Source organism: Tachypleus tridentatus, chromosome 8, assembly GCF_004210375.1.
Source record: "Tachypleus tridentatus isolate NWPU-2018 chromosome 8, ASM421037v1, whole genome shotgun sequence".
Taxonomy (NCBI): Eukaryota; Metazoa; Arthropoda; class Merostomata; order Xiphosura; family Limulidae; genus Tachypleus; species Tachypleus tridentatus.
In genome coordinates, this window is record NC_134832.1 from 26,819,063 (window position 1) to 26,891,151 (window position 72,089).

General features: G+C 35.0%; 3 protein-coding genes across 4 annotated transcripts; 1 reads left to right on the forward strand and 2 right to left on the reverse strand.

The window, feature by feature from the left end:
• Positions 1-5,062: 5,062 nt before the first annotated feature.
• On the reverse strand, positions 5,063-15,511 carry LOC143222023 (frizzled-2-like). Its single transcript, XM_076447835.1, has one exon. The coding sequence runs from the start codon at positions 15,228-15,230 to the stop codon at positions 13,518-13,520; it is 1,713 nt and encodes a 570-aa protein (XP_076303950.1). The 5' UTR covers positions 15,231-15,511; the 3' UTR covers positions 5,063-13,517.
• Positions 15,512-18,137: 2,626 nt separating this feature from the next.
• On the forward strand, positions 18,138-59,804 carry CSN8 (COP9 signalosome subunit 8). 2 transcript variants are annotated; one of them, XM_076447836.1, is made up of 7 exons: positions 18,145-18,311; positions 19,566-19,636; positions 26,907-26,955; positions 32,437-32,566; positions 38,827-38,934; positions 47,775-47,837; positions 56,184-59,804. In XM_076447836.1, the coding sequence occupies exons 1-7, from the start codon at positions 18,228-18,230 to the stop codon at positions 56,261-56,263; spliced, it is 585 nt and encodes a 194-aa protein (XP_076303951.1). In that variant the 5' UTR covers positions 18,145-18,227; the 3' UTR covers positions 56,264-59,804. The 2 variants fall into 2 exon arrangements, with proteins under 2 accessions (XP_076303952.1, XP_076303951.1); XM_076447837.1 differs by lacking the exon at positions 38,827-38,934 and having other exon boundaries at positions 18,138-18,311.
• Positions 59,805-66,335: 6,531 nt separating this feature from the next.
• Positions 66,336-67,097, reverse strand: LOC143224115 (uncharacterized). Its single transcript, XM_076452571.1, has one exon. It carries the CDS (start codon positions 66,993-66,995, stop codon positions 66,390-66,392), a length of 606 nt encoding a protein of 201 aa, XP_076308686.1. The 5' UTR covers positions 66,996-67,097; the 3' UTR covers positions 66,336-66,389.
• Positions 67,098-72,089: the final 4,992 nt, after the last annotated feature.

The following is a 72,089-nucleotide window of genomic DNA, read 5'->3' on the forward strand; positions in this document are numbered from 1 at the left end:
GTTTGTTGTTTTAATTTCGCGCAAAGCTACACGAAGGCCTAGCAATGTAAGACTAGAGAGAAGGCAACTAGTCATCATCACCCACCGCCAACTCTTGGGCTACTCTTTTACCAACGAATAGTGAGATTGATCGTCACATTATAACGCCCCCACGGCTGAAAGGGCGTGTTATGTGTGACGGGGATTCGAACCTGCAACCCTCGGATTATGAGTCGATTGCCTTAACCACCTGGCCATGTCAGACCACATCTACTAATACTTAGTCAAGTTAAAACGTTATCCCGATATTATTGATGACGAAAAACCCACTTGAAATAAAAATGTATCTCCTGAAGATGACCTAGGAAGGTCGAAATGTTGTTCTCTGCTTATCAATAAAAGTGTTAATACCCACACCAGCCGTTCTGAGACACATTACTCCGATATATTTACTTCAATATTAGATAAGTCTATAAGTTACATTCACTGCATTTTCTAAAATTTAACAATAATAGAAATAGTTTGAAAAAAATTGCAGATACAACTTTTTTCCTACACGTTTTTACAATAATAAAAACATTACAATTAATACTAAAATAAAGATGGAGTAAAAACATCTGGCATAATTACATTCTCTATCCTTTTTTCAAAGTATTCAATCACTAGTATTATTTGTATATTTTATAAAATATACTGGATTCTATTCATCAGCCTCTTTTTATCTTTTATATTGTTGTTATTTTTAATACCATGAAGATATTTCCACACTAGAAACATCAGAGTTTCCAACACACCGATTGAACGTGAGACTCACGAATCTGGGCCTAATCTCACGCTCTCACATATTAATAAAAATCTCACGTTTTAAGCAAATTAGTAGCTTTCTATAACGCATTATGGTTGGTTGACTAGTTAGATACAGGTCAAATTCAGCATCACATTGATCAAAGAAATACACCACTTTACTTCTTTGAAAAAACAACGATAGATATCTGTGGAAGTATGCACCAAGACCTCCTCCCCTTCGGCACTTCCAGCACTTTACTGCACGTTTAAATTTACTTTTAAAAAGTCTCACTCAAACAAATTCCTGAACATTGCCAATCCTGGAACGAGGACTTAAGTCAGGTAAAAAGAATTTTCTTCGATATTTGAACCTAATACATCTCCAGAAAATATCGCTTAATGTTTTGTCCTATTCTTTGAAAAATTTTGTAAAATGTATATACTGACTTATATTTCAAAAAATTGCAAACTCTTATAATGAAATTTGTATATTGCTAACTGTAAAATTTCACTATAGGCTATCAATGCTAAACCCACCACGAATATCGAAGCCAGGTGTTTAGTGTTATAAGTTTCAGACTTATTGCTGAACTGCTAGAGGCCTTTTAATGAAAAATAAGTTTCAAAAATCCCATACTTTAATGTATGCACTGCTGGCCAAAATATTAAGGCCAATGAACATAAAGAAAAAATATGCATTTTGCGTTTTAAACTCAACCACTTATTTGAGTAGAGCTTCGAAAGACGACATTAAGAAAAGGGAAAATAAAAAAAAAACTTTTTTAGCATTTAATAAGGAAAATGTGAACAATATGAAATTAGCCTAAATACTAGCTGATCAAAAGTTTAAGACCGCACTGAAACGAAGCGTTAATCGGTAAACACGTAACGAAGTTTAGTCATTTGTGTTCAAGAATTAGTGTTGTCAACATCTCCCACTGACAGCTCCTGTGTTACATTGGGTAAAAACATGGCAAAGGCTAAAAAGTTGACAGAGTTTGAACGTGGCAGAATTATCGAGCTGCAAAAGCAAGGTCTCTCTCAACGTGTCATTGCTGGTGGGATTGGGCGTAGTAAAACTGCTGTTGCAATTTCTCAAAAGACCCTAAGGGATACGGAACGAGAATTTCAAGTGGGCGGCCCAAGAAAATTTCGCCGGCGTTGAGCAGGAGGATTCGACGGGTTGCCCCGCAAGACACCAGTCTATCATCGAATTAGATTATGGCCCTTAAGGATGTAGAATGCAGCTCAAGAACAATAAGACGGCATCTACGAAAGAAAGGTTTTAAAATCCGTAAACGTCTTTAAAGACCATGCCTCCTTCCACACCACGAAACAGCTCGGTTAAACTTTGCTGAGAAGCACCAAACATGGGACGTAGAAAAGTGGAAGAAGGTTTTGTTCTCTTATGAGAAAAAATTTAACCTGGATAGTCCAGATGGCTTCCAACGTTGCTGGCACGATAAGGATATCCCACCGGAGACATTTTCTACACGATACAGTAGAGCCTCCATCATAACCTGGGGTGCTTTCTCCTTGCATGAAACAATGGAGCTTCAGGTTATATAGGTGCGTCAAACAGCAGCTGGCTACATTGGCATGTTGGAGAGAGCATCCTTACTGACTGAAGGCACTTGCTTGTGTGGAAATTACTGGATCTTTCAGCAGGACAACGCTGCAATCCACAATGCCCACAGGACAAAGAACTTTTTCATGGCGAATAACGTTATTCTTTTGAACCATCTAACGTGTTTGCTCGAACTGAACCCCACTGAAAATGTTTTCGGGGTGGATAGCAAGGGAAGTCTATAGAAATGTACGTCAATTCCAAACAGTGCATGATCTTCGTGAAGTCGTCTTCACCACTTGGAGTAACATTCCAGCCAGCCTTCTGCAAACACTTATATTGACCATGCCAAAACGAATGTTTGAAGTTATTCGCAATGACGGCCGTGCAACTCACTACTGAGATCCTTTGTTGGGCATTTCCTACCCTGTTTAGAATTTCTTTTTGGTATGATCTTAAACTTTTGACCAGCTAGTATTTAAGCTAATTTCATAATGTTCACATTTTCCCTATTCAAATGCTAAAAAGATTTTTATTTTCCCTTTTCATCTTTCGAAGCTCTACTAAAATGAGCGGTTGAGTCTAACAACGCAAAATACATATTTTTCCTTTATGTTCATTGGCCTTAAGATTTTGGCCAGCAGTGTATATATTAATGAAACCCAAAAAAAGCAAAACAAGTATAACAGCTTTAATATTATATAACTATTTTAATATCTATATTTGTTTCAGTTTAATATATATTTAGAAATGCATGTAACTTATATTTTAAATGTGTATTGCAAAAGTCCCAACTGTTCTCTAAATTTGAAGAAGATTCTCGAACGTACTCGAAGGAATCAACAATGTACGATGTGTGTATGTATGTAAAATAGCACTGACTGCCACTGTTATTTTAGGGAGAAACACGCGATGAGACGATTTAAAATTGTTGGTCTGCTACAGTCACTACACTATAAACCTCGGAAGATATAATTGTAATAAACGCTTATTAATCAGAAAAATAAAGATATTTTACCAGGAACGTTTGTAGACTTCGAACATTATAAATCTTCAACTTCAGAGAATTAACTTTTGGCGTTAGTATTTCTACGAGGACATTAGATATCTTCCTCGGTGAAAAGTGTGCTCATGAACCGCGTAAGTCCAGCTGAGAATAAAGCTAGCTAGGTTTTCCGTCAAAATGTACCTGTGTATCAACATAGAATTAAATCGCTCTCTTTGTCCCGCCCCCAAAAGATTCAGTTCCAGACTCAGTATTGTTAGTAAATTTGTAAATCTTGTATATTGTTTTTTAATTTCGCGCAAAGCTACTCGAGGACTATTTGTGCTAGCCGTCCATAATTTAGCAGTGTAAGACTAGAGGGAAGGCAGCTAGTGATTACCACCTACCGCCAACTCTTGGGCTACCCTTTTACCAAAAAATAGTGTGATTGACCGTACATTATAACGCCCCCACGGCTGAAAATGCGAGCATGTTTGGTTCGACAGGGATGCGAACCTCAGATTACGAGTCGCACGCCTTATCTCACTTGGCCATGTCGGGCCTTGTATATAAAATATTATTTGCAATAACTGTTATTTAATTGTACTGTATTGTTTTTTGTACATTGAAATATATGTGTTTTAAGAAAGAAAACTGTGTATCAGTCTTGTTGGTAATTATAATAAATATGATACATATCGACATTCAAGTAACTTCTAAAATCTAAATCAAAATTAAAATTTCCTGCTATTTGAAATCGTCATACTTAACGCACATAAGATAATAAATCGGAGACTCGTCCGAGATAAATTGTAATACGTAACACAAGTTAGCCAATAAAGTAAAATACATATTTTTACGATTCGGAAAAAGTTAATAAGCTTCTCTCGAATAGTATTCAATTTATTGTTATAATTTATATGTATAAAACTGTAAATTAGGTGTTAGCTAGAATACCCAGAACATTACGAAAAAACAAACCCGAGACTACCTATAATATTCGGGAATGTAACTGACCGAGACAGATAACGGCGTGTCAAGAAACTCGGCTACAACAATAAATACAAGTGAACAATTAGTTAAGAAGCAGTGAATAGAAAACTTGTAGTGAATCAGTCGGTGAAGTATTTGGATCAGTGCTAGTGATGGATTAGCCGCGAAATTAAACTTATTTGTACATTTAGGCCAACATGTTACAACAAGTGTGCATTTGTTTGTTTGTTTTGGAATTTCGCACAAAGCTACTCGAGGGCTATCTGTGCTAGCCGTCCCTAATTTAGCAGTGTAAGACTAGAGGGAAGGCAGCTAGTCATCACCACCCACCGCCAACTCTTGGGCTACTCTTTTACCAACGAATAGTGGGATTGACCGTCACATTATACGCCCCCACGGCTGGGAGGGCGAGCATGTTTAGCGCGACGCGGGCGCGAACCCGCGACCCTCGGATTACGAGTCGCACGCCTAAAGCGCTTGGCCATGCCGGGCCGACAAGTGTGCAAGCATGTAGAATTGAATCTATTGTATTCACCAAATACTTTAATAAAAGAATCCACCCAACAAGAGAGCAGTGTTACAACAATATGTAACCTGCAGACCTCTCAAATTACAGGTATCTTGTGCGGTGTATGTAAACTACTGCCAGATTTAACATAATGTAATTAAGTCCAAACTTGTATGAAAGAATATATATCAATGACAAAGCATTAGAAATGAATAACTGCAAAAGTAAAACACACACTTACGCTGTAGGTGTATACGAGGTTTTATTCCTAACCATATACTTCATATGTACATAAGTTTATCTGCAGGATACATTTCTGTGACCACAATGGATAATATTAATTTAGTACAAATTATAAATACCAGGAATTAGTCTATCTTACTGATTCATAACTTTCTAAATTAACAGATATTTGAAATGCACACATATTAAAGTAAAAAATATTCACTACAAACTTGTTTATTGTACAATTTACCTGTAAAGCAAATATATCCAGACATCATTAAAACCTGGTTTTAAACAGTTCAAAGTAAACCTTCAAAACAATGTATTTGATCATTTTAAAACAATTATAATCATCAAAATGTTACAGAATTTTTTTACAAATTATTATGCATACAACTGAAATTGTTACTTCCTCATTCAGAGCACCTATCTTTAATTCATTCATTTTCTGTAAACAACAGCTGCATCTACAAAAGCTAATACAGACAAAACTATGAAAAGATACAAAAGTCAGAATGGCAAAAACTAGGAAAAGATACAAAAGATAGTATTGGCAAAACTAAGAAAATAAACATGTATGTAAAACAATGCAAATATGTATTCTTTAAAAATGGGGAAAATTTAAGTAAATAAATGTCCTATGTAGTTAGGACTAGAAAATTAATATCAACATAAATATGTGAGGTCAGTAATTTTATAATGATTGACAAAATGATTTTAACTGAACTTGCAGACAAGAAGAAAAAATGTATGTGGCTAAGTAGCACTTATGATATGTTTACAAAAGTATCTATTAGTACAGCTAATATAAAGTATCTATTAGTACAGCTAATATAAAGTCAAATGTAAAACATTATGTGGTAAAACTGCAAAAAAGTCATGTAGTTATAATCTTTATAGCAAAGTTAATTTATAAACAACTCAAAAGTACGCACACGTAATCAATAACAACTAAAATGCATATTAACAAGGTCTTTTTTACACACATGGATTATATTACTGTAAAAATTTTAAATATTTTATCAAATTAGCAGTAAAGTAATAAATGGAGTGTTTTCCTACAAAAAACAAATTTTTAGAAATGTGAAATTAATAAGAGAAAACTTTCAAGCTGTTATAATAAATAACAAGAACAGTTATACACTTAAATGTTTGTGACAAACATATGAACATTTAGGTTAACATACAGATCAATATGAATTTCCTTTAAGTGGGAATCATAAACAAAATACTGTCTAAAAATTAAACAACTTTGTAAAAGATTTAACACATAAAAATGTGAAAACTGAAGAAACTGAGAACCTGTAGATTAATAACTATAAGTATAGAAAACACTAAGTTACAACTGGAATTTTTAATAACCTTATGATGTCCAAATAAAATTCTGTATTTCATGTATTAACTTCTATATCATACTTGAAAAATATCCTAATACTAGAATACATCTTGTATAAGTAAAACTGCAACATACATCTAGTATTTAATAGTACTTACAAAAAGAAATGGGTTGGAATAATGAATTAATTCTCTTAATGTTCACTAGTATAAACTTTAAGCAGTAATACTCAGAACTGTACAAATATTCAGAGTTTGGCTGGATTTCCATAAAATCATAAATAACTATTATAATTGTGGTTAAAACACCATTTAAACAATTCTCAGTAGCAGTAATTACTAAAACACATTCAATGTTATCCAAAAAACTGTGTTAATAGTGCTTCAATACTTTTGCACCAGAAAATGAAAGAAACATGTAGTTATTTTGCAATACACAATTAACATTTTGTATCCACATCAAATACTGTTCTGGGTTTTGACAAATTAAAACATTTGATGAATATTCTCATGAAAAGAAAGGAAAATATTCTTAAATTATGTTGCTCATTTTAATCTTGATACTGAAATTTATGAACATTCTGTTTATCACTTTAGTCCATGTCACATTACGTGTAGAAAAGTTTCCATTTTTGGAACATAAAACATTCACATTTGTAATTTGTTTTATTCTAGTTTTAAATTTAAACTAAGTATACTTTATATTATGGATATGTGTTAACTAAGTAATTATTTTAATATTTCTAATAATTTGTAATAATAAAAAATAATACATTTAAACCAAAAGAAACTTCCTGAACTTGACTGTTCCTTTTTAAATGTTATATAAAATCAGTGCAAGAAATGTTTGAAACATTTCACTTTATGTAAATAATTATTTGGAAAATGAAAAAGTCCACACACATACATATATATATGTACTATGTTTTAGATTTTAAATATACAAAGTAAAAAGTAAAAATTAGTAAAATTTAAACTTATTTTGAAAAATAATCTGATTATCAGATGCACCAGTTTAATGATACTCTAACTGGAATTAAACAATTAAAATTTATAATACCAACATATACTGTTAACTGGAATATCTTTATTATCCTACAAAAACGACATGTCATAAACAATTAGAACCAAAATGTAACAAATACTGATTAAAAGATAAAAATTGGTCAGAAAAATACACTATTTTGAACATAATTGATTTAAAACTAAAATAAAACACAACTATGATCCTACCTTACTAAAAATGTAATTGATAGCTTTTAATTTAAATTAGGTATATTTTCAATTGCATCATTAATAAGTACCTTTACAATAGAATAATATTCCTAATAGTTAAAACAATAACTTAGATAATAGGATAGCTTACATGCTAAACCTTGTATACATCCTTAAAATATTAATCTCACAAAAAAATTCCAATGGTACTGTCAAGCTAGTATGTTCCTACATATTGGAATATTTATTTATATGCAAATAAACAAATGTTTAAATGATTAACATGATGAATTAACATTAATTATAACCAACTATACTCATTAACATAAGTATTTTTTATTAAGTTATCACTTCCAAATATTTTATAGTTTCAAGTGATAATCATTACAGGTAGAGGAAATATGGTATACCAATTTTGTGCAAATATTAACAAATCATTTTATGCCAGTAATTATTTGGTACACATATATATATATATATATAACTGAAAAGAAAATCCTAGGTAAATTGTATTGTATCTTACAGATTAAAATTTTTAACCTTTCTATTTAAAAAAAACAAAGAATGATCTGAGATTAATCCAATTGCTTTAAATACAATGTAATTTATCCATCTCATAAAAGGTTTAAGTTGTTTTAATAAAAGTGAAACTTTGGTTTGAAAACTTATGACATAAATGTTGACAAGGATACCTACAGATACGTATTTGTTGTAAATTATAAAAACTAAACTATTAAATACGTAAATGCAATTAAATTTCATTTTCCTTCTTACAAACTGCTCTTTAAAATATGTTGTTACATCTTTGGCCAAATAAATTTCAGAATATCATATTTTGATTAATAATTTTACTTATTTGATACTAAACAACTACAGAATAACTTTATCCTTCATACATTTTTTTGTTTTGTTTTTTTTACATCAGAAGCAATGCAAAAATTTTCTTTCCCACCCAAATAGCTTTAACACAACCTTAAGGAACGTAGAGAAAACCTCAGACAAAAGTGCATGGCATTAAAAACTTGAGTGCTCATTAATAGTCACACCATACCCTACTTGAGCATTGAGGACTACACCTTAAGTCAACAATCATTGGTCTATACAAAGCCTCACACAATGAAAGAGCTATATTCTAAACTAGACATAAAGTGATACAAACATTTACTTATGAATGCAGGCAACATATACACCAATGTTTTAAATGTAACTTCCTTTTATATAAATGACATGACACTAAGTAACAGTAAGTCATCAGAAACACCAATTTTCATATCACCACCAATAAGAAAAACATTTTATACAGTAAAGATAACATTTGAAATTATGTTATATATTCATGAAAAACTTATCATCACATGATCAGGCTGATGTGCACTTCATTACATGTTGTAATTTGTTTTTTCTGTGTTTAATTAATTACAACAAGCTGCCTACTACAGTTTCTGTTGCATATCCTGATAGAAATATTTTATGAATAAATTATTACATTTCAAGTTCATTACACTCATGTTTTGCAAATTAGTTCATTATACTAAGCTAAATAAATATCTTTCATAATTTGCTGTCTCTAATGACCTTCTAAAAACTAGCAATGTAAATTAGGATGAAACTTTAGCATTATACAACTAAAATGTATTTATCTATTTATTAAGTTATCAGGACAAATTTACAATTGAATTTATAATGAAAAAAACAACACAGAGTTAATAGTATTAGTTGGCAATAGACACAATACATTTTCCAAAATATGTATTTTTGGAAAAGTACTCCCCAATAAGTTTTTTATTTTCATGAAAAATATAAAAGGTGAATTTAAATTGTTTACTTTTTCTCCAGGATAGGCGTGTGAAGGGGCAATTTTGAAGGACAAAACAGTGTCTTGTCTATAATGTTGTGTGTTGATACTACCTACCAAGTAATAACTAGTATCAAATATTTATCCAACTACAGGAGTTAGTTTTCCAAAATACATGTGCTACATATCAGATATGTAGTAGGTGGGAGAATAATATCATAGTAAGTGACAGTGATAGTACAATCCTAATTCAGAAACTAAAAAGACATAACAAATCCAAATAACATTATTCATAGGGAAATTGATTTGTTGGTTTATTGAGACTCTGAACGTGTTTCAAGGAGACCAGAAATAAGGATAGCACCTGAAGCTGTAATTTAAACAGCCTATAATGTTGCAAACAAGGACAAAAGAATTGACAGTAAGAGAAAATATAACCCACTATTATTAAACTTGTAATACATTTGTCAAAGTCCCAAATTACAGATGTATTATCATAAAAAATAAAAAAAATTGAATAATTTGTGGAAAAAAAATCACTTTAAACTGTATACAAAAAACTGGTTGATAAAGCTGATAATATTCATTGCCTAATTGTATACTTTTCTAAAACTGTTCCTCAATGCTATATACAGCAACTGCAGGTAAACCTAATTATGTTTATGGTAATTGTACACAGCAAACAATATTCACTGGTCCCTGTAGTATCCACAGAGACTACAGTTTTATGAAGCAAACTGTTTCACACTGTGAAGAATAGCTGTGGTTAAACTCTCAAGGGATACTTCAATACTATAGACTAAACTACTATCAAAATCTCATTTTTGGATGTAACAACAAAGAAAATAAATGTACTATCAACCACTGAAGGAAAGGACATTCTTTTGTACTTTTAATGAATTGCATTGTAATACCACAGAAAATAACAGCTGTCAAATACATAGCACAAAAAATATGTAATTTGCTAGAGCAACAACTTGTAAACTTACAAATTAAGTTTGTACAGAATATAGTTTCAGTTCACATAATCTGATGTTACATGCTTAAAACTTGTACGTAATATTATGTAGTAACAAAACAGCTGGTGAGATAACCTCAGAATAAATCACTTTACAAAACTGTGACAGAAGTTTTCTCTCAACTTTAGTTAACAATCAATCAGTCCTTTATATACTAAAGAGGTAAAGTCAAAAGAGACAAATGAGAAGAAACAAACATTAAAAAAAATATGTTTACTAATAACTAGTAAAGGAAAGGAACACTGGCACAAGAAAAGCTGCTAAAAACTGGAAGTTCTTCAGTATGCATTAAGTATTTTTGGAAATACAGACCAATTTCATAAATGAAGTTACAGTAATAGCTTGCAGGTCTTCACACTAAAATTAATCCACTACAGTCCTGGTTTGACCTCTAAAACATTTTAATAAAATGCATATAATCTTATGTGACTATTTAATCTGTTGAATGAACGAGTTATGCAAACCATGTAAAGATGTATCTTGCCGTAAAAGATTAATTCACATGTTAATTAATACAAGCCATATACAGTTAACCAAAAGTAAGTTGACATAAAATAACCAAAATGCCAGTACACAATAAGTTGAACATCCCGTCACATTTTTCAAGAACCTGTGTGTACAGATTTACACAAAATTATAACTAACGTGTTCTTAAGTAAACATACAATGCAAAATGGTTTTGTCATTTATTGGTCTGTTTGACACACAGTAATACACTTTTAACATTTTGGTCATACAGATTAATTAGCTGCTGTATTCTTGTATGCATGTGTTTATTTATATACATATCACACAGAGGCCTGTTTATATGCATCCCAATTTAAGGAATTAACTTTAAAAAATTGCAAGCTTTCTGGTATAACCTCTACTAACAGTGAAATGTATAAAATTAAAATTCATTTAAACAGTACTTCAAAAAACAACACTTCAGGTAACTTAAGGCATAATGACCCACTATGTTCTCCAATTAAGCATAACAAATATTAAAATATTTTAATGTTTTTTTAAGAAAGAAGGCCAAAATTATTACACTTAAACACTATTACGTAAATAAATAGTAAGTCTTGAGAAAAGAATGGGTAAGATTTGATCTTGAAGTTTACAGAGTTATGTAGGATTAACAGGATAAAATATTCTGATTTCTTTGTGCTGGATTTGAAAGAAAGGATGATGAAAAGATATAAATTTGAATTTTGGAAAACAACAGGTTAGGCTGTAGATAAGACAGTTTGAATTTTATAGCAAGATAATTGATTTATAAAATCCTCAGTTGCTTGTCATCAACAATAGCAGAGGCTAGCATTTCATGGGAGTTTAAGAGAAGAATCAACAATTTCTACAAAGTAAAAGATGAATTTAAATGTTTAGTTTTTCCAAAGACTAAGCAAGCCTTATCCATAGGTTATTTTACCTTAATCCTGTCTCAGCACAGTCTTACACATATATTTCTTAAACTTATAATTATTATCCTTCTTTAAACCACTCAGATTCTTACACATAAAACAGACCTCTTGGCTGTAGTTCATCCAATATCTCAGCTGCCTCATAATAAATCTCAAGTATAAATTCATGCCTAATTTTTGTTAACTTCCTAGGTTAATGTTAGCAGATTTTGGAACTGAAAAATTATGGCAATAAATTTAAGGTAACATCCTAATACTTCCTATTTTTCAACAGTAGTGTTAGAGCAACTGACTTGTGTAGAAGGTTCTGACAGCATTCAGCACAATTTGAAACTAGTAATAACAAAAAAATAAAAGAGTATTTCAAACATTTGTAACCTTAACTTTTCTGATAAATAATAAGTTGACAGGAAGCATCTTATAACCACAAAGTAAACCTTCTCTTACAACTCTCATACTTTGATCATAGTTCTACATTGTTTCTAATGTAATTATTTCTGCACAGATAAGATATAAAAACCTTACAAACCTTTAATAAAGTCAGCTCAACACATATTAGATCTAACTTAAATCTACAACTTATTTTTGTCATGACTTTAGAGAGCTTTTACTACTCGTTTTAGATACATATTATTCAGTTTCAAATAACTTGTATTTACTATTTTTTTTAGAAGTGGTACTGTATGTTGCTGTTACAAGAATACTATAAAATATAGCATGAAAATCTTACTATAATTAATGTTTACATTTACCATAAGGCCATTAAAAGTTTCTTACAATGTTTCAAAGCTATGGCATATGTGACAGTATATTCAAATCTTATTAATAAGTAATATTTTAACATTTCTTAAATAATTTTATTTTTTTTTAATAATTAGGAAATTTGAAATCTGTTGTATGATATTCCTACACACTGAGATACTAATTTTATGTATTTCATTTGTAAAATGTAAGTCTTTGAATGCTATCAAGTGTTTTTGTAATTGCAGGTGAATTTTTTCTAACTTTCAAGTTTTCAGAGCTTACTGCTAGAAAGGCTTTGTTGATACTGTCAGGATGTATTAGTGTTCCTTCTCTATAAATACTGTATGTTAATTCCTGACTTTACAAAAGTGAAATAAGTTTTTTCTCTATTAGTAAAAACAATATTAATAGAAAAATCAGTCTTGGCTACCAGGTATTTTTGTGAAGAAAATTACACAAAGTAGGTTATAAGACATTATTCTATATACAATTCTATATAAACACTACTTTTCAAAGTAGAAATTAAATAATAGCCACAAAAATAATTCTATTTATACCCAGCAGAATTTGAAAAAACATTGAACTAAATAATTAATATAAAAGTGGATGCTTTAAAGTATTTACAACTGCACAAAATATGAGAAATAAAATCAGTTTCTAGAATGAGTATGAATCTAAGACAGATCTTATTTTATAACACAAATAGTCTAGATATGTTTTTTACCATGTGTACTAAAATTCACATAATAATTTCTATTAACTCTTTAAAAGAAACACAATACAAGGTGTAATTTACACAATATAAATATTCGGTATTTGAAATTTAATTATAAAACTACAGAAAATAGATGAGGTTATGGCATCACAAAAACTGCAATTAAACTGGCTCAAGCTGGCATTGCTTTGAAAGCAAAGACACGATTACATCTTATATTTGTAAAACAAAGTAATAAATCACACAAATTATACATAAGCTTCAGTGCAGAAAACTTGTTGCTGAATCTTGAAATAAAAATTACGCCACGAGTTGACGGTTTTGCCAGACCATATCCAAAATCCTGAAGTAATGCCAACAACCAATGTCATCAAATACTTGATCATAAAAACTGCAAAATCTGGTTTTGGCCAATACTTCTGGTTAACAGGGCAAGGAATACTATAATTTCGCAGCTTGCACATTTGGTTTTGCCAAGATAACATCCAGGTATCAAAATATGTCTGTTCATAAAAGTAGCAAGCTAACACAATAACAGCTGGAACTGTATAAAGTACGGAGAAGATTCCTATACGTATCATGAGCTTTTCTAATTTGTCTGTTCTGGTACCATCATGTTTCATTACAGTGCGAATGTGACAAAGGGATACAAAGCCTGCTAATAAGAACACAGTTCCAAGAACAAGATACACAAAGAGTGGACCAAGAATAAATCCACGCAGGGCATCGACATTCCAAATCCCAACATAACATACTCCACTCAACACGTCTCCATCTACTTTACCCATAGCGAGAACTGTTATAGTTTTAATGGCAGGAACAGTCCAGGCAGCAACATGAAAATAATGAGAATTTTTTTCAATAGCTTCATGTCCCCACTTTAAACCAGCTGCTAGGAACCATGTTAAGGTTAAAACAACCCACCAAATGGAGCTGGCCATACTAAAAAAATAAAGTAACATGAACAAAATTGTGCAACTTTCCTTTTTACTTCCTTGAGTAATTGTTTGTACCATTTCAACACCAGTTTTACCTCCAGGAGGATCAAAAGGTTCATTACAAGACACCTTATCTCCAAGAAAAAGTCCCACAACATAGGTCAAAGCCACTACAAGATAGCAGGCTGAGAGAAAAATTATAGGTCTTTCAGGATATCGAAACCTTTCTGGATCCACAATAAATGTCAAAACAGTGAATGATGTTGAAATCATACATAATACAGCCCATGTTCCTATCCACACATTAGCAAACTTACGTTCCTCTCTCCTGAAAAACATTCCATGGCATGGAAGCCCACAGTTCTTTTCTGTCTTTTTTCCAATTTTTACAACATAATCCAAACCTTTTGGCACTCTAAAATGAACAGGACAAACAAATCCTATATCTTTCTTAGTTGTATTTGAAGTTACTGGGATGTTCTCTCTATTTGGTGGTGGAGTTCCCACATGGCTCGACTTTCCTGTATTATTTTGTGCAACACAGAGTTTACCTTCATCTACTTCGGGAAACTTGGCACAATCCAAACTTTCTGGCCATTGAAAACCAAATTTGTTCATTAAACCTTCACAGCCATTTTTGGCTGACAGGCACAAAGAACGACATGGAGGTAATGGATAATTTAATATTGTGCAAACTGGCGCATATATTGAACACAGAAAAAACTGGAGAACAGAACTACATTTTACTTTCACTAAAGGAAAGAACTGATGCACTTCTAAACCAGCATCTTCTTGTTTTTGATGATTTAGAAGGTTTGGCATCATTGTCATATTGTACTGGATATCCTTACACAATGGTATCGTAATTGGTTCGCACAAACCATGCTGAGGGATAGGTTGTTCGCTGTGACTGGCTTGGACGAGAGCCGGTAGACCTCCATATTGTAGGCTTACGAGTATGACCACTATGAAAAATGATGAAAGTTGAACGTGCATAAACTCCGGGAGTCGGACTTGAGCCATTGCTTCATTAGGCCTATCTTATCGCGGTAATACTGGATTTACTAACATCAACTTCACTCGTCTAAAATTCACTTTGGTATTACTCTAACGATAGTCATTTCCACAAGGCGGTCAAGTGACAGTTTGAAAACGGTGGAACGTATCAGAAGACGTAACATCTCTACATACTGACATACTCAACAACTTTTAAAAACAAAACTGAACAAACTCATTCACCTCAATTATATACACTACTTGTTTAGGTGACAAAGACAGCGAAACGAAAATATGCCTCTAGAAACAATGTTCAAGCTCATTGGCTAATACTGCACAGTGGGCGTTGAAATCCCCTCCGGTAAGCAGGCTCGGATAAATCCTAAATTTGATTGGTTGAACAACAAAAAAAGTGCTGCTATTAAAGCTAATTAATTTTGGCAGTGTACAGACAGATTTGTGTATCGTAAATACGAGAAAAACAGTCTAACAATGTAGTTATCTAACGGTTTGTTAGATCCTTCTCATTATTAAACAAACATATCAAATTGAAACGTATCCAAGTCACTTCATAACAATTCAACCATTCTGAATTTTGAAAACAAAGTGTAAATACGAAAATTTATTACACATATTTTCTTTTCCATTGGTCAAATTTAAAATTCTCTCAGTAGATGGTGCCACAAAGCGTAGTGGCTTCTGATTGTGGCAAATTACAGTTTCAATTCAGAAATTCATTATTCTAATTTGGTATATTAATTTGACAGTAAATCGTACACATCAATAGAGTAATTATATTGTGCTATACGTTTAATGTGACATTATGTATGGTTATATGAATGGAAGTTGTTGATTTGTTTTTCCTTTTGGCTGTAAAATGTGTATAGTATTTTATTTTTAAATATATGTAAAACGGATTATAGTTATACGCCTAGCAGGTGTATAAAAAGAGTTCCAATGAGGACCTTGTAGCATGTTTCCTAAAACTCTCAACTGGACAGGATGAATGATTCTCTCGAAACGTTGGATGACATTTTATCTTGTTAAATTATTTGATAAGAATGGTCACAAAACCCTTTCAGCTTGATTTTAGAATTAGCTACGATTCAGTTATGTAAACTTTCTAAGTACTACAATTACTATCACCAGCAATCTTACCTGTGTTTTAATCGAGCAGATTATCCAATATCCTATTCATATCTCCATTGTGAAACTCTGTTTGATAACTTGGTAATTAAGGCTCGCAAAGCCCTTTTCGTCCTGTTAGTCAAGCAATTAACAAACTATGGATCTTCAGATAACTGAATGGCAAAAACACTATATAATATATATACTTCACCTTACAGTGTGTCTTTTGTTTGTTTGTTTGTTTGTTTGGAAATTTCGCACAAAGCTACTCGAGGGCTATCTGTGCTAGCCGTCCCTAATTTAGCAGTGTAAGACCAGAGGGAAGGCAGCTAGTCATCACCACCCACCGCCAACTCTTGAGCTACTCTTTACCAACGAATAGTGGGATTGACCGTCACATTATACACCCCCACGGCTGGGAGGGCGAGTATGTTTAGCGCGACGCGGGAGCGAACCCGCGACCCTCGGATTACGAGTCGCACGCCTTACGCGCTAGGCCATGCCGGGCCCATTACAGTGTGTCACCAAATAGCTTGCGGTCAATGATAATTTAATTACACAATAGTCTTAGTTGCTTGATGATCGATTGGTAATGATAAAGTAGTGTATACATAGCATCTTACAGTGCCACTCAATAGCTCGAAAACTAAGAATGCAACCATATAGTTCTCTGAAATGTTTGATGATGATTAAGCTTACTCCAAGACATATCAATTGGGAGATCATTGGCGACTCTTGGACAACTGTCGAAGCTATTTCTCATCTCTAAAATTTGGAGATTTTTCATCGGACTCGTCATGAACCACATAGATTCAGCATCAAGAATTGCACTTTCTACCTCTGAATTCATTCAAGACAGTGGCCTGTCTGAAATGATTAAGGAAGTAGTTCAGACATCCATTAACAGTACCTTTAAAATTGGGGGGAAATATGTTTAGTTTTATCCACAAGACTTTCTCCTGTGGACTCTTGGCCAACACTAGGCAGAAACGTCTTAAACATCAGAGTGAAGTGTTATGGAGATACTCAGAAAACTCGAGACTCAGATAAACAATAGATCTATGCTCTAGGGCAGCAGAATGACAAAGTGTACTTTGCAGTTCGTCTATTTCAACTGTGTAATACCAGGACTTACTGCGACCTATAGTCGTCCTGGTCAGTTACTTGTAAGCTCAGAGAGGCTCACAGTTGCTCCACAGCTCATTATCTCACTTACAAATAAAACAATTTCTGTTGGTGAGCTATGTCCAGAATAAGCACCTCAAATCTCTCTCGGCTAGATTTTAATGGCTTTCCTTTAGTTGTAAGTCATTTGCATTGTAGAAAAGAACAGTTTTTTCAAATACGAAGCCTTTTTTACATTTAATAACACAAGCGTTTAAGTAAAGAACAACATACACTTCAGAAGAAAAATAGGCAACTTTACAATAATATGCCCTGTTGTTATGACACTAAAAGTATATTCTTTCTTTTCACTCTATAGTATATTAAAGTAAAACCATATTAACCTTAGAGGTTTGCTTAATCGCCAGAGATTTAGTAACAGTTATCATGAAATAATATGGAATATATGAGTAAATTAAAGTGACTCAACTTCATTTATTCTTTCAGGGAATTGGATTTTACAAAATATAACACTGGCTGCTTTTAAATTAAGAAAATGTAAAATAAGCAGTTTTCTACATCCCAAATTAATGTTTGAATATAAAACTCTTAGTACTGTTTAGTGAACAAAATTACTGAGTGGGTATGCAATTTTGTGAAATACGTCAAATGTTCATATTTCTAGCGTGTGGAAGGAGCACTTGAGTGGTGCAAAATGAACAACCGTGATATAACAAATCCAGTTATTTTTAACACGAATTGTAGACGGCGTGTGAGATACTGACTAACGAAATGGTGGGAATAAGTGGTACTGGGGAACATAGTTTTGAGGAATACAATAAGTTAGCCCTAGATTTGGAAAAACAAGAACTCGATGTATGTATTTTAGTCTTATAATTTAATAATGTTATAATTATTTATAAATCTCAGATTTTGGATCATTCCGAAAATAGTGTTATTATACGAGCGTTGCACTTAGTATACTGTATAGTCTTTAAGTCGAGGAACATTAACGATAAGTTAACAAAATTTGACTAAACATAGTAGTTTTCCAAGTAGTAGTGCTTTTAATATTGATTAGTAGTACTTTTGAAACTGTAGTTATTACATAAAGATATGAAGAGGCAATTTCAAAAATTATACTCGTATCTCAATCTTTTTCCTTTAAAACTAAATAATCTAAGACCAAGGAGTTGCACCGAACTTTTGCACTAGAAATAGAAGTGTGGGATTATTAGTACAAGTAGTACTCTTACTATTTAATTATAAGAAGCGTTAAAAATCTTAAGTAAAAAATCAGCAACATGGAGAGAGTAGTACTAGTAGCTTCATTTCACTAAAGACGAATAAAAATATTTGACATATGTATTAGGAGCTTGAAATTGTATAGACCAAAGTGTCAAATAATAATCGTGGCATATCCTGCTTTTTATGACATTATTGATTTAATTGTAGTTTTGATTAATGAGTTGACACTTATCAATGTTTATAGGTAATTAACTTAATTTCCTAACTGTAGTCATAAATAATAAAAGTAAACATGTTTGATGTATGTATTTATGTGTTAAACGATTAACACAGTGTAGCAGGAACATTACAACAGGAAATTCAACCATCATTAAAATACTAATTTCTCCATGTTCAATTTTATTTTAGAAATATCACAACTGCAATAATAATCATAGAATACAAATTATAGAATCCTAGTTTGTGATATTGCATACCTGTTATATGATTTAAGTAGAAAATGTGTAACTTATAAACAGAAATGTGATAGGTTTTAAAAATAATGTTGACCAGTTAATACTTTATTTTTTCTATTTTGTAATGTTGAAAAGAAAAATGTTTAAAATGGAAAATGTTCAAGCTATGTATAAACCACATTAAAATTAACTTTCAAAATGGTTATCCCTACCTTCATCAACTCTACATAAATGTGATGAAAATGACATTTAATTCAAGAACTTTATCCATTTCCTCTTTATATAATTCCAATTACTAAATAAATCTTTTAGAAAGACTCAGTTTCAAGCCTTTTAAATTCAAAACTTAAAAGTTTCTTTTCATAATCCAACATTTTTTTGGTGTCAAACTTGAGTGATAATGTAACATAACTTTATTGTATTTCAGAGCCCTGGTGGGATTGCTTCACCACATGTGTATGGTCAACTGTTAGCTATCTATCTTTTACAAAATGATTTGTGAGTATTTGTAGATTATAACAGGATATTCATTTTGGTTGCTCAAGGTATCAGTTAACTCAAATTATTTAGTTACCTGTTAAATAAAATGTAAAAAGTAGATAGATCTTTCATGTTCTGTATTCTGAAAAATTGTTTTTATAGTTTTCAGTGGGTGATGATGTGTTTTTAAATATTTAGAAGATGTTATAAAGATATAGTAACTTGTTAGTTTTTATTTTTAGCTTGTTGTGGCATTAAGTTATTTTATATACCCCAAGAATCTTATGTAAATGAGGTGTTTACTATTGAGAAAAATTATTTTAAAATGTACTATGATATCATATTTACTATTACTTTACACATTTGTACTTGTGTGTTTTTAAATGTGAAATAATAATGAAAGCAATTCCATTTATTGTATTCAAGATGACCCCTCGGTGTGGATTCCTGTTCTTTCAGTTTACCTCCTCTGGGATCTAAACATCCACCCACGTGTTTGCCGTGCATGGGAACCTGTGAAGGGGAGGAGAGGATCCTGGTGGTTGTGGGGTCCAACCCTAACACACTACTTTGGCCTTGAATTCCTGTAGATGGGCAGCCTTGAGGTAGTCCCCCTTGGGTCAATTGGCTGGTCCACTCCAGCTATGGTCAACCAAGTACCAGTGTTGAATGTTCTCAACAGGTGTTGTGGACATTGTATCTGATGCTGGTATTTAGGTATAGTGCTCATGAAACCCTGGCATTGCTGCAGTGTCCTTGTTTGACATTATAGTGCGTCCCCTCATAGGGCTTTGTGGTGGGTGGGGTCAGTGGGCACCAAAATTTATTTATTCTTTATTATGGATACTCCAATTAAAAATCTTAATAAAATAGTGAAAAAACAGTCTATAGGTAAATGACCACATCTTGAAGATTCTGAACTGCAATCCTTACCATCTGTACCACCTGTTGTACCTCATTTGCTTATCCTACATTCTATTTCTGACAAACCTTTAGGGCAAATGTCTCCCTTTTTCATTGAGAAGGGACTTGCTGGCTCTCCAAAGTCAGTAAAAACATTTTGATCTAGTGACAAACTGGTGGAAACATCCACACCTAAACACAGTAAACTCCTATTTCATTCAAAGGTGATTAGGGATATACCTATTGAGGTTACACCTCGTGCTACTTTCTGTGCCTCTAAAAGAGTTGTTCTACAAACAAATGAAAAGTCTTTTGACCTCCATGTTTAAAAAGTTGATGAATCAACTTCAACACCCATCTCGCTATGACATGCTGTGCCATCTGTCTCCTGCTTCTTTTGCTACTCTTCTGATTGTTTTTAACCAGATCTGGCAGGAGAATGTTCTTCCTTATGCCTGGCACCAGGCCATTGTCTTCCCTCTCTCTGATCCTTGCAAGGATCCCAAGATTCCTTCAAACTACCATCCAGTTGCTTTGACAAGCTGTCTCTGTAAGACCTTAAAGAGGATGGCTAATGCTCATCTTGTTTGGTTCCTCGAATCAAATAACCTCCTCTTACCCACCTGGTGCTGGTGACAGTGCTCCACCATGGACCACTTGGTTCGACTTAAAACATCAATCAGATAAGCCTTTCTCAAACGACAACATCTTGTATCAATATTCTTTGACATTGAGAAGGCTTATGATACAACATGGAGGTATGGCAGTTTGCAAGACCTCCATATATATGGATTACGTGGCCATTTGCCCATTTTTATTAAAAAATTTTTAATGGATAGGAGATTCCAAGTTTGTGTGGGTTTGACACTTTCCTGTTATTTTATACAGGAACTTGGAATTCCTTAGGGCTGTGTTCTGAGTGTCACACTTTTCAGTATAAAAATTAATGCCATCACTGAACAACTCCCTCTCACTGTTGCAAACGGGCTGTATGTCGACAACTTTCACATCTCATGTCAGTTGTTGAACATGAGGTATAATGAGCAGCAGCTACAGACTGCCCTCAATCATTTACTGAAATGGACCACAGCAAACAGCTTTAACTTCTCTCTTTCTAAAACCATTTGCATGCACTTTTGCCACCAACGGAGTATTCAATCTGATCCTGAACTCTGTATCGGTGAAGTTGTGCTGCCTGTAGTCCCCGAGACAAAGTTCTTGAGGCTTATCTCTGACCATAAGCTGACCTTTTTCCACACATCAAGCAGCTATGGGCCAAATGTACAAGAGCATTGAACATCCTCCCTGTCCTCTCTTTCACCACTTGGGGAGCAGATCGATGTTCTATGCTAAAGACATATCGTGCTGTTATTGGATCAAAACTTGACTACGAATCACTGGTCTATGGCTTTGCCAGACCATTGGCATTAGAGATGCTAGACTCTATTCGTCATCAATGACTTTAGCTCTGCACTGGGGCTTTCTGCACTTCCCCAGTTCAGAGCTTATACATAGTCTCATGAACCTTCTTTGCACCTCCTTCATTTGCAGCTGTCTTTACTATATGCTTTGAAACTTTGTTTTTTACCAAAGCATCCCACCTGGGGTTGTGTTTTCCCTCCTTGGTGGGTCATACTTTTTCAGACCAGATGGTCTGCCATTGCTCCTTTTGACCTTCTTATCCAGGTACAGTTTGATGAATTGGGTCTGTCCTTGGATAACATTGCTGTATCCACTGGTCAGCCCATCCCACCATGGCTTCTTACAGTCTGCAAATTTGACCTGTCTTTCAGTCATCTGAGAAAAGTAGACACTCCTGATTGGAAATACTGTCTGCTATTTGCTGAACATCTTTTGCACCATCCTTCCATTCCTATTTATATAGATGGTTCAAAATCAGGTGACTGTGTGGGCTCTGTCGAGGTTTGTTGTGGTTTGGTGGTTGTGCACAGAATCCTCTCTGCAGCTTCTGTGTTCACTGCTGAACTGTATGCCATTTCTTTTGCCCTGGATCACACAGAAGCTAAGCAGTACTCAAACTTCACTATTTATACTGACTCTACTGGCCCTGGAATAACTTTACTTTGGTTCACACCCTGTTCTCACCTATATTCAAAACCGACTGGCCTATTTCTCTTTAACATCTACTTCTATCCAGTTTTTCTGGATACTGGGCCACGTTGGTATTTGTGGGAAAAAGCTCGCCGACACTGCAGCTAAGACTATCTGCTCTGGCACTATCACTTCTGTGCCTGTTCCATACATGGACTATGGTCCTGTATTCAAGGTTTGGCTCCATGCCAGCTGGCAGTCGACTTGGAGTGAGAAACACAAAAACAAGCTTTTCCACATAAAACCCTATATTTGACTTTGGCCATTTTGCTTCCATAAGGATCAGAAAGAGGAAGTTATTCTAACTAGACTACACATTGGTCACAGTTTTTTAACTAATCATTTTCTTTCATCTGGAACTGATGCACCAATGTGTAGTTTGTGTAACACTCAGATTACAATAAGCCACATTTTACATTCTTGTCATCATTATTACGACTCTCAATGATAGTATCATTTTAAACATGTTCTTACTCAGGGTTTGTCCATAACATTAGACTGTGTGATGGTGACACTGTCCATCTTGGAAATGTTTTTAGTTTTTTTAAAGGCCTTCAATTTTTTTAATCCCATTTAAGTTTTTTACTTTATACATTACACCTTTATAATGTTGCTCCCTTTTAAAAATCTCATTTCGTCTAGTTTGATTTGAAATTGGGAACTGGTCGTAACATTAAATAACTCAAAACAAGGACTAGAAAGGCCAACTTTAGGTGACTAACTCTGCTATTTAAACTACTACTTAGTCATCCTGGCAAGTTGTTATTATAATTTTGCTACACATTTTTAATACCTTTTTATTACTTTCGTTTTTGAAAATGTCCATAATATCAAATAACTCGGAACCAGGACAGGAAAGGCCAACTTCAGGTGACTAATGGTGGTTTTCATACTTACCTGTTAGTCTTCCTGGTGAGTTATGATTATTACAGTTATGCTACAGAAAGTCCTTTATGACTTAAATTACTGTAGTTTTTCTCTTAACGTTGTAAACTAGATGTAAACATTGGTTTTATGCTTTTGTGTTGTTTTTTTTAAACTTTGTTTTGTTTTACCTTAATTTCTTTTTGTGAATTTTACTAAATTTACTTTTAACTTTTTACCGGGTGTTTGGTGCAGATAGTCTAGATGCTTTGTACCATAAAACACTAAATCAACCAACCAATGTTCAAGATGAATGTAATAAAGTGCAAAAGTTAAAGAATTTGTTTAAAGCACAAGTAATTACATGAAATGTTAAATATCACAAGCATGAATTATGAATATCCCACTGAAGTTACACTGACATTTAATTCACCACAGTAAATTATTCTAAATGAAATAAGAAGGTTGTTGGTACATTGTTATGGGGGGTTTATTTTAGCAGTACAGTTTTAAATGGTTATTTGCATGTGACAGTAAAAATAAGTAAACAAGTGACAAAATGAATATTAAAGTGTTTCAGGAAACATTTTAAAACTGATAATAAAATAAAAAAACAACACATTAAAATGTGGAAAGAACTTGTTTATTTCGTTGTTCATTGAAAATATTTTTTTGATGTATCTGCTATTTTGTAGTAAGAAAATGTTTAATTTCATTTCTTATTTTAATGTTTTTAATAACATAGTAGTTAAATAAATGTTTTTATCTAACACGCTTGTTTTACTCCAGAGTCCCAATTGCTATAGAGATGTGAAATTTTTTTAAACTTCTTGTCCAAGGGACAAAATGCTTGAGTAATGTACTTATCCCTCTTAAAAATCAAACTTCCTCCTCCTCATTTCATAAAGTACAAAGAAAAACATTTAGTTTTGCTTTTATTTGTTTTACAGCTCAATTTTTTAGGAATGGTATACCCTGTTTTGCATCTCAGTGAAAAAAGTGTGGTTTATGTACATATTAAGCAGTTTAAAGTCTTTTTAAATTTTTATTATGTTGTATATTTTTTTCCAAAAGGACACTCAAACATCACCAGGCTTCCACTATAGACATATGAAAGGGAATGGTATTGTTCAGTTAATTTGAATACATTTAATACTGTATGTGTGATGGAGAGTTTGTGAGTTAGAGACATGTATTTGTTTAAGTAGTTTTGGCTGGAGGTTTAGAGATGTACATTTGAAATTTTTTTATATGTGCTAGATTTATATATTTCAGGACTTTCAGGAACTTGTATGACTTCCTAGAAAAGTACCCAAAGTGTTTTTTTAGCGATAGCAATATAATGAACATGGATGTATGGAATAATTTTTTATATTTGCTCAAAAATTATTTTTAGTCATATCATGGACGTTCATAGAATGGTTCTGAGTTGTTTTGTTTTTTTCCATGTACAAACTTTTTAGGTCATAACTCCATCATCTCCTGACTGATCTGGGATCTAATTACAGTTTTGGGCTTGGGAGGTCAAACCCTTTCATTTGATATACTTGACCACACCCAAGGTCTTTTAGATTAATTTACATTGATCCAATGTAAAGAATTTCAGTTTGAGGGTAGATTGGTAGAAATACTGATGAGTAATAAAATTGAACTGAGTATAGGCATGTTCCATGCTAGGTATTGCCAGTGCACAAAAGTGTATCTAATAAAAAGGGATAAAAGTAGTAATGTATTAATTTACTGTAATCCTACCTAAAATAATTTCAATTGTTCAGATACTGAAGATTCTCTCTTGTTCTTAAAAGTTAAGAAGAAAGAATTTAATCTTTTGTGAAACAAAATTGTTTACATTTACTAAAGAATATTTGCATAAAAGAAAGTAAACAGTATAGAAAGAAATCATAATTATACAGAAGTAAAAAAATAATTTCAAAAGTGAATTTATCACTTTTAGAACTAGTGGCATATACTTGTGCAGCTAGATTTCTTCCAGTGTTTATAAGTTTGTGTGAAAATAACCTGTCTTGAGGGTAAGTTTGTTTTCATTCAACATAAGACTGAATGATTCCTGATGAACAGGAGGTTGCTGTTATCATTGTTAGAATGGATGCAACCTTGTATAACACAGGCAACTCATGGGATCCATTATGAAAGAGCTTTTGAACAACCTTAGCAACACATTTTATAAAATAAGTAAATTTCCTTATTCTTAATTTTCATGTTTTTTCCTCACTCCTTGATACCTCCTCCTCAAGTTCATAAAAATTTTGCAATAGTTGCATAGCTGTAATCTTCAGCTATGAAAACATCTGTGAATACACAAGGAATTTTGTCAAACCAATATTTTATTTCTGATATGGTAATGTCAAGGCTGTCAAAGCAGACATCTGCATGGTAAATCTTTACATCCGTGGTAAAATATGTAGTGTTGCTCACTTCACTGAACAGATATTGAAGATATCTTGAAGGTTTCTTTTCTGATAGTAGCTTGATTGGTGATGAGACCAGATTTTCATAAAAGGGCCAATCTGAAGAGTGTTTCAGCTCCCTTCTCCCATCCTATATGCTTATGATAACGAATGGCATAAATATAAATTTACTTGTTAAATTGTGAAAGTTATGAAGTAGAACTTTTTAACTCTAGTGTGAGCATTGCCAAGTCTGTGAGAAATATTTCATGAAAGACAAAAAATGTTCTAGTGATCTGATTTAATTGATAATGAGAATCTCTTATGGCTCATTAGCATTCAGTTTTGTGTATTGAGTGAATTTTTCCACAATAGTAAAATAACATAGGATCTGTTTATTGATAAATTGAATTATGTTAAGTTATTTGTAATTCATTATTGAAAAAAAATGAATTCTGTTAGGTTACTTGTAATTCATTATTGAAAAAAAATTGAATTCTGTTAGGTTACTTGGTAATTCATTATTCTTGACATTTGGATCATTGTTCCACACTTGGATAAAATATGAGTATATTTTATGTTTGGCAATTTCTGCTTTGAGCACAAATTTAATACAATCTTATTTCATGCCATGAATTATTATTAGACTTAAAGAAAGTGCTGATTCATATGTAACACTATCTATAAAAAATATCATAAAAGAAAATTTGTGTTCCTTTTTGATGAAGTGTTAGTGTAAAATGCTTATTGTTCAACATTCCCGTATTTTCTGTGTTAACTTCCCGATGCATAACATTGACATTTTTTGTATAATGTGATACAGATGTATTAGAAAGAATTCACCAGTAACTGTTAAGACTATATCTAGTAGTAGTTGTGATAATCCTAGATAGTATTGATATTAACTGTACTGAAAAAGGCTTAGAAATATTAAACTTGTATCTTCTAGTTAACCTTTCTAGTATATTTTAACTTGGTTTGATTATTTCACCAAAATGTAGGCCAAATGCCAAGTTTTTATGGAAGAGAATACCAGAAAATGTGAAACAAGTAAGTAATTTGTATTTTGAATTTTGTATTTTTGTTTTTCCTTGCTCCTTTATTCTTTCTGCAATTCTAACGTTTGTGTTTGTATACATATGTATATAGAGAGAATCATTTGAACTCCAACCCAACCACATACACATTTATATTGAAATTATTTAGTTCCCAACAAATCAAATAGATTTTGAAATAAAACCTTAATTTTATCAAAAATATCAAAATTGACTAAAATACTATTTATAAATAAATGTCATTTAAAATATTCTTGTATATAAATTAATACCTTATTCATAGTGTTATTAACAAGTTTAATGTGTATATAAATGCTGTGTTTTAAACATCTAAATTTCTACTTAAGAAGAATTTACATTTTTAAGTAAAAACAATATATTATAATTGTTATTTTTTCATACAATACAAAAAAAGGGATAACAATACAATTCAGTTTATGCAATCAAGTACCAGATCCTACGTGTATGTGAGAATTTAAGAAAATGTGCTTGTGGTAGAGTGGACTATATTCAAAATTGCTAATGTGACTTTTATGCAGGTTCAATTTGCTTAAGATTTTGTTTCACCAATAAATATTAAATCACAAATAGAACATTTTGAAAAATAATTATAATTAATTGAAATATAGTCAAAGCATCTCTTAAATTTAAAAAAAAATTATATTTAATTACCATAGCAAAGTATTGTCAGGAAAAAAGGAAAATTTGGATTATATTTGTGAAAGAAAAAATATACTTTTCAAGATGATAAAATAATAGGTTTAATACCTTGAAAGTAGAATGTTAAGGTCTTTAGGGGAAAAAAGATTGTTTATAAAAGTTCAGATAATGTTAATGTGACTTACCAACACATACAATTACTATAGTATGGTTATAGACCACTTAAATAATAGTAACAAAAAAAAATAGGATTGGGGTTGGTTTTTAATAGGAAAGCTATAAAACACAACTACATAAAGCTGAAATATAGTGTCTTTTTAAGTGTATTCCTAGTGTAGAGTTGTTTTTTGTGTGTATGAAACTCTGAAATATTCATAGTTGCAGAATAAATATACTCATTTAAAAGGTAGACCATTTATAGTAAGCTATTAATCCTATTAGAGGTGTCTCAGATTAGTCACGAAGCTCTTCCCAGAGTGGAATCATAGATTTAGTTTCCCCTGATGAGATATCACTACAGACTAATGAAGATTGAAACAAAGAATTAGGTTTACATATAGAAAGTTTTCTGACCTGATACTTGCAGAATATCAGTTACATATGTCTTAAAGATTATTTCTTTGATTTTAAAGAATAGTAAGAACAAATTTGCAATTTAAAGGAACTGCACTGGGAGTAGAATTGGTGCTTTTGTACATAATTTGAGTTATGAGATTTTTTAAAATTTAACATGTAAATGAACAGTTTTTCAAATGTGGTGTTATAAAAGTTAAATATAAAATTTAGCAGGCCTAAAACAAATTGGGAATAATTTATAATCAATTACTTGTGCTGAGTGATAAGAATTGAGATTTTTTTTTTTTAGATATTGTAGTAATTATGAATCAAGACAGTGAAATTGAAACTAATACTTCCAGTAGTCTCACATAAAGCTGTCTCAATTTCCTTGTGCCCTCTAAGCATTGGTAAAAAAAAATTTGGTGATCAGCACATCAGTCTATATACACCATCATTTTTGCACCATTTCTTAACATGTACATATCACATGGTTACTCTCTGCCAGTAGTATTGGGCCATCTATATTGACACAGCTAGCTTCCTCTGCTATTCTCACTCAATCTTCACTTTCCTATTACAGTCAAAAATACTAATGGTACAACTTCCTAGGAATTTGGTTTGTCATTAGCTGCAGAAGGCACAGGCCTAAATTCACAAGGAACTAGATTCATATGTTTTGTTGGTGATTTCTTCTTTTCATTTTGACAATGTTTTTGAGGAAGGATACAATCAGTGAGGTGACAGTTTTGACTTTCTTTCTCCAGCACCTTGTTTTGGTCTGTCGCACTACATCTCTTCAAGTATTTTCATCTTCTTTCTCTGATTTGCTCCTTTTGATGTTATATGGTATGTCCTGCCTCCTTTAAGGAATCTTATATTCTGGAACTCTATCCTCTGGCATGTTGAATATTTGGGTTTGTCAACTTGTTATACTGGCATATTCTGACTTATCCATGGAAGGTTGCCATCTCCACAGTTTTTCTTTCCATTATGTTTGGTTTCTCAGCCTGTCAGATGAGATCATCCAGGCTGGAATGTGGACTAAGCCTAATACCTTTGTCACTTATCTGTGTGATTTGGCTAAGTCTTCTTCTGATAGATATTTTCTCCCTTTCATAGTGATTTTACACATTTCCATTTCTACAACTTATAAATTCTTCTCTGCATAAACCATTTCTTCCTTCCTGAAACTTTGGATACTCAGTAAGGTATTTCTCCATTTTTTTCTCATTTCTCTTCCCTCTGTCCCCTTTATTTTATAAATATTTTTCTCAGGACAAACTTCTATGTTTGTTCAGAGCTGTTAGTTTTTATCCCCTCTGCATTTCCTTTTATATGGGTTCTCAACACCATCTTTTCATTCATTGGGATTCCTCATCTTTTAAAATCCTTTTTCCTTTACACTTTTTGGATGGATCCTCCAATTCATCTGGATCATTTACTCTTCTTTGGATGTTGATAGTTGATGATCATTTTGTATGTTATCTGAAAAAATGTGTTTTCTGACATAGTCTATGATAACTACCAACTGCTTAAGGAAAATCTCTAAGCTGGCATGTAGACTACTTCACAATCATTTGTCTCAAACTGTCTGCACCATCTGTCTCCTCTTCAGTAACAGAGTTCTACCAGTGGGCATTCTTCAGTTGACTCTGTGCATGTAATGGGATGAGAGTATTAATTTACTTATTCATTCCTCATTTTTGTTCAGTATTCAGATTCCAGTAGGTGGCTAGTGTTGCCTTCCATGGTATACATATCCAAAATATGAATTGAGCCGAGGATAACAGAATGAGCTTGTACAATCTACCATGGCTCAGTCAGTAAGGTGGGGTTTTCTGCAAGACAACTAGTTTTGCTTATGGTAATATTATACTACATTCAATATTTTAATTCAAACTGTACTCATTCCATGGATATCATGCAAAAAACTAGCACCACAATTGTGCATTAGCCTGCTTCTTTTTTTTAGTACTTACTGGCAATTAAAAATAGTGTTTCATGGTTATGCAGATGCTTGATGGGTATCTAGGCATATTGTCAGGTTCTCCTCTGTGTAGGTTCTCTCTCCTATTCAATAGGACACTTTTGAATGATAATTTTCACTATTTGGGACCTAAATGTCATGCTAGAACATGTGTCCATTTATGATGATAAAAGAAATAATGGTTTTTCTGGACCATAGTACAGATCACCCCATTTCATATATGTATATCACATTCTCCAAGTGAGTTTTGGACAAATATCAGTATACCCAGCTGTTATATGTCTGTTTATCATCTCTGCTACTTCTGCAGTGATATGAACCCACAGTATCTAAGAGTGGAGTAGATGATATTCACTAATATTTAATTGTGATGTTGATAGTCAGCAACCATTTTATGTATTCTCTCACCAAATTTGTTTTTTGAGACAGTCTAAGATAGCTCCCCATCAACTGCTTAAGAAGAATTAGAGGTCCATAATAGTCTGATGGTCAAGTGGTGGTTGTATAAGTATCCGTACTAGTTGTGTTCAGTATGGTGCCTTTCTCCTGTGACTGGTAAGGTAAGAAGCTGTGCACATATATTTATCACAAGTGCCTTTCTCCCACAATTGGTTTTGATCTATAGAGACTTTTGGTTGAGGAGGTTTGGACACTAGGTATAGTATGAACAGTCCCCAACCTCACTACACATACTGACCATCTAAGAACATGTAAGTACTGAGATGCTCATGTACCTATTCTGACTGTTATTATGACACAGTTAAGACCTTTTGGATCTTATATTTCCATGGATGAAGAGAATATCTTAAATGAGGTTTAGCTTCCAACAAGAGTGTACCTGTCACAGGATATCATACCCCATAAACACTCTTCAGACACTTGCTGAAGAGTACTTCTGTAGATAGATTTCACTCTGGTCTCTCCACTATCATGTCAATATAAAATTCAAAGGTTTTATTTATTCAAAGATTAGAGATCATGAGGAGTTAATATTTTCTTTAACTGAAAAATGCATTTACAATAGATTTTCATCTCCATACACGTTCCCACCATTCTTCCCTACTTTCTTGCTGCACTTGTATTGATTACCTCACAAAAGAATGAAGATCTTTTGTGTGTAAATGTAGAGGGAGCACCTGCACAAGGTGATGTGGCACATTCTTATTGTTGAAGGGTTTTACTGCATGATACATCATCAAGCAATAGTTCAAGTTCATATTTCATGTGAAATTTAAGAGGAAAATTTCACAAGACTGGTGGCATGCATGTCTTAAAGGTAGATGAGTGTAACTTCGAGGAAACTAGCTTTCTTGTATGGAGTTGAGTAACTGTTAGAAATATATTTTCATTTGAGGAGAATGCTACCTTTTGAATGACAAATAATTCTGCACACACATTAGTGTTTTACATTTGAGTTTATTCTAGCTGGCATGCCAACACTGTCAAGCCAGAACTCAAAAATACTGTTCTTAAGCAGCAAACCCAAACTGGAAACTCCTGGATTAAAACACTTCTAATTTAAGGCATTTTTAATAACTTAGGTTTGTCAAACTGGATGCATTAGTATCCAATGGTAGAGTAAATGATATTAATTAGTATCCAGTTCTGATGTTTTGCATACACCCTACTCCCAAACAGTCAACCTATGAATCCAAACAATTCCTATTTAAGTCATTCTTAATAACTTGGTTGAACTTTTATACATTATTTCTTATAGACTGTATCTGTATTTTATGGAGGAGATGAATAATTTTGAACCAAGTAACCATGGTAGTTTTACTTTTGAAATAAATATATTTGAGAGAAATGTTATCAGAATGGGATTCCATGCGTACAATTTTCATTATTCTTTCTTCTGAGTGACCATTGCCCTTTTAATTCTTATGTATTTCAGATTCAAAACAGAATTTGATTTACTGAAAAATTGAAGATATCATAAAATGGGATCCCTTAATCATACAAGTTTGTGTGTTAATTATTTATACCTTTTTTATATATGTAAAATGTTTAACATATGTAGAGCTACCATGCAAGTCACTCACAGAATTGTAAATTATTAGCCTCACCTGATGTTTTTAAATTAAACTATTTCTAGTAATTTGTCTCAGTAAAAATTGAGAATTAACAGTCAGATCTTGCAAGTCCATGTTTGGCAGTTCACGCAAGGTGTTTTTGTATTATACCTATGCATACACACACATCACTTTCTATGTATATAAATGTCTTTTATTATTATTAAATATATGTTGTTGTTTTATCTTATAACCTTAGGCTAATCCAGAAATAGGGAATGTCTGGGCAGTGGGCCAGAAGCTATGGAATCGAGATTTTCCTGGGGTTTATTTATGTTTAGAACAGGAATGGCCTGAACATCTAGTCTCAATTATGAATGTCATTCAAGGTAAAATATAGATTTGTCCATCTGATTAGTCTAAAATATAGTATCATAATTGAGTTTTGATTTTTATATTATCTCTATTTTGATAATGGCTTTAGTGTTAAGTTGCAGTGGTTCATATCTTCAGAAATATTTACTTACAAAAGAATTTTCACTGTTCTTATCTTTTTCATTCTTAATGGTTCATTTCTAAAGTTTTTTATTTGTTTTTTCCCTAACATAAACTCTAGACAAGAAGAGAAAGTGCCAAATAGTTGGATTCTAAACCAAATTCAAGAAGTCATTTTGATATTAAGTATCATAAAATGAATTATAACAAAGTAATAATATTTTAAAACGTTATTCAACTGGCCTTAGAAAAATAGTTTGGTCATATGAAAATATCAGTTTTTCAACTGAGTAATTGTCTTAGACTTACATCTGTACAATTTGATACCTACTATCCAGTCCAGGTGGAAGAGTAGATATTTTAATTGTTGTATGTGTTGCTGGTTCTGTATGACATAAATATAAAACAAAATATATGTTTCTATGTAATTTAATATCACCTACTACTGTATTTATTAAATATTGCACTTTTCATAAAACAATAAAGATGCATTGTTTCACTTTAGACCCAGTCTTGATGTACTCTATTCCTTGAATACATAGGAATTTAAGACATAAATGAAATGGCAAAGGCTTAAGATTGTATTTTGGCTTTGATTACAAAATAAACAGTTGTTAGTTTCCAGCATGTATTTAATGAACAATGTTCATTCATTGAGTCAGTTTTTCTAATCATACAAATAGAGTTCACCATTTCATGTAAGATAATTGAAACAAAAATTGTTATATATTGCAAATATTTTGTAATATGAAAGACACTGCTCCCTCCCCAAAATCAACAACTTCCTTTTATATGTGTGCATAGCTGTTTTATTTTTGCACATAAACTTTAGCTGCTGATATTTGTCAGTGACAGTAATTCTGTCAAGTGGGTACTTCGTATTATTTTCTTTTATAATTCAATATTTTATTTTTATTCTCCATTGTTTTATGGTATCAATTTAATTATGTTTTCAACTTTCAAGACTGTATTTATATGTGTGTGTGTGTGTGTGTGTGTGTGTGTGTATGAAAATACTAAATATGTTTTAATTTCTATACAATTTAATTTGAAAGATTGACAGTGAGCTCAGGCTTATTGGACCTTACAGTATGTACATTTTATAGGTACAATATAAAGGTTTGTACCTTACATTAATTTCTTAAGTAGTGGGTATTAATATACAAGGTCATCATATAGCTTGATGATTTTGAATATTTCATTGCTGCTTAATAATTGGATGTTTTTCATGTTTTGCAAGATTATACATAGAAAAACATTTCTTCTCTTTGTCATTATGCACAAAGACATTTGTAAGTTCTCTTGTGATTGGAAGAACTTGACCCTTTCCATATGGATCATTGGTCAGTGGCCATGCCATCAAATTTGTTGACTTACATTCAAAATTTTGTTAGCAGAAACTACTATTTTATGAATTTATGTTATTATATTTGGTAGATTACAATTCAGAGTTTGGTATCATACATTATTAAATTTCTTAATTTAAATATTGAAAATTGCACCTAAACATCAACTTTTGTGTATCAAGTGGTATGTTGAATACAGCACTGGTTTAAATTAGATGCTTGTGATGTCAAAATACGAAGACTATAGTTTTGTATGAATTAGGAACTCAGATTACAAATATTGACAAGCTAGAATATAAAATAAAAAAAATTTTTTTTCTGTTTTCTGAGATATTACTCTTGTACTAAATCAAACACAATGGCCCCACTTACCTCTTTACATTTTTAGAAAAGGTTCCTTATATACATTTACACACACACACACACACACACACACACACATATATATAACCAGTCAAAATCTCAGAATGGCCCCTAAATGGTTTTTTGGCCAATTTCAAATATAAGTGGTATCTCTCTTTCAAGACAAATCTTCGTGCTGGTAAGTTGAATCTTTGATGTTAACCAGCAGTAGCTGGAAGGTCAGTGTAATAAAAATAATAAATATATAGGAATATATAATATTATAACACATAAGATATTTAAAATAAATGTTTGTATTTTCAAGTTGTAATTTGTAGTCATTGTAGAAAAAAAAAATTCATTTCCCAATTTTTTATGGTGTTTATAAGATTGATAAAATTTACCAAACACATATAGAAATACTGATTCAATGGTGAAAATAGAAAATAAAATATAAAGTTTTTTCTTAAAAACATTTAATAATTATTTGGAGGCTATAAAGATTTCAATTGCAATATTTGAAGACTCTGATGCATAAATATATTTTTAATCTTAAAATGAAAATTACTCTGCGTGTTGTATTGTCAACATTCCAAAAGAAAAAAATTTACAAATAAAACTTTAATTAAACAAATTTTAATACTTAATTCAAAACCTTAATACTTTGTATACAAAACCCTTGTAATGTTTACCAATAACATGCAAAATTTTGTTAACACATGCTTACATTACCCAAAATTATAATATATTTACTCTTATGGATACTTTTGTGGAACCTTATGAACTAGGTGAAATCCACCCAACCCATAATGGAAGGGTCAATGAGTTTTAATTTTAAGTTTAAAGTAAGAAAACTAAAAACAATTGTTACTTTTGACAATAAAGAATAAAGTCTGATGTCATAAAAATGATAGTGATTAGGTGTAGGCAAAGGCTGTTGCCATGACATTGCTGTTTGTTTGTTGTTGCAGATAATTCATTTTAGTCTTTGTGTTGACTTTAACTTGTAGGACTTAATCTAGGTACTACAAAAATGATGATTTTAAAGTTTTTAGAAATATTACAAACTTGGCTAAGCTACGTGTTGGAGGATATTTTGAGTTTTAGATTTAAAAACTTGGTAGTAGTGATTTAAGTTTTATGAGTTATCAGTATAATCTCCTAACCAGATTAACAGGAATCTTGATCTTTGTAGCATGTTGGCAAACTGTGCACCTTGATAACAGCCTAAATACATTGTGGCATGGGTTCTGAAAGTTTCTGGTATATATTAGTTTTCATCTTTTCCTATTCCTCAAGAAGTAGCACCTTCAAAGTGTCTTTTAAGAGAGAGAGAGATAAGAAGACTAAGGTAACCCTTGTATCTTTCCCCAACCTAACCTTCAGCAACCTGCATATTTGAAACAAGATGGGAAGGCTCTATGGCCTCTATTTTCATTACATCCTTATGCTATTATCTGTGGGATACTTATCAGACCATTTAATATGTTTTTAGTACTTTAGTATCTGTTCTCTTGTTTTTGTACTGCTGAAGTCATTTTATATTGGTTCACAGACAGAAGTGAATAACCTGTATGGTATGGTTTATCTCAGGGGTGAGCAACTTCATGGCCACTGGCCACATGTTGCCAGTGGATAGCACAGTTGTGGCCAGCTTGAGTTTAGGAATTAACTTTTTCTACCATTTTTTTTTATCACAAATTTGATAATAAGCAGCTGCACTACTTCATGTCATCGCTAATGTCACATGCTTCATCACTGCCACAGATTCTGCCCATTTTGTAACGTCAGTCTGGTTTAGATGTTTGTTATTGAGTGTGTGTTGTTTTACATGTGCTTGCAAACATAGTTTTATTGTTCAACTTTCAAGTGTTTAAATATATTTTGCTTTTAATACCATTATATGGATAAGTGGATAATTCGAAAATGATAGAATCCATATGATATGAACACTCAGTGGCCATGAAGTTGCTCAACCATGATCTAGACCAATGAAACCTATCAGTGGTTTCAATGTAGCAAATCTATTTTCTCAGCTTATCTTCATTTAGTTCTGTTTATTTCTTTTTCCCAGCAGTCTTTTCCATCCATGTTTCGCTGTGGGGTAATGGTTTCTGGAATGATAACAATGAAATTCAAATTGAGATCCAATAGTTTTTGCTTTACCAATTAACTCCATTGCCTTCTTTTGTGAAACCTCTGTGTTTGGGTTTCATTGAACTCTTTTGAAGTATGTTTTGTCATAATTGCTACCAGCTTTGTCCAAGTAGTTTTATATCTTCATGAAGGTCACAAGACATCCAAAGCAGTTGATCATATTTGCATGATCAGCACTTTGGGATCATCTTTTCTGTTTGCTTTGGGTTTCTGTTATTTTGTTTAAGCTTTAGACATGTTTAGGGTAAACTTCTATTAACTACCAGAATAGTGGTTTGATGATGTGTGATAAAAGTTTTAATTTTTTTGCTGGGCTTTATGAAGTTCAAAAGTTATGTCTATACATGTAGGCTTTGATACTTCTTGTTTGACGAATATTGGGTGACTTCAGTGAACAGAATGGGTATGTCAGTTTGTTTATTGTTATTGTCTCTTATCTTAGAAGTAATAGTATGTTCTGAAGCAATGCAGGAGATTGCTGTAGTTTTCAAACAACACTGTAAAAGGTTTATATTGAATTTTCAGATACAAATACTTTGAAATACCAATTTATGTCTTGTATTACCATTAGTGTGTTCTACTTGCTGTATAGAGATAGTTTGTCACCACTTCTTTGTATTATGGGTTATGTAGTTAGAATTTAAAAATGGAGAAGAAAATGCATTTATTTTTAAGTACAGGTAGCATAAGCCTTCTGGTACATACTATAAACACATTACTAATTGTATTTGCCAAAGTATGCAGAACTTTACATCCCTCTTGTGTCTAAGAGAAAAAAGAGTAAAAGTATATTTGATTTTGATTTTTTTTTTCCTTTCGAATGCTCATGTAAGTGGGGGCTTTGTCATTTGGAAGGAAAACTTCTTGTTCTACAGAAAATTATATATACGAGGTGTGAGCAAAAAGTTCTGAGACTTCACTTTTATTCCAAAGAATAATGTATATGCATCACTATTATATGCCATTCCTTTCAAAATAATCTCCCCTAGATGATACACTTGTTCCAACGTTGCTTTCATTTTCGGAAGCAATGCTGGATGTCTTCAACTGTTATGTGACTAAGTTCTGCTTTAACATTATTATGGATGGTTGGAATGTCATCAAATCTCTTTCCTTTCACCTTAATTTTGATTTTTTTGGGACAGAAAAAAATCACACGGGGCAAGATGACAGGAATGTTTTTTCTGCCAGAAATTCTTGAACAGACACAGCAGTGTGTGGAGGCCCATTGTCATGATGAAGAAACTTGTTACCATTCTCCCACAGCTCATGGCAGTTTACTGTAACTTTCTCCCTCAAGTGAATTAAGACCCCTTTATGAAAGGCCTTGTTAACTGTCTGGCCATGAGGTCTGAATTCATGATAAACAATACCTTGATTTTTAGCCTTCTTTTCAGATCCTTGCACACATGTTGACAGTGAAACTTTTGGTCATCCGTCAATAGCCTTGGAACAAATTTTGCAGACACTCAACGCATGCAGAGTTTTTCAGTTGGGATCACCTCACACAATCCAGAGGAAATGTCCAGTTCATCAGCAATTTCACAGATGGTTAATTATCTATCACTTCAAATTTTTTCTTTCACCTTAGCAACTGTTTCATCAGTGGAGGATGTCAACAGTCACCCAGGAGGTGGATCATCTTTGAACAATTCCCAGCCATCTTGGAAGCATTTTATCCACTGATAAATGACAGCCTTACTTAAGCAGTCATCACCAAAGGCAGTTCTTAACATTTCAAGGATTTCTGTTCCTCCTTAACCATTTTTCACACAAAACTTGATGCAAACACATTGCTCTTCTTTTTTGTCCATTTTTATTATGACAGGGGCAAGAGATACATCTGTCTTTAAACAAGTTTTTTGCAACACGGATATAAGGTCTGGAGAAATGGCTCGTTCATGGGGTAGATCACTATTTGTACTTTGTACACACCTCAGTGAAGCTCACTGCCTCTGTACTGGCACCTGTAACAGAAGAAGTCTTAGAACTTTTTGATCAGACCATGTATGTATTACTGTTTCACAGAAATTAGATAATTAGACAAGAAAATTTTATATCTGTAACTGGTTAATGAGCCTTTGAAACACTGTGTAGATTATATTTTGAAGTGAATATTGTTGTTTAGATAAATATATATTTGTGTTTTTGTGGGGTTTTTTCACTAATAAATTTCACATTTTGATTAAATGTGTTGTTGACATTTTTTTCTAGCCAGTATTTTGTAATGAATATATTTCATTTAATGAAGGTATAGACTTTGAAGGCTTACATTTAATAGCTCATGCTTATTGTTTTATTCTTCTTAGATGCAACAAAAACCAGAGCTGTTCAATTAGTGGCTAAAGCCTATTCTTCTATTGGTGTAGATGATACTGCATCATTTTTAGGAATGTCTTCAAACCAGGTTGTGAAAGGTTAGTATGATTAGGACATTCATCTGTGCATTAGCTGATGTGCCTGTTAAATACATGGAGAAAACATATAGTAGCCTAAACCTGTTTGCTTGTCTTTAGGCATGAGGTTGTGCTTTTCACTTTGCTGCCTCAGGAGCTTTTGTTATCCTAATTTTTGCTAAGCTTTTCTGATTTTGCTGTGCCATCCATCTACTGTTTCTTTCTCTCACAAAGTAATGTTTTCTTTTATGCATTATTTCTGAACTATTTTAAATTTTATTCAGAATTATAATATAAACTTTATTTCATAGATGATGTAAGAAATGTTCAGTTGAAATGAAAAAGTGAGGTAGTTTGGTCTTTTAATTCTAATATTAACAAATTTCTTAAATCCCTGATTTAATGTGTAATGATATTGAAAGAACCTGCTGTAAATATGATAATTTATTTAAAAAAAATAATTTAACATAAATTCCCAACTCAATTTGGAATTGAGCACAAGAATTCCATATGGGAATTAAGAGCTGTAGCCATGAACCACTTTGGCATCCAGTGTTTTGAAATCTCATCTTAACAAATTTCAGTTTAAAACATCATAGTATGTTTTAAAACATACTATAAAAACATCATATTCATGTTTTTCTGAATATTGAAAGAGCTTGCTCTAAATATGACCACTTATTTCTCTTAAAATAATAAAAACCTCAGCTGTATGAGAATTTGAACATAAGACTTTTGCTGGAAATCCAGGTGCCTAACCACTGAGGCAATTTGATTGTTACCAACAGACAGTGGCTTTGATATATGTATATATATATATATGTGTGTGTGTGTGTGTGTAAAATAAGCATTAAAGGGTTTTTGTTGAGTTTATATTGTCCTTCATATTTTTTACCTTAAAGTAATAATGGATTATGCTTGTGATAACAGCTTCTAAGTACATTGGGGATATCCCATTTACCAGACAAAATCCAAATACTTATGTTAAGCCAGTGAACTAAAGTGGGAAATCAGTTAATTAATTAAGGGTATGGAGTTGAGTACTTTCACCCACAATGTGTCAGTCCTGCTGTTCCTCACCATCTGAAGGCAGTTACTGTTATAAAGTTCTTATAGTAGAAACAAAACCACCCTAAAATTTCTGCTATATGAAACTCCCAACCTTCATCCTTACAGAAGAAAATAAAAGTAAATGTTCTTAAAAGAACTGTAAACTGTACCTCAATAGTTCTTACATAGTTTTTATATACTTGTCCTCCTCCATTTCTCTTAAATTTATTTAAGTATAACATGAGGAAGTTGAGCTCAGGTGCTTGAAGTTAATCTTTCTGTCTTGGAATACTGAATAAAATTATATTCTTTAATTTAGCAACTTATAAGAAGCAACTAATGACCTCTAATGACACAAGAAGTATTTTTACATAGCTAAATTTCAAATTATAATTTTATTCAGAGTACCAGGACAATACATTTATATTTGCTCCTGTTGTTACAGAAAAGCAATTTATTTTCATAATTCTTAAGCATATAGTATGAAATATATACGCTACTTTATTTTCCTTTTTGAAATGCATAGTATGAGATATATTACATATCTAGAATATAAATTAGAAAAATTATTAATAAAAACATAGTATCTTTATTACCCTTTTTGTAATTTTAATATAACCCAAACTACTTAAAACATGGCACTTTCACAATTGAAAATACTTTCTGTAGAAACTTTTTTAAGGCTTTTTTAGTAATCTCTACAACATTAAAGTTATCTGATTGATAAGATAATTTTATTATCATTGTAAAATTTTTCAGTTTATTACTTACTATTTTTTTAATTTTGTATTAACAAATAGCATGTCAATATGTATTAAGTAATACCTTTATACAAGTAGATGTGTTTCTGGAGCTTTATTCATACATTGAAACTGAGTGTATTGAATAACTTTTAACATTATTACCATGAGGATGTGCTTCCAACTTTTATAACATATCATTTTGTACTATAAACTCTTCATAGCTTACCATTAACTTGTTTCATTATACATATTTTAAAACAAGTGGACTGTGTTCCATTCGTTCATTGAAATTTATCACTAACAAGCCACAGTCATCTTTTATAAATAATCATGCCCAACACACAAAACCTCACAACCAAGACAAATGATAACAAACAGTATTTGATCTTTTTCATGTGCAACACACAAGAATCCATATCTTATTGTCATTTTATTCTTATTTCCATTGTACTACAAACCAAATACATTTATTATCTATTTATATATTTCAATGTATGTACTTACTAATTTACTTTGTTTTAAGCTTTCTGTGTAAAACAATGGTAAAAAATCCAAAATGTGTTATACCAAACCTTCATTTATTCAATAAGTGGATAGTTAGGTATTCCAAAACATACTTATCTCCACTGACATTTTAGATATTTCTTGATCTCCAGGGATTCCACTCTTTGCTCATCTAAGCATTAAAAATGCTTTCTGCAGTCTAAGCAAATTCTGATTTGCAAATTTCTCCAACTTCAGTGTACCCTCTATCTAGATACTGCATATAAATGCCGTATTCAGATAATGTAATCACTTTTCTTGATAAAGCATTTTGCAGGGGTTTCTATTAGCATAAGCATTTTACTTATTCACCATTTTCATTGCCACTTTGAACATGGTTGGCATTTCTATATTTTGTGTTTTCTTTTATATTTATAATTTATGTAATTAAAAATAATATATATAGTGACGAGCATAAATTCAAGAGTTAGTGCTTCTACTATGGTGGTCAACTCATTCTCTTTTCTTCCACCTCTGATATTTGGCCTTTGTCAGCAGCCAGGGCAGGGTCACTCAGTCAAAGGTGTTGATGATGTGAGAAAGAGATATATATGCAGACCAAGGTTGTCTCTTCAGAGGGTTCTGAGGCAACTTTTGTAAATGACTTAGAAATGACTGGCAAGAATGTAGACTCGCTTTTTCTAGCTCCTCCTTTTACTAGGTTGGCCTCAATGGAGGATCATTTTGATCAACCACCTTCAGCCACTTTTTTGGTTGGTTACTCATGTTTGTGAGGTTTTGGAGGTCTACACCATTGCATTTGACTCTATTCTTTTGTTAGCAGAAAGGATGGCAAGTGACTACTTGGTTTCTCCTCCTCCTCCTTCTGATGTTGCTTTTCGTGCTGAGAGATTTGCCATTCATTGACACAACAGAATAGCTATGCCCTATCCCCCATGTTTATCGTATCAACAAACTTTGGCATATCATTGGCAGGAGGATGTTTATTTATATTCTCAATGGATGGAACCCCCTTTTGGACCTGTAGGGGTCATGATTGGAACCCGGGATCATTTTTAATAGATCATATTTTTCTCAGATTTGTTTTATTCTCATGATTGTCATGAGGTATTTATCTTCAACTGTTATCTTAAGCCTGTCAGTTGAAGACAATTTGGGGATTTTGCTGATCTCGACCTCAGTTAGATTGTCTTTGTCAGTTCTTTGTTTTGTTTCCTAGCTGGCTTGTTATTGGGATTTATTGGATGGAGACACTTTGTTAGAAAATATTTACCATCTTCTGCCCTCAGGGAGTTATGGTAGACTCCTTTTTTCCATCCCTTGTTATTTGCTAGAGCTCCAGAGATGTTAGAATTTCAAATTGATACAGCCCATTTACTTGGATATCAACCTTTAGTGTTTCCCACCCTTTCCCTCCTTCAGTTCTCAGGTCTATTGATTCCCATAATAGGATGTATCTGTAATTTTGAGGATCTTTAAGTGTGGGATGACTGACAAAAATGGCATTGGTGATTATCCTGCAAGCAGGCAAACAGTGGAAGCATGATTACATCACTTCCTGGACATCTGGAGTCTTTTGACCAGAGATGCATGGACACTCCATGTTCTGGCTCTGAGCTGCTTATTCAATTTACATTACCTCCACCATTCTCTACTCATTCTGTTGCCTTTTCACCTTGCATAACTACGGTGAGTGGAGCTTCATTCCCAGGCGATCAGAAAGTTGTTAGTCAAAAGGGAAGTAGAGGGAGTCTCTATCCAGTTCTTCCAGGAGTTTATTTGTTAAACCAAGAAGACAGGAAATTAACATCTTATCATTGATCTGTTTTGGTTTTACACAATTTTTAGATCATTTCCACTGTATCATGGAATCTTTTTTTAATGTACAATAGCACTTTGCACTAGGGTTCTGGTGACCAAGTTTAATGTTACTGATGCTTATCTGCATGTTCCTATTGCAGAGTCTTCTTTGAATTTTCTCAGGTTTGTGCACAAAGGTCAGGTGCTACAGTTCAGAGCTCTACCTTTTGGTCTTGTATCAGCACTTTTATGTCTTGTGCAGAGTTGTTCGAGTCTTTTCTTGTCACCTGCATTCCTTGGGCTTGTGCGCACATCATTATATGGATGATTGGCTGTATCCCATCAGTTAGAAGAATAACACTGTCAGATTCTCCTTTCAGAACTAGCAAAAGCAGACTTCCTTATCAGACTGAAGAAATCTGCTTTGTCTCTAATGTAATATCTCATCCATCTAAGTGTGATTTTTAATCTCATTTAAGTCTCACTTAATTCTTATCAGGCTTCAATGCAGGGAAGGAGCTGTTAGGCTTTTATTTATGTTTCCTTCTGCTACTGCATAGATGGTTCTCTCTTTTTTGGAAAATGGGCGTCCCCCAAGCTGGTCATTCCTTTGAGACGAATATGCATGAAGTTCCTTCAATAGTCACTGTACAATCTATTGATCATGCATTCTGATCCTTTAGATCATCCTGTCTCATTACTCAAAAACAGCATTGTTTATTTCAAATAGTGGTTGGAATGGAGCAATACTATTATTGTGATACCCATTCTGCCACCTTGTCCCAAGATCCATCTGTTCAAAGACGCATCTCTTCAGTGATGGGGAGTTTATATTCAAGGTCAGAAGTTCCAGGGTTTTTGGACAGAGATGAGTGTATTCTTTCAGATCAATGTTCTTGAAGTCCCTGCAGATAAACTGGCCAGTGATTCAAGGTCTGTCTCTCATGACTGGAAAAATTATGCTGATACATTCTGACAATTTCATGGTGGTACCTCAGGTTTCTCATCAAGGAGGCACACATTCACAAAACCTTGGTTTTTCTACCTTGAATCTTCTGTACTGGCCTAATTTCCATCATACTAGTCTTTTAATGTGTCATGTTCCAGGAGTGATGAATTTAATTGCACATCACTTGTCTCAACCCATCTGGATTCTTCCAATAAAATAGATGCTACATCATGAGGTTTTTCAGTGGATTTGCTCTCAGTTCATGTCTCCAATGATTGAAGCTTTTGCAATTTATTGGAATTCTCAGCTGCAGTGTTTTTGGTTTCCAGTACCTCATCCTTGAGCATTAGCAGTCTGGATTGGACAGGTTTATATCTGTATGTCTTTTCCTTATTTCATCTATTGCTGTGGGTTCTGATTGTGGTTTGTTCTACTCCCTGTCAGGTTCTCTTGGTTACACTATATTAGCCAGCTCATACATGGTATTTGCTTCTTCACTATCTATAGGAATGTCCATCTCAACCACTTTCACATTGGCAGTCTTTCCTGAGATAACCTTGATCAGACACTTTCCACCCAGATGTTTGGAAACTCAATTTTCATGCTTGGAAGTTATGCAGTCTTTTGCTCAACATAAAGGTTTAACTCCTAAGATTTCTCAGTATTTAACTAAATCTCTCCTAAGTCCAACCATGACAGATTATCAAACAGAAATGGAATATTTATGGTTAGTTGTGTATTAAAAGGAATTTAAATCCTTTTCATTCAGAAATATCTACTATATATATCCCCTTTTATGACTTAGACATTTGAGAGGAATTTTGCCTCATCTAGTGATTTTTTATATAAGGCTTTATCCACAATTTTTAGGTATTCCAAATAGACATTCTCAGCAACCCTCATAGAATTCACCACGATGAAGACAAACTTCATGTTCAACAACCACCCAAAAATCACCCATACTGGACTATACATTCCTTGGGACTCAGCACATGAAACAAAACAAAAACTCAATATACTAAGAAACCAAATAAACAGCCATAAAACTATGTTTGCCAGATAAAATTAACAATGAATTAGACAAAATAAAACAATACTTCATCAACATCAATAAGTTTCCTCCACAAACCATAGAAAACATTATACTCACACACCTAGACAAAAAGCAAAATCAACAACAAAAGTAAATATATCTCGCGAATTAAAAAATCACGAAACCATATATTCTCGACATCAGCAGAATAATAACCAATATTTGGCAAAAACTAGTAACAAAATATGACATTCCAGTTAATACTAAATTTATTCAAAAACCAGGCACAAAACTAAGGTCTATACTGTGTAAAAACTACACTGCCAAACACCACACCAACATTATTTATAAAATATGATGTGATAACTGCCACGACTTCTATATTGGAGAAACAAGTAGAAAAATGGAAACCAGATTCAAAGAACACACAAAATCACCTTTGCATGTTTTCGGACACTGCAAATCAAATAAACACAACATAAACATAGAAAACACCCAAATACTAAATAAAGAAACAAACAGAAACAAATAAAAATTAAAGAAGCCTTACTTGTACAACAACTCAAACCCAGAATAAACCAATACAAAGGAACACCTTTATACCTATATTAATAAATATAATCAAACATCTAAACATGCCCTCTACATTCCTACACTCAGTTACACAACCTCTTTCAAACATGTGGTCAACTATTGGTCAGTTACCTGTTTCTTTGTGAACCTGATAATGATCGAAGAAGGTCAAAATGTTGTTTGCTCCTCTACATAAAAAATGTTCTCAACCCAAATCAGCCGTTTTTACATATATAGTTTTCTCTACAAATATTGAAAGATTTTTGAACTTCCAGTTTTATCTGTTCTACAACTAAAATCTTTTTGTATTCCAAGCAACCTTTTCAAAAACCAAATTGGAATTTTCATGTTTTATGTGCGTTGTCTCATCCCCCTTTTCATCTCTTACCTTCACCTTCTTTGTTTTACCTTTCATGTTGTATTTGTTTTTGTTGTTGGCCTGTGGAAGTTATTAGTTGGAGTTGTTTGCAATCCATGTACATAGAACTCTTTATCATTTCCCATTTGTCCTTTTTTACTGCAAGACTGTGGTTACCATGGAAGGAAAAGTATCCTTTTCACCAATCTGTTTGTCAACCATTTCTTACCTTTATGACTGCTCCAGTCCTGATCATTTATGTTCTGTCAGGGCCCTCAAGTGTTATGTGGCCTGTACTAACACATTTTGGGGTACTAGGAATTGGTTATTCATTCACTATGTTTTTTCTGTTTTCCATTACCCTAACAAGATAGTTTCTTTGCAGTTGGTTTACAAGATCTGCAGTGGATTGTCATTACAGAAAAGGAATCTTTTGCATGTCACATCTCGCCAGATTCGTCGTGTCTCTATGTCGTTAGCTGCCCAGTTGAATTGTCCTCTGGAAGACGTGCAGGCTGGTGTGTGTACTACTACTAATACTTTCCTATCTCATTACAAAGATGATCTTGCAGTTTCCTCTTCTGAACAGTTTTGATACTGCCTGTAGCTATTTTGACCCTATCTGTTAGACTTTAACCAAAAGTGAATATTTTCCTCAATCATATACTCTTATTTCCAGACTACTAGTGGAGCATGGAAGTCATTACCACCTTCAGTTTCCAGTCATTGGGATGGCAGACAGGGGCTTTTCCTGTGGAGTGTTTGAGTATGCTCCTCCACTCTTGAAGAAGAGGGCAAAATTGGGGTCTCTTCTACTCAGACCCCTGGATGTTTTTCCATGTGTCATTAAGAGTGGCACCAGCCTCTGTGAGAGCCTACTTCTAATTCTGATTCAGAATTGACACAAAGCTATCCTATAGAAGGGTGCACAGCTCTCTTCTTATGATTATTATTAGTTTTGTATATTGTTCATGGAAGAAATCCACTATCTATCCATAATTACAAATGCAAAGTTGTCCCATCTGAAGTTCTTGGTTTAGTACAGGTACCATGTCTTCATCATTTTGGGTCAAGAATAAGAATAATCCTTATCCACTTGGTTAGGGAGAAAACATGAGTGTTAATAATTTCATACTAGATAAGTTCTGTTTCTTTGGTTCAACATACCTGTTCTGAATGTGGTGTAGTACCCCCACTCTTTTACCATTTTTATCTCTGTACATTTCTGTTTTATACAGACTCTTTATATATTGATCATGCCTGCACTGGCCCTCTCCCCCTTTTGAATGTGGGATTCTATCTTTGGTATCAGTGGATGGTAAGTATGTTTTGGAAGTTAACATTTTACTAAACTGAAAATATATTTTCGATAATGTTAACTTATCTCCACTGACACTCTCCTGCAACACCTGCCCATTAAAAGCCAATTTATGTCTCAAAAAAGTGATTACATTATCTGAATGAGATGTTTATATGCAGTACCTTGATAGAGGGTGCACTGAAGTTAGTGAAGAAATTTGCACATTAGAATTTGTCTAGGTAATTTTAATGGGGTAAAAAAGACTGGAACAAGCATTTTCAGTGCTTAGATGGGTAAAAAATGGAGATTCTGGAGATCAAGAAATAGCTATATTGTCAGTATTATTGAAAATGTAGTTTCAGTTTAAGAAAATGTTAACTGGACAGTAAGCTACTACAAAAGATATATCTTCTCTTTGGGTTTAGTAATCTCCTTGTCTAGATAGATATCATAAAATGTTTAATTGCCCAATGTAGTTGATAGCACTTTGTATTATTTTGACTTCTGCATATGAGGTTTACATTTTGAGCTTTAGTGTGCTGTTTTTCCAGTTGTGTCATCTTATGGCTGGTCAGTGGATTCTTCATCCAAAATGATCTTACCCAAACGACCTGGTAAGTTTCAAATTTGAAAACATCGTAACCTAATATGTTGTTGAAATTTAATTTTTCAGAATGTAATTAAACAACTTTGTTAACAATGTATATCAATTAAATTGGCATCAAAATGTAGCTTGTAATTTAAATGTTAATACTGTATATATCATAATTTATTAATCTGAAAGTAAATGTTGTGAAAACAACTAAATATCCTCTAGTCTTATAACTAGGTTTATAATTTATTACAATGACCATACAACATTTGTAGTAAATGATTCATTAGAAACTAAAATTTCAGATGTGGAGAGCCTAAAATATGAGTGTCTTATCTTTTTGATTTGCTAAGATATCAGTGTATTTACAAATCTACCAAGATAGCCCTTCCCACTACTACATTATTTTGAAACCTCATGTTTACTTATGCCTATTTTTCTTTAGTACATGTTTATAACCAATTGAAAAAGAATATTTCAATTTCCACACATCTGACAGTTGTTTGTAATTGGCTTGAAGAGGAAAGCAATAGTTGTATTGGAAACATTCAAGTCTGTTGAGTAAAACCATGGTTTATACAGAAATGATTTTAACCCACTTATAGCTTAGGTAGAAAGCCAGGTAAATTACAGTGGTTTTATGTGTATCATTATAGTAATTTGATAATTGTATTGATTTTCTAAAATATATTTTTAAAGTCTGCAAAAATTAGTCTTCTCCCCCTAATGGAGAGAATAAATTAGGCTTAGCAAGTACAGCGTACAAGTACAAATCAATTTTGTAATGTTAGAATAACTGTTTTCTGTACATTTTTATTTGTTATTCTATGTTTAAAAAAAAAAAGACTGGGTATGTTATGAGTAAATTGTAATAATATACATGTTCATAACCATTTACACACTTTGTATATCTATACCACATACCACTAAATTATGACTACATTTACCTACCAAATTTATTGGATAGGCCCAGTCTCTCTACAGAGTCATATCATAAACATTTTCTTGCAGTTTTGTTACTTTAGACAGTTCTTGTTGTAACAACTCTGACAAAATAATGGATAAAATATAGTTTTTCTGAAAAAACAAACTTTATTTAGGAAGTTTTAGATATTATGCAAATGATATTTAAAAATTCTCAAGAGAAGAAAAGTATTCTTGATTTTCACATGAAAGTCACTTTGCACTTAGATCAGTCAGTGCAATGATTGCATATATTCATGCCCTCCAGTAGTACAGAGGTATGTCTGCAGCCTTAAAACACTAAAAACTGGGTTTTGATATCAACCCATGGTGGGCAGAGCACAAAAGCCCATTGTGCAGCTATGATTTCCAATTTTGGGATTTTTTTTTTAACCTGTTTTACTTGTTGGGAAGAGGAGGAGCTTAACTTTCATTTTTCTTGCTAGTGCCCAATTTTCATTTGTTTCTCTCTTTTGTACTACCTCTTATGTTATCTCTCATCACTTTATGTTATGTATTAGGCAGTCATCATGCTCTGGAGAGATTTTTCTTCTTTTCATGAAATTGGCCATTACCTCTTCTTCTGTTTCATCTCTTCTAACTTGATTCCAATGCCTTTGGGGTTTGTTAAGATGGGATACTCTCATAACTAATGTACACTTCACTCTTCCTCATCTCTATGATCTTTCTTGGGCTTCATTTTTTCACTGAGGACTTCAGGAGAGTTCTTCACAGTGGAGACTAAGGCTAAGATTGATTCTCCAGCAGTCCTTGTTTTCTGTGGATCATGTCTTTCTCAATCTCACTGTTCTGTTCTTATTCCTAGGTCTCCTGAATCTGTATCTCCCCATTCAAAGTTCTGGCTTTCTACTTCTTTTCCCGCTCATTGTGGATTCCTATATATGATGAGGGGACCTCCCAGGGAAGGTTCTGTTCCTTCAGTTTACCTCCTCTGGGGTCTAAACATCCACCATGTGTTTGCTGTGCATGGTGATCCGTGAAGGAGAGGATCCTGGTGGTTGAGAGGTCCAACCCTAACACACCACTTTGGCCTTAAGTTCCTGCAGACAGGCAACCTTGGGTTGCCTCTGCTTGGGTCATTTGGCTGGTCCACTTGGGCTAGAGTAAACCAAGTACCAGAGTTGGATGTTCTCAACAGGTGTGGTTGACATTGTATCTTATGCTGGTGTTTGGGTATAGTGCGCACGAAACCCTGGCGTTGCTGCAGTGGCCTTGTTTAACATTGTAGTGCATCCCTTCATAGGGCTCCATGGTGGGTGGGGTCAATAGGCACTGAAATATTCCTTTTTTTTATTATGGATCCTCCAAATAAAAACTTAAATAAAATAGTGAAAAACAGTCCATAGGTAAACAACCACATCTTGAAGATTCTGAGCAGCAATCTTCAACATCTGTAACATCTGTTGTACCTCATTTTCTTATACTACATTTTCTTTCAGACAAGCCTTTAGGGCAAATGTCTCCCTTTTCATTCAGAAGGGATTAGAAGGACTTGCTGGCTCTACAAAGTTAGTAAAGAAGCTTCGATCTAGTGACGTATTGGTGGAAACATCCACATCTAAACACAATGAACTCCTCTTACATTCAAAGGCAATTGGAGTTATACTCATTGAGGTTACACCTCATGCTAATTTGAATTAATCATGAAGCTATTGTTGAGAGGGCTTTGAAAAACATCCCTGAGTCAGAGATTCTAATTGGTTTCTCCACTCGAGAATTACAATGCCAACCAATATCCTCATTCTGATATTTACATCACCACGTCCACTTGCCACCATCAAGGCAGGATATCTTAATTGCAGGGTATGGCCATATATTTCAAACCCTCTCCAATATTTACAGTGTAAGAGGTTTGGTCACTCAAAGACGTCATGTCGGGGTTCCCTAATGTATGCTTATTGTGGTGGAAGGACCACGATGGCTATGAATGTGAAATGGGCCCTCATTGTGTCAGTTACAATGGCTCTCACCCATCCTACTTTCATTCTTGCCCTAAATGGTTGGAACAAAAAGGTGTGCAGCATTTGAAACGACTCATAACATTACTTACCCTGAGGCTCGAAAGTTGCTGTCCATCACTTCAAGTCGGACGTATGCTGCTGCACTTCGTTCCACTACTGCAGTGGGAATGCAGATGGATCTCTCTGTGCCTCCAAAAAAATCATTCTCAGATCAAATGAAAAGTCTTTTGACCTTCATGTTAAAAAAGTTGATGAATCAACGTCAATACCCACTTCTGTTTTTAACATATATTCCGGCAAATCACAAGATTCACTACTTTGGTTCCAAGTACAGGCATTTCTTCAGATACATCTTCTTCTCCCACTCCAAGATGCAAAACAATCATTCATTCACGTTCTCAGTTCTGGAATCTTATTCCAACAGCAAAGACATGCACATTTGACCTAGGACAGGATCCATAAAGGCCAATAGACCTCCCTCGAATAAAGACAGTGAAGAAAAAAGACATGATCATAAACAGATGGGTTCTCCATCCAATTTGCCTACACATAAATAAAAATGGACACCTTGATGCAATGGAACTGTTGAGGTTTACGTTCTAATCTAGATGACATCAAAACACTGATTGCTTCCTACCATCCTGTATGTCATTTCTTACAGGAAACATTTCCAAAATCTGCCAATATCTACCTTTTGGCAGTTTTCTTTGTACAGAAATGACGGGCTGTGTGATGGAGGGATGGCATTGTTGATTGATTAGCATGTGCCCACCCTGTTGTTGCCACTTGACACACTCTTGGAGGCTGTAACCATCTATGTTTCCTTGGTTCGTACCATTACTGTTCGTTCTCTGTACCTATCACTTGGAGAGACCTATGATCAATCAGACCTTGATGCTCTCATTGAGCAGCTGCTATCTCTTTTTTTTTATCCTGATGGACTTTAACGGACATCATCCTCTCTGAGGAAGTGCTGATATTTGATAGGAGGGGTCACTCTATAGAGAGCATGCTCTCTGATCACAACCTTTCACTTTTCAATACTGGTCCTTCTACTTATTTTCATGCATCTCGTCAGTCCTCTACTGCTATTGATCTCTCAGTTTGCTCCCCTTCACTATTCTCCCACTTTCCATGGAGGGTTGACAATAATCCATGAGTCAGTGATCATTTTCCTATAATTTTGAGAGAGACTGGCTGTGGTTGATGCCACCCGACCCACTTGCTCCGGTGGAAACTAGATCAAGCAAGCTAACTCTCTTTCCCTGCTCTCGTAGAACTTTATCCTGCCATTGTCTGTAAGCCATCAATAAATGACTATGTGGCAGTAGTAACTGACTGTATTATACAAGCAGCTGTTCAATGTATTCCTAAAATCTCAACATGTTTTCCATGATATCCTTATCTGTGGTGGAATTCTGCCTGCCACATGGCATGGAAGGCTCAAAAATGGGCCTAGGATAGTTTTCGTAGGTATCCCACACTCTTGCACCACATTGCTTTCCAGCAGGTCCATGCACATGCTTGGTGAGTAAGACGTCAAAGCCAGAAGGAATCTTGGATTAAGTTGACAACCAGCATATCTTCTTCTACCACCAGTTCCAAAGTCATATAGAACAAGATTCGAAAGGTCAGTGGGCAATGTAATTCTGTCCCCCTCTCGATCTTGCTCTCTGATGGCTAGGAAGTAGCTGATACCCAGAGCATTGCCAATACTCTAGGTGGAACCTTTTACCAGGTATCTAGCACTTCTGCTTCTTCCACCACCTTCTTAACCATCAAGACTTGGGCAGAGAGATCACCTCTTTATTTCGAGTTGATTGTCTCTCTGACTGTAATTGTCCCTTTACACTGGTAGAACTCAAACTGGCCCTTTATCAGTCTGGCAGTACATTGGTTGGACCTGATGATGTATGCTATGAAATGCTGCACTATCTCTCTCCTGCTTCTCTTGCTATTCTTCTGATTGTTTTCAACCAGTTCTGGCAGGAGAATGTTTTTCCTGGTGCCTGTTGTCAGGCTATTGTCCTACCTTTCTCTAAGTCTGGGAAGGATCCAAAGATTCCTTCAAACTAACATCCAATTGCTTTGACAAGCTGTCTCTCTAAGACCTTAGAGAGGATAGTTAATGTCATCTTGTTTTCCTCGATTATTCAAACAACCTTCTCTTACCCATCATGCTTTTATTCGATCAAAACTCGACTATGGATCACTGGTTTATGGCTCTGCCAGGACCTCAGCCTTAAAGATGCTGGACCCCATTCATCATCAAGGACTTTTGCTCTGCACTGGGGCAGTTTGCACTTCCCCAGTTCACAGCTTGTACATGGAGTTTTGTGAACCTTCTTTGTGCCTTTTCCATTTGCAACTGTCTTTACTATATACTTCGAAATTTCATTCATTACCAAAGCATCCCACCTGGGGTTGTGTTTTCCTTCCTTGGTGGGCCATACTTTTTCAGAACAGACGATCTGCCATTGCTCCTTTTGGCCTTTTTTTCCATTCGCAGTTGGATGAATTGGGTCTTTCCGAGGATAACATTGCTGTATACACTGGTCAGCCCATTCCACCATGGCTTCTTACAGTCCCCAAATGTGTACCTATCTTTAAGTTAGTCTACACCCTGTTCTTGCCGATATTCAAAGCCGACTGGCCCTCTTTAACATCTACTTCTATCCAGTTTTTCTGGATACTGGGCCACGTTGGTATTTGCTGGAATGAGCTCGCTGACACCCCAGCTAAATCTCTCTACTTTGGCCCTATCACCACTGTGCCTGTTCTATACATAGACTATGGTCCTATATTTAAGGCTCATCTCCATGCCAGTTGGCAGTCGACTTTAAGTGAGCAATGCGAAACAAGCTTTTCCAAATAAAACCCTCTATTGGACTTTGGCCATCTTGCTTCCATAAAGATCAGAAAGAGGAAGTTATTCTAACTAGACTACTCATTGTTTTCTTTGATCTGGGACTAATGCACCAATGTGTTGTCTGTGTAACATTCAGGTAACAATAAACCACATTTTACTGTTTTTCCGTCGTCATGACTCTCAACCATTTTAAACATGTTCTGTCCCAAGGTTAGATCCGAAACGTTAGACAATGTTATCGGCGATGGTGACGCTTTCCACCTTAGAAAGGTTTTTAGTTTTTAAAGGCCATTAATCATTTTTAATATATACATTAGACTTTTTTTAATGTGATTCCCTTTTAACCTTCAAAGTCCATCTATTTTGATTTGAAATTAGGAAATGCCATAGCATCAAATAACTCGAAACCAATTTCAGGCAACTGACACTGGTTTTTGAACATAACCTGTGAGTTATGATAATTACAATTATGATACAGAAAGTCCTTTACAACTTGTATTACTGTAGTTTTTCTCTTACTGCTGTAAACTAGGTATAAAATTTGGATATAATGCTATTTATGTTTTTAATTCAAAAATTAAATTTTGTTTTGTTTTACCTTAATTCATTTTTACAAATTTTAATAATTTTACTTTAACTTTTTACCAGATTTTGGCTCAGATAGCCTAGTTGTTTTGCACCATAAAACACCAAACAACCAACCAGTCTAATTAAAGCCAATGTGCATTCAAAATAAAAGTAATTGCAATAATTATTATAAGTAGCAAAGATACCCATGTGATGTACAATGAGAGGTTTATGAATGTCAAATTGTTTATTGATTTTATACGAAATGATTATTGTTTTGTCTATGGCTACATCTTTACTGGGGTTTGTGGTTGTGTATGCACTCACAATTTCTTTTTCTCTTGGTTGTACTTTCTGTTTTTGGTAATATTCTTGTGTACTTTGTTGGGATCACATTCTGAATAAAATAGAAAGAAAGAAGTGTGTATTTAGATATCTTATAATAAAGCACACACTATTGATAGGTATTGTAGTGATGCACTTGTATCAGTGAATATTAAATTTGGGAAATGTTAATGAGATTTATAAAAGAAATTTTTAACAATTATGAATATAAAAATGTTTTTTGTTTTTTCTCAAATATGGCAAATAGCAGTATAAAGTATATAAGAATAAAATATGTTTGTCCACTGGGGCTGATTATTAAAATAATATTTTCTGTTTTATTTATTTATTTTTAGTCAAAAAAGCAGTAAGTAACATGTGACTTAACATATTTGACTTGATAAAAGTCTCTATCTTGAAAGTATGTATAAATAATGTGGAAAAAATCCATCAAGTGATTGATGGGATTTGAAAATGAAATGCAGTTGCAGAACTAATATTCTACAAGTTATGAATATAAACAATGCTTTTTATCCTAAATATGCTAATAATGACTGAAAGTACATAGATTGTATTTATGTATACCTTACGCAATGAAAGAAAAAACTGAAGAAATCCTATTGGTACTTCTAGTGGCAATTATCACTGACTAATCTATAATTAGCCATCATAGGAGCAGTGAAATCTATGTATTCCAAAAGAGAAATAACTTCTTGACAAATCCAAAATTATCTGTAGTTGATGAAACTGTTTGATTTGTTCAAATCAATAGTCTAGGAGGAGATATAAGCAAATAAGCAATTATCTCGTATTATTGTAGGATTTACTTTATACATTCTGTTCTTTAAAGCAAAGTTTCTCTGTATTGAACAACTGACTAAAACAAAATTTTCAAGAAAGTAAAGTAAATTAACTCATTAGTTTTTATTCAGTATTTTGGTTTTTAGTGCAACTTTTAAGTAATATAGTTGTGTTACATCAGTCACTTATTCAACAAAACCATTTATTTGAATTTCATTTTTTGGCATGGACTTCCATGTCTGGCATGTTCAAATGTCAATAAAATATTATTTGGCACAGAGCAATAGTTCTTGGTGGATATGCTAATAAAATCATGACATGGTGAATTAACTACAGTGGGAAGGGATGAATTAAAAGGGAGCTTGAAACAACCAGAATCACAATTGCAATTATAGGTAAATAAATATAAGGGTCCAATTACATTTTATGCTAGAGGGCTATCTTTTGTAGTTATGTCACTGCCATGGGGAACACAAATTTATGGCTACCAGCAATGGTTACTGAAAGTCTCTACATCTGGTCAAATGGTTAATGTGGACATCATTTATGGATGAAAACTGTCAGTTCTGTCAATATAACAGGTGTTCCACAGTAACTAATTGACATAAGTAGTTTCTCATAATAAGAAATCATGCAGTCTGACAGCATGCAGGCCATCACATACAAATGATGGCCACATTAAGCAGATGTATCACCTTGTATTGATCATAGACTGTTTCTCAATGCCCTCTAAGATTTACTGCTCTGTGGTGAATATTTTATGTATATCTGAACAAAAAAAATTTATAACAACTCTGATAATATACTTGTCTATTTTTTCTTCTTTTTGCAACAAGTCAAGAGACTTTTTATTTTATGACAGATTCACCAAAGGAACAACCAACATCTAGTGAAGAACAGCTTGCAAAGTTAACAGATTTTGTTTCATTTCTAGAAAACTGAGATTTGTCTGTAACTTTGCTTTATGATATTCCCAGCATTTGTAAGATATGGAAATGTTTTTGTGTTTAATAGTTTTTTTAGCCAATGGATATGAGCAAGGCTTTATGAACCTTACATGAACTAATGTGTCTTAAATTGTGGCTGTAAATGTTATTTAAATAAAAACTAAAAGGGCTCTTATCTCACATGTATGTAGTAACGATGTGAACAACTGTTACTGTCCAAGATTATAAAAATTAATTTATTCCTCTGAAGTCACTTAGGACATTTTCATTAGAAACTCAACAATACCTATGCAGCTCTCATAATCTTAAACTTATTAACAGTAGTCATGTTATTTTAAAAATGTCATTGTTCTGTTGACTAAGCCTACCAGAAGTAACCAGATTAGCTTGAAACTTAAATTGAACATTGTTTTATTTTTAAGTGAAATCCAGGCTTGGTGTGCTTTTGCTTCATTACACAGACTTACCAACATTAGTTTGTTTGACTCATATTACACAGACTTACCAACACTAGTTAGTTTGACTCGTATTACACAGACTTTCCAATACTAGTTAGTTTCACTCGTATTACACAGACTTACCGACGCTAGTTAGTTTGACTCATATTACACAGACTTACAAACATTAGTTATTATACAGACTTACCGACGCTAGTTAGTTTGACTCATTATCAAGAACACTGATTTGGCATAAATTGCAATGCTTAAGCTTCACATTAACATTCATATATATATACTGATCTTTGATATTTCGTAAAACTGCTGCTTGCATACTGTGGTAAAGTGAACTGTGATATAACTACTGATACACTTGGATCTCTGTTTTTATGTAATGTTGTTGTCTTAGTTAAGTTTTATTTTTATTGAACTCTTTAATTTTTATTTGAATGTGACCGTGAAATGAAAACTACAAACCAGATTGGTCAAGTTCTACCTTGAGAAAATTTATAGATTAAAAATAACATTTTTCCTTTAGTTTTGAGAACTACTTTTTTTAGAACAAGTGAAAACTGTGAAGTGTTGAGCATTGCACTAGTTCCTTGTAAAATAAGATGCTTTAGTCATGAGCAGGTTTTCTTAATTACCAACTTTTTGAAAAATAATTAGATTTTGTACTCGTATAATGCTGTACAGTCCCTTAAATGAATAGAGATCACAAGTGTGGTGGACTCCAAAGTAATAGGGGTTATGCAAATGAAATATGAAAACCATAAGATGAAAAGAAGTAATTTTTGTTCTTAGCATGAAAATCACCTTTTTTGCATTAACTCAGTAAAGGCTTAATTAATTCTCAGACAAATCATTAACAAAAATAGCTTATTAGACAAACTAAATTATTGTCTACAACACTTGTAAAGCATTACAAGTGATGCTGAAAAATATGCTGGATTTTGTGAAGGTACACTTACTACATTCAGAGTTGTGTGGTGGCTACAAGGGTAAACAAGTTGACTCTGCCAGTATGCTTAACTTTAATCACACAAAAACAATATACATATATACTCATAAACTTGTAATCATAAATACTAATCAAATTAAAACCTACATATACATACATTAAAGTTAAGACAACATTTGCATAAATGTTACATGACAGATTTTTGAAGAAAAAAGAACATATAATTATCAGAAATATACTTTCAAAAGTATTTAATAATTTATCATTAAAATTGAAATGAATGTGAGATTGAGAACTGTCTTGTTCACACTACATACTGCAAGTAGACTCTTTCATTCCACTGTTATCTTATGGTTGGCTGTTTCAGTTGTCCCCAGGCTTTTAAATAGGTCTTTCTTAGTGTCAACAAGCTTGTTCAACAAGGAGCTCTATGCTTCCTCAGACCAGGACAGAAATGCTGTCGTTTATCACGATTAGTCTTCCTCCTGTTGTAGAGAACCCAAGTATCAGTTAATTTGGCACCAATCTCTTGGTGATATTTTCTGTACAGTGGAATCTGTTCTAGCTTACAGTGGGTGGTCAACACCTCAGATTGTTTTGTCTGGAGTCCTAACCTTAGCTCTAGGTTTAGCTATAGAATTTCTTTGCAAGTAGTACCTCAGCAGATGACAAGGTAGCAGTCCTTTTTCTCCTTTCATTTCTCTGTAATAGACAGTGGTCACTACTACCATCCTCATTAATTCTTGGTAGTGGTTGTAATAGAGATAACCCACAAGTAAATTGGTTCATCTGCACTTATCAGTTATAATAGTTCTAGCCATCTTATCATTCTGGAGGCTGTTCAACCCCCAAGACAGCCCATTCTCTAAAACGTTTTTTACAGCTTTGGGATGTAGTGTACTTGCCAAAGGAATAAGCATATCTTATGAGTCAAAATGCTGTATTCTTGTACAGAACATCTTAGAAGCAACTCCTGCTCTGTCCTCACCACTGTTGACTTCTCCCCTCTAAGATCCATAAAGTGGTTGTCCCCATAACCCTCTTAGTGACCAGTACATTCAGTAGAGGTTTGACTTCCTCAGTGTTCTGTCCTGTTGGTAGGTAATATTCAGCTACTAGAGCCCTAGGGTCAACCTGACAAGAGATTGCAGTGAGCTTTTTCATGTCTGATGCATTGGCTAGCAAAACATCATTTTCCATTATGTCATTTATGCTTAATACTATGATAGGTCATGGAGTTCAAGGTACAGCAGCATAGTATACTTTGCCAGGGAAGAAGTCCTGGATATACTGGTTGTCATCTAATAGGCAATCTAGTATGTAGTTTAAAAGTTCTTAGGTATTGAAAACAAGGAAGGTACCTGATCACCATCTTAAAAAAAAAAAGAGAGTAGAGACAATAGTCAAGGAGTTTATTACAAATAGCAAAAATCCAGGTTGAAACTAAAGTATAAGGATAATTCCAACTGTTCAAAAGTTCAGTTATGTTCAAGTGCTATAAAGGGTCCTAACTATTCAGTAACAACCATAACTTACTCTAAAATCCTTTACAGAGGAGTTCACGGCAGCACACATAAGTCAAACGATATTTCTATAAGCTGTCTGTGTAGTAAAACCTTATGTCACTAATAGAAGACATATCCCTAGCACCTGGGAACTTCCCAATCTTTAAACTTCACTGTGTCTTTGACCACTGAGTTTAGTCCTGCTGCCCTCTGTTATGGCTTAGTTTCCATCCTAGTCTTAATTCTCTTTCTATCATATGGATAGAGCCAAATTCCAGCAATTCTAGACTTCCATCAGTTTCTCATGCACATTAGCTGACTAGGGTTAGGCTGTGTCAATTCTAACTTTTGACCATTAGAATCCACTAGCATTTACATTATCTTTCTTTAGGAACATCCAATTGCAAATTTAGTACTAGTTTTTGGTGTAGCTTCCAAAGCTTTCACCATATGAATATTACTTGCTACCACTTCCTAGTACATTTACAGCCTGTATTTTCATGTGTTATTATTGTACCTTGTACTGAAACAGTATCAAGAAAATATTCCTAAAAACTTTATGCTTAATAAAGTATTTCAATAAGTATGATTGTAAATATTCTATCACAACAAAATAAAACATTTGTATACAAAGTTTATATTTGTCATATCTAAGCTAAACATCATTTATTAATAATAATATCATCCACTCATGAATATTTCAGTTTGATTCAATTAAAGTATCTTTTATGATCTTTATGAAATGGGTAAAATTATTTTTTCTGATGAAGCATAAATCTACACTGTCTGACACATTTTAACAACATTGAAATATTATTTTACTAGTGTTAATGAAAGTAGCAGGTGCGCTGTATTTTCAAATAGTACCTTCAGTTAATTTTATGTAAAAAATCTTGTAATCAAGATCAAATCATTTATCTCTCTTTGGTTCTTTGTGTAATTGTTTATACTACACATGTGAATGACTATCTGATGCTCATATATGTGTGCAAAACCACACACACGTACACGTGTGTATATATATTGTGCTATATGTTTGCATTACCATTACACACTATCACATACCCTAGCAGCTTTATAAAAGAATGCCTCTGGCTTCCATGTAAATTATTTCAATAGCTTTCTCAGGTTACCTTCTGAGATAGCATCTCAGTAGCAATTGTCTTGTATGCTGCAGTCTCAGAGCCTTCAAACAATTCATTCTTCCTTTCAAGAATCACTAAATAATCACTTGGCAGAATTTAGCTGAACTAAGAAGTTTCAGCTAAAATCTTCATCAGTTAGAATTAATCTGTTATCTCTGTAAGTCAGCCTACAGTCACAGGAATAATGTAATGAATACCAGGCAGCATTTTTTTGCAGAGTTTCCACAATTTCATTAGATCAAGTGAGTGATTCAAAATGTTAGACGATGTTTCACTTCCGAAAATTGATCTAGAGTCTTAGAAAGTAGGGGTCACAATATTGTTCCAGTTACCTTTATAATACAAGTTTTTGTAGGATAAATTACGAAGTAGTTTTGAATTTAACTAGACTGATTGAGTTAAAGCGAAGGAATAAACAGACTGAATCTGACATGCTATACAATGTCAAATTAATATACAGTCATGTGAAAAGTTAGGACACCCTATGAAAGCCTGTGTATATGTGTAACATTTTTGGATATATAGATATTTAATCTCAATTTCAACAATAACTAAACAATTAAAACTGAAGACTTTTCAAGATCTTCTGTAAATTTAATTCTACAAAAATGCATATTCTAAATGAGGAAAAAGTTAGGACACCCTACCCACTAATAGCTAGTGTTACCCCCTTTGGCTGAAATAACTGCAGTGAGATGATGCTTGCAGCCATCTACCAGTTTCTGACATTGGTCTGAAGAAAGTTTGCCCCACTCCTCAATGCAGAGCTCCTTCAGCTGCGAGATGTTTGAGGGGTTTCTTGCATGTACAGCCCATTTCAAGTCACCCCACAGCATCTCAATGGGATTAAGATCTGGGCTTTGACTTGGCCATTCCAGGACTCTACATTGCTTAGTTTTCAGCCAGTTCTTGGTGGATTTACTGGTATGTTTTGGGTCATTGTCGTGTTGCAGGGTCCAGTTCTGCTTGAGCTTCAATTTTTGTACAGATGGTCTCACATGATCCTCAAGCACCCTCTGATACACAGTAGAATTCATGGTGGATTCTATGATTGTGAGTTGTCCAGGTTCTGCTGCAGCAAAGCAGCCCCAAACCATGACACTTCCACCTCCATGCTTCACAGTTGGTATGAGGTTCTTTTCCTGGAATGCTGTATTTGGTTTATGCCAAACATGTTTTCTGTTTTGGTGTCCAAATAATTCAATTTGGACTCATCTGTCCAAAGAACATTATTCCAGAAGTCCTGGTCTTTCTCTACATTCTCTCTAGCAAACTTCAGTCTGGCCTTGATGCTTCTCTTAGAGAGCAAAGGTTTCCTCCTTGTGCACCTCCCATGCAAGTTAAATTTGTGCAGTCTCTTTCTGATTGTAGAGGCATGCACTTTCACATCAACAGTAGCCAGAGTCTGCTGTAGGTTCTGTGATGACATGTTAGGGTGTTTGGATACCTCTTTTAGCATCTTGCGGTCTGCTCTCGGGGTGAACTTGCTTGGACGACCATACCTGGGCATGTTGGCAGTTGTTTTGAAAGCCCTCCACGTGTTGACTATTTTCCAGACAGTGGAATGGCTGATTTCAAAATCTTTTGGGATCTTTTTAAATCCCATCTCTTACCAAACTCATAAGCTGCTACAATTTTCTTTCTGAAGGTCTCAGATAACTCTTTTGCTCTCATTTTGAATTTATTTACAACAAAAAAAACAGGACAAAAAGGAAAGACATGAAATATAAACAAGCAAAAACATGAATATTTACAAATGGGAAAAAACAACATGGCAATATATACAAACATGAATATGTACAAATGAAAAAAAACATGGAAATATATACAAACATGAATATTTACAAATGCAAAAAAACATGGAAATGTATACAAACATGAATATTTACAAATGAAAAAAACATGAATATCTACAAATAAAGAAAAGGGGAAAAGAAAATATATACAAAAAAAAACAAAAAACGCAAGAAGCGAGAGTGGAGGCAGGGCAGTTCAGAAGCCAATCTCCACCCGACCCCCCACCAACGAACAAAGAGGCGTGACGTCCGGCCGCTAGAGATGGTAAAACGTCCCAGAACCCAGGCGCTGATAGTCTGCTTCTAGGCAGAGTAACAGGCGATATCTGGCTCTACCCAGTATCGAGAAGTACGACACCAAAGCCTGCTCGAAGACCAAGTTGTTCCGAGCAAGCCAGATGACGTACTTGAATATGGTAATAGTGTACTGAAAGGTAAAGGCCAAGTGGCTGGGAACAGGTACATGGTACAGGATGATCTCTGCCGAGAGCGACGGGACCTGGAAAAGCGCAACCCTTTCCCAGATCTCTGGCGACGTTGGACATAAGACCAACCTGTGCAAGACAGACTCCACCTGTGTGTGACACACTGGACACAACTCGGTTGTACATGAGTTCCACAGGTAAGTACGCTCCCTCACTGGCAGGATGTTATGCACTACACGCCAGTTGAAAGCCTTGAGGTAGCGATCAACATGGTGCAGTGTAACGCGGCCCCAAACAACACCCACAACAGAAAAGGATGGTATCGCTCGATCCTGTGGGTACATGCGGGGACCAGCAGGCGGTAGAGAGAACAGGAGTCCGTCAGTACATCGGAAGACACGGAACGACACCGCCGTAACGCAGCTGCAGCGGCGACGTACCAGGGAGGAGGGTCAAAACACATTGGTGTCTGCAGGCTCAAAGGAATACCAAAGAGCCTGCACCCCGTGTCAACCAAGAATTGGCAACAGGGGTGACCTTCCAAAGACAGACAGCGAAAGGAAACACAGAAGAAGGGAAAGACACTGGGTCCGTACACATGGGATGTCCAGACCACCCCTACGAGGCGGCAACGTCAAGGAGTGCCGAGACACTGCCTCAGGCTTGCCCACCTCACAGGAAGGCACAGACATGGTGCTCGATGGCTCGAGCAGTGCAGTCATCCAGAGGAAGGATGATTTGTTTGTTTTTGAATTTCGCACAAAGCTACTCGAGGGCTATCTGTGCTAGCTGCCCCTAATTTAGGAGTGTAAGACTACTCTTGGGCTACTCTTTTACCAACGAATAGTGGAATTGACCGTAACATTATAACGCCCCCACGGCTGAAAGGGCGAGCATGTTTGGCGCGACCGGGATGGGAAGGACGGCCCCCAGGTACCAGACCAAGGGGAGGATTCTCCTCTGCCCTGTCAAACAGGTTGACACAGTAGCGGTAATCATCCACCACCGAACCATCTCTTCCCAAGCAGCCCCAGGGCCCGCGAGAAAACGAACCCTGAAGCAGGTGATTGGGGAAGGGGTCCAATCCAGACCAAACGGGGAGTCGGCAGGTGAGGCCCATTTGCCAAAGCCCTGCACACGAGACTTGGGGACATTCAGCTGGGCAGCACTGGCCCGAGAGTAACAAAGGACGATGGCCAGTGCTGAACCTAAGGATGTAAGGTTCTCGAGGAACAGGTTCACATCGTCTGCATGCGCGACATACATCACGCATGAACCCCCGGCACCGAGACTGAGTGGTATAGATGAGAGAGCAGGCACTCGATACCCAACACGTAAAGTGTTGGGGACAACGGGCAGTCCTGACGAACCCCCTGTAAGATGGGAAAGGAGGACATCAGGTACCCGTTAACCAAGAGCCTGCTCGAAGCGGTCGCGTACAAGGCTTGCACGTAGCGTACAAAAACTGGAGGGAGGCCACACCTCTCCAAAATGAACCACAGAAATCCATGGTGAACTCGATTGAAAGCTTTGCTCTGATCGAGGGACACAAAGTCTGCAGGGATATCCTGATCCATGATGTAATGGAACAGGTCCCTGAGAAGCACCAGATTTTGTTGGATACTTCTGCCCTGCATGCCACAAGTCTGAGGGCAGTGAACCAATAAAGGCATGACTGCACCCAAATGGGCACATAGGACCTTAGAAATGATCTTTGCATCCACGTTCAGGAGAGAAATGGGGTGCCATGAGGAAAGATCTGCAGACTGGCTGGGATCCTAACAGATAAGTGTAATTAGCCCATCCAGCATTCCCAGTGGCAGAGACCCCACAGCCAGACAATCGTTAAAAAGTCAGACAAAGGAGGGTCTGATGACATGCCACACATGGCTGTAAAATTCCACTGGCAGCCCATCTGGCCCAGGACACTTACCAAGCAGCATGGACCGAATGGCCAACCAACACTCGCCCATGGAGACTGGTTTCACTAGCTGGTTGTGAAAGAAAGGGTCGAGGGAGGGCAAAAACTGAGTAATGTCCTCCCACAACTCTTCGTCCACGGGCGAAGCCAAAAACAAATGGTGATAGTAGTCGAGGCATGCGTCCAGAATGTTGGAGATGTCAGATGACGATTGACCATTCTCCAACACCAGACTGGAGATGTGTCGGGTCTTAGCCATCTCCCGTGTCTTGCACAGTAGAACTCTGGTGGCAGTTCTGGGATCGAGCAACTTGATCAGACTAGAGATGCTCGCTGCATGGAACGGCTTGGAATAATCCAAATCGATATCTTTACGAAGTGTCTCGATGTTCGAAAGGACCCAGCGATCTGTCGGTCTGCCATAAAGCAAGGCAGCCAAGATATCCTGCTTGCCCAGCAAGGCGAGGCGGCGGGCCCGTGAAAGCCGCATGCCTGCTTGCCTCAGCAAGGAGGCACAGGCCTCCTTGAGACCTGCCCACCAAGACCCGGTGACAGACTCGACAGAACAGAGGCCCCGAACAAGGGCAAGCAAAGCATCTCCCACCCCATCATCAGCAAGGAAGGATACGTTGAGCCTCCACACACTGGGCCCCCGATAAACAGGGACAAAATCCCGGAAAGTGGCGAGAAATGTCCGATGATGACACACCAAAAACAAGACATCCCCGATGAACAGCAGCCCCGCAAAGACTCTGCTGTAAGCCAGGTGTCAAATAGAACTGGTCGAGGCAGCAAGAAACGCCCTGTTTGGTCCAGGTAGCCATTAAAGCAGATCCATGCAGTGCACGCCAGGCATTATAAAAGACGAAATCTGACAGCACCGCACGCAGAGACCGCTTACACTGACCACCAGAAAGAGGATCACCCCCAATATTGTCGAGGAGAGGATCCAAAATGCAGTTAAAGTCGCCCCCAAGGATATCAGCCTGTGTAACCATGAACTTGTCCAAGCCCAAGAAGAAGGCATCCCGATCCCCGGTTCAGACAGGTGCATAGACGATCCACAGTGACAACATCAACGTACACCACCTGCCCTTCAGCATTGCTATGCGACGTGAGGATAGTCCCAAGAAAATGTGGATGGAAAAGGATTTCCACCCCTCACGAACGTGTAGTGCCAAACGACCAGAAGGCATGGACAGGGTAACGAGAAGAAAACGAAAAATGGTCCCTCTGAGAGGCAAAATGGGTCTCCTGCAAGAAAATTGCGTCAATTGCAAAACGGTTGAACAAGGAGAATGCGTAGAATTGCTGAACAACGCTACACATCCCCCAGGATGTTAAGAGTAAGGCAGGAAAAACCCATCAACCAATCAGAAAGGAGGACTCTGACTTGAGGCATGGGAGCATGCGGCCTCTTGAGATCATCCGACCCCACCCCTTCGCAGCAGCGGCCGCTGACATCCGACCACCACCGCTGCACGCGAGGAACATCTGGACTGAAGTCCAGCAACATAATGGAGCTGCAAGGCCCCACACTTCCCCACTGTCCTCACTCAATCTGGAGAGACAGGGAAGTCCAACATACTCATGAACGAGCTTGGAGATGGCAGCTCGCTCAATGTCAGGGTCTGCACCTCGGGGGAAGGGGCCAGAACAACCCCAGAGCCAGTGCCGAGGGTCCCTCAGAACCACCAGCAGTGGAAGCCAGGGGATCCTCAGAGTCCCTGACCACCCACATTGACCCATCTTGAACTTACAGGGGTGGTTGGATCTTGGGCGCCCACACAACCCCCAAACCACCCGACAGGGAGACCACAGCCCCCACAGAGATGGGAGACGCCTCAGGGCCATCTAGACCGACCTGAATCCCCACAAGGGCCCCATCCGTACCCGGGCCCGAAGGATGGGCTGAAGCCCCCTCCACCCGATCAACACCCAAGGCACCACCTTCCACCACAAAGGACACAGCCTCCACGTCCTGGGTGGGCGAGACACGGACCCCTCAGAGGACCATGACACACCCTGTTCGCTGCATCCGTCGGGACAGGCGCTCCCTCGGGGACCCCTCCCACAACTGCTACAGATGACGCGGGAGGAAGAGCCGCCGATCCCGCCCACTTCGCCCTTGCTTTCTTGGGTCGTGCAACCGTTTGCGGCCCTGCAGCCACTGAGGCGTACGTCGCCACACGCCTTGGACATTGCGAGGACGTGTGGCCACCACTACAAATACTACACCTGATAGTACATGCGGCATTCACGTGTCCATACTCCAGACATATTCCGCACCGTGGGGTCTGGCATTTGGCCAACAGGTGGCCCTCTTGGCCACAACAGCGACACAGTCGAAGTATTCCCGGGTAATTGCACATGACCCGGAACCCTTTCACCACAATAAAGTTAGGGACTGGTGTCCGCATGTCCAAATATACATGCCGATTCCCTGTGCAAACACCTGGGCACGACTGCTGCTCATGTTCTATTTTCCTGACGGTCCCATACGCCGACAACACGTCCTTGACGACGTCATGGGACATCTCAAATGGAGCCCACTGCAGGGTAATTCACTTAATGTTCAGCCCGGCTGACTCCACGGGCACACACTGGTCCTCCAAGGGAAAGTCCCCCTGGTCCAGTAGGCGACGGGCATGAGTGGCCGACGCCAGCGTCGCCACATAACGCCCACCCCCACCTGTGATACACCTGTGTGTGAGTTGAGTCATTTTAAGTGGGAATAAATGTGGGGGTGCCCTAACTTTTCCTCAGTTAGAATATTCATTCACAGAAGATCTTGAAAAGTTTTTTCTTCAGTTTTAATTGTTTAGTTATATTCCTATAATCCCTCAGTATTGTTAAAATTGAGACTAAATATCTGTATATCCAAAAATGTTACAAAAATACACAGGCTTTCATAGGGTGTCCTAACTTCTTCACATCACTGTATATTTATATTTAAGGCGAACACAGTATTCATACTTGTAATAGGACACTGAACAGTGATCTTCTACTGGACTCATTAAATGATTAACTATTTTTGTTTGTGTTTTTCATTAAGATGTTTTTTATCAACTAAATTACTCAATATTCTGTGTAGTTGACTTAAGTTTAAAATTTCTTACTTTGTGGGAAACACTGAATTTAACTGTAGAGACTCACTACCTGTGTTTTGCTCCCTGCTAGTATAGTGGTAAGTCTATGGATTTACAATGCTAAAATCAGGGGTTCAATTCCCCTTGGTGGGCTAAACAGATAGCCCAATGCGGCTTTCTGTTTAAGAAAACACACACCAATATGATTGTTTATATTCATTCAACACGGGAAAGATTATAATTTCCAGATAGCATCTGCCCTACCATTGTAAGACACTGCTGTTGTTTACATTCTTCCACAATGTGCAGCATTTACAACAACATCTTCCACTGATAGAGCAAGTATTATCCTTGTAGTACAACAAAAGAACATCTGGTCGTACAAACTAATCGGCAAACTCTATGAGCAACAAAATGAATTTTTGCCACTGTATTGAATGAAAAATTGTAGCAATACTTAATATCGTAGATCTGTTATCATACCAATGATAATCCTGACTGCATTATCCATTGTTACACTTCAAAAACAACATGATGCAGGAACTCAAAAAATATATCTATTTTTACAAGCACAGTTTGGAAAAAATACTATTTTACGTGCTGATTTTGTCACTACAGATGAGGGGGGACAATGCTCTAAACTGTGTCTTTAGTGCATCATGGAACATCTCTTGCATTTTTAGTGGTAGAACAACATTCAGTAGTTATTAATGCAGTCCAGTGTTCTTGGATTTAACTTGGTTGGAACTGAATGTCTTTCCATAGAAATGTATTTCACCTGTTCCACAAACAATTCCGGTTGACAACTTTTGTGATGGTTTTACACACAAAATATCAGTGCCTGAACTAATATTAGTAACAATATTTTCATTCAATGAACACTATTATCAAGACAAAATTGGAGGCACATCTCTCTATCTCTCACACTTATTTTGTTGCCATTTGTAAGAATAAAGTTTGTGATAACTGGTCAAAGTGATAGTCTCACATAGAATACCTAATATGCAGCAAAGTTGAGAATGGGCCTGGCTTGGCTACTCCAGTATTCACGAGGAACTCAGCTTTGAGTCCATGTATTGTTAGAGGCATATACGATGTGACCAGAATTCCTATGATTGTTCAAGCCAACCACTATGCTTCTCGGTACAACCTACTGTTATACTTACCTGAGCTGATAGCCAGACCTGACTCAAGGGCCACTAGTTTAAACTAGCTAAAGCTGCTGCAGCCATTATTTGTTATTGAGCTTTCTGCATTTACTGAAGCACTAACTGGAACAGAACCTGTGTTTGTTGCTTTAAGAATAGAACACATACTATTCTACATCCAGTGATCTCTTTAAGCCACAGTTAAAATGTAGTTCTATGCCTTATGCTCTTTTAGAGTGCATCTACTTTAATGGTCAACATCTCAGCCAAGCTTTGGTAGTCAATGAAAACCAATGATGCTATTTCATAGGCGAATCGGCTACGTTGGCGACACTTCTAGCACTGCCTTGATCAAAAATTAAACTTGAGAACTATGTGGCAATACATGTATTCAATCAATAGCCTCTTAAAAACTTGTTTATGGATGCTTCTTATAATCTGTGGATAAATTGCTTAGAAAAGACATTTTTTGTAACTTTCCTAAATCATCTGAGCAAGTGATCGAGTTTTCTCGAGCCTCAAGTTTTTAAATGTGAATATAGCACTATAGATCGCTTTTATTTCTCCTAGTTAAAACTTGTGGTTCATCTCGGTGACGGTGTTTTTCCTCATCCAACTACTTAGGCATCAAATCCTGAACTATTTAAACTCAGTATCACTCACTGTGCTGCTTGTACCTGACTCTAGTTATTTGAACAACCAATGTGAAACATTTAAAGAAATTATTTTCGTTTAACATCCCTTTACACGCTTGTTGAGTAATTTTTTACATCATCATCATCGCAAAATAGTAGTGCAAAAAAGGAACCTGTTGTGAGTATTTGGATGTCACATCATTATTGCTCAAGGAAACCTCATCTTTCTCCAAAAGTCTGAGACACTCGTTCCTCAGAAAAGTCGAGAACAGTATGCTACAATATATGGGGACCCACTCCGTCATTTCATTACTTATCCACTTCATCTATCAAGATATTGTTAGTATGTCTTGTTGGCCTTGAAGATATTTGATTATCTCAAGAGTCCACAAAATTATGGTGAGATTCTGGCTGTCCCAGTTGGCAAGTCATGTCTCTTACTATGGACTTCATCCATTATATACACCTCAGCTTACTTCCTAGTCACAAAAGGTTCTTTCAAGAGCCTTGATGTCCCTTAAATACCACAAAAGAGTGATCTTAGGATATCCAGACTAGATCTATTGTGATTTATCTTTGCTCCTGCAAGTAGTAGGGAACCAGAAGAAGTGATTATACAGTGGCTTGGATTTCCGTGATAAACTGATAATGTAGTCATAAATCTCATAAATCTTACTATGCCTTGTGAAAGCCTTTGATTCAGCAGAGAACCTATCTGCAAATCACACTCTCAAATTTCCGTCCTCATCTTGGTTGTAGCTTATTCCACTCCACTGTAATTTTAAGTGATCTTAGGAAATAATCCTCGTTGCCACAATATACAAATTTAATAACCTCCACAGAGAGAAGTGGAACGAAAATCGTGTTATAAATAAACTAAGAAGATACTGTTCATATCTCAATATTAATTGAAAACGTAATTGTGATGTTTTGCAAATAAAACTGAATCCCATAGGAAAGTACTAAGTCCATAAGATGAGAGATTTAAGATGAATGTCTTTAGAAAATGGATACGGACATCAAATGAAACAAAATATAAGTACCTAACAAAGGTATAAAAGAACATTGTTATTCAACACAAGAATATGAGTTATTTTATTCTGTACTGCTTCTGTAGCCTTACCAGACCTAGCTACTTCATTTTGAAGTACGTTATTTAAGTGTTCTTCATATTTCATTCCAAAACTAAAAGACCCAGCATGGCCAGGTGGTTGAGGCAATCGACTCATAATCCGAGGGCAACGGGTTCGAATCCCCGTTGCATCATATTCACCCTTTCAGCCGTGGGGGCGTTATAATGTGACGGCCAATCTCACTATTCGTTGGTAAAAGGGAACCCAACAGTTGGCGATGGGTGGTGATGACTAGCTGCCTTTTCTCTAGTCTTATACTGCTGAACTAGGGACAGCTAGCGCAGATAGTTTTCGTGTAGCTTTGCGCGAAATTTAGAACAAACTAAAATTAGTAAATGAAATTGTTTGAAACTTGGGAGGAACTTTCCCAAAGGCATATAGTTTGAGAAAAATAAACTGCCCTTATTTCATATATTTAGTTTCTACACATTAACAGCTTCGAACTTTTGAGCAATATTATTATGTTACATGAACTCTCTGACTGTTGAAGCGGTTAGATAAACATATGCTTGTATGTAACATGACATAAAGATTTGTATTGAAATAATTTCAAGTGATAGGAATAAAATTAATATTTTCTTTATCTGTTTATAATATTATTTTCCAATAAAAAAATTTTTGATAAGAGGTGAGTGAGTGCGGAAGCAAAAAAAGGCTTTGAGAGCAAACTGATCGTTTTGTTGGGTTATCGTCATCTCCGTCTCTTCTGCTTGTTTAATCGTTATTTTTGGGCTCCCCTAAAATTCTGTCCTCTCCCAGGAGGGGTGGCTTACAGTTTAGAAAACACTGGTGTATGGTGTCTTCAGTTATCCAATGCCACTAATTTAAATATTTATGATTTATTCAGTAGATGTTATTTTTCATAATGTTTGAAGTTACTTATCAACTATCATTATGGAGCTCATATTAAGCGATTCTTAAAATAAAATATTAAATTTCTGATACATTTCATACAGTTTCCTTCCTTATCATTAGTATAAAATAGTATATTATTTATTACTTGAAAATGGGTTTTCTTGCATAAAAATTAGTATTCTTAAATCTAAAATCTTTTTCAACTAATCTAAGGTATACAGAGCACAAATTTTCCATTGTGTAGCTTTGCACTAAAAGTTTAACAATGTATTTTCTTGTCAGAAAAGTTGCAATAAAGTATCTGAAAAATCTATATTTTTTATTATTATTCTTTTATCTTACAAGAGGGCGTGACATATTACGTATAGGATAAGTCTATTTTGTAATTGTTTGTGTTGTTTTGTTTTTTTTTAATTTCGCGCAAAGCTATACGAGAACTATCTGCGCAAGCCGTCCCTAGTTCAGAAGTGTAAGACTTAAGGGAAGGCAGTTAGTCATCACCACCCACCGCCCACTCTTGGGCTACTATTTTATCAACGAATAGTGGGATTCACTGTTACATTATAAAACCCCCATGCCTGAAAGGGTGCGCATGTTTTGTATGACGGGGATTCGAACCCGCCACTCTCACATTATGAGTCGAGTGCCTTAACCACCTGGCTATGCCGGGCCTATTTTTTAACATGTTGGTAAAAAAGGGTTTATAAACCATCCGGGAAAAAACAATGCAGCATTACTTTTACAACATTGTTTCATAACACGTTATTATAA

Coding starts and splice junctions, on each gene's coding strand:
- LOC143222023 (XM_076447835.1), bottom strand. CDS start 15,230: ATGGCTCAAGTCCGACTCCCGGAGTTTATGCACGTTCAACTTTCATCA.
- CSN8 (XM_076447836.1), top strand. CDS start 18,228: ATGGTGGGAATAAGTGGTACTGGGGAACATAGTTTTGAGGAATACAAT. Junction 19,637..26,906: donor TATCTTTTACAAAATGATTT/GTGAGTATTTGT, acceptor ACCAAAATGTAG/GCCAAATGCCAAGTTTTTAT. Junction 26,956..32,436: donor TACCAGAAAATGTGAAACAA/GTAAGTAATTTG, acceptor TTATAACCTTAG/GCTAATCCAGAAATAGGGAA.
- LOC143224115 (XM_076452571.1), bottom strand. CDS start 66,995: ATGTCCCATGACGTCGTCAAGGACGTGTTGTCGGCGTATGGGACCGTC.